Here is a 72,089-nt window from a genome sequence, read left to right as displayed (position 1 = left end):
TCGTCGGGCTAAGATCCAACGGATCCCTTAGGACCATACCCCTTCTGTGCGACCATTTTACATAAGAGACCTCAAACCTTTATATATATAACCCGCCATCCTTTCTTGTCCAAAACTAATAACTCTCGAGTCATGTTTTTCTCGTTTTTGACCCTGGGTTCTCAGGTATTAGTGGCCGCCTCCCTAAACTTTGGTAAATCATATAAATAAGGCTGGAAATGATTTTTAGTGTAAAAATAAAACCTAAAATCCTAGATAATTCATATCTGGCTCATTTAACTCTGATTTTATCTGTTCTAGTTGTTTTAGATTCATAATAATATTTCCTACATAGTATAGCACTATTTGTATCATATAACATAAATTTATGATTGGAGATTTGTATCTACACGCGACACCAACGGTGGTGGATCAAAAGAGGGGCTACTAAAGATAAGACATGCTTAGCAGTAGATACGCCAGCAGATGCGATAGACGTTTTTGGCCTGCCGGCAAAGGGTCGAGGGAGAATGCCGCTGCGACATTCTTGCAGGCTTGGCTAATGGAGATCAATGGTTAATTTTTAAAGGAATGGTTGGAACTTAGAAGGTTATGGAACACCAAGTTCTAAGTGTCAGTGGAGTTACTGGACACTTAGATCAGTGCAAGTCCTTTATTTTCCACTTGTCATACTATAAAGAGGACATGAGATGGGTAACTTAACCTAGGCGAGTCTGGTTAGGTGTGGCGGTGCACACTTCTGAAAATGGTCCCCTAATTGTCTCCTATCCCACTACTGTGTCCTTTGATATATGAACAAGGTCCTAGAAATCATGGAAACCTCACTTTAAGGATGTGTTTGGTTATGGAGTGGAGGAAAATAGAGCGGTTCCATTCCTATTTTCTGGATGTTTGGTTTATAACAAAAAAGAAGCGGAGCGGCTCTTGGAGTCTCCATATGAAAATTTACCGTAAATAGTTGGAATGCTACCGCTCCACCAAAACGATCGGATGTGTGCACTCTCCTCCCTTAGACAATCATATGCTCTCCAACCAAACAAAGAACCGAGTGGGTCCGCTCTATTATACTTTTCAACCAAACAAAAAATGGAGCGGCTCTGTTCTGCTTGTCAAACACAGAATAGAACGGTTCCATTCTCAAAAACAGGAATGGAGCCAATCCATTCTAGTTGACTCTATAATCAAATGCACCCTAAGAGAAGGGAAGTCAACAGGAACGTACAATATAGAGGTAGAAGAAAAAGAATATGAGGCGTACAATATAGAGGTAGAAGAAGAATATGAGGCGAACTATTCGTATGACCCTGAAAAGCATACCTCATAGTAAGGTTTCAGGTACTTACGGGATCCAACTATCCCCTTTGTCCAGTCAGCTCAGGAGTGATGAAGCAAGAACGATCACCATGATGGACCTTCAGGGAACAACAAAGGAAGTTTGCGTCTAAGACAGGAGATGATACCCCATCCGAATCTTATGTAATTACGATGGCCATTCCTTGGCTATATAAACAGATGGGGGCCTTGCTGTAAAGGTAGACAAACTCAGTTTATACACTTCTCACACAAGCACTAGAGCCTAACACTCCACCTTGTAACACATAAAAGTTAGTAATAAAGACTTCAACACCATGCTGAACGTAGAAACCAGTCTAAAATCCACCCTCAACATCGCTTCGGACAAGGCCATCACGATGGCAGTGCCGCAAGCCCCTTCCTAACCTACAAATCTATTTGTCACAGGTTCAAAACCATGACAAATGTGTACTAGATGACAACAAAATTATGACACCAAAATCATGATTGAACTTGTGTCTAATCATCAGTATGGTGCTCTTTCGTCCACTCTTAGGCTATCGAAAAAGTACAATCCCAAGCTAATGCGTCATGAAAAAGTACAATCCCAAGCTAATGTGTCATACATGCGTAATGCATCTACGTCATGTAGAATTAGAATGGGAGACACATAAGTTATGTTACATAATTTATTTCGTAATCGATTTTCCAAGCCAGGTCATCTAACCTAGCTTAAAAATTATTATCACACTTAAATACAAAACAAAGCGTAAATAACTAATAAAAATAATTCGATCACATTAATTTAATATATATATATATATAACTATTCATATGTATATATACACTAAAAATAAACTAAATAACTAAATGAAAGTAAATTATTAGAGCGAAGGCCGAACCAGACCTCGATCACCCTCCAATTTAGCTTCAACTGACAACACACTAATCTTGTTTTCGAATGCAGGGCCTAAAGACCGTGTACATGAACCGAAGCACGGAGCGGAGTCCCCTCCGTTGACACAATGACCTGGATAGACCTGGCCAGGAGCAGGAGACATCGGAGATCGAGACCATAGTGGGGGCATGGCATTTGCAAGACCGAAGCTCCGAAGGGTTCCAACGACTGTGGTGACCGCCTTTTCTAGTGCGGACCACAGAGACCTAGGGGAGGTCTCTGTTGGAGTCGAAGGCCTTGCCTCCCCTTTGGCAGAGACGTTAGAGTGAAGACTCTCAGCACATGAAGCCAGTGAACAAAGCCTGGGTAACGGGGACCTAGTGGGTCTTCTCTAGAGCGCGGCGGGCCCACCTATAGCTCCAGACTACACTGTTAATACACTGGAGCGTGGGTAATGGGTGCAATTAGAACCTAGGCCACACTATTATGTAATTACTCCGTTGTACATTATATTTATATTCCGAGAATGTAGTAGATAACTAAGGGCATGTATGTACTTTTGAAACCTTTCACCTTGGTTACTCTATAAATACCCCTATCTCGAACGGGGAGAAGATAAGCTTGTTGTCTAGTATGTTTGGGTAACCAAGGGGCAAGATCCCGAATGTCGGAACCCAACATAAACTATAAACTAAAGAAAACTAATTAAAAAAAACCAAATATATTTTTGCGATTAACTTAATTACACTAAAAGTAGGGAACATATCGAAAGAGTTGTATAATTCTTTGTATCCCACTTATTTTCCGTCAATAATAATGAATATATACATACATACAAACTACATTACTTATAATGGATGTAGAGATTAACCCTCTTTCCGCGATCGAGTTCTGTATGTGTTGTCATCCTTTACGCTAGCCGTGGCCTGGCCGTGGCCGTGGCCTTTATGCTGGCCGTGGCCTGGCGCGCAGGTCTACAGCTTATATATGCGTGTGCCGGTTGCGTTGGAGTATACGAAATTTGCAAATACCAAAGCGTACGTACCGCTGCCGTAGGTAGTGCCGTGCCGACGACGCTACACGTACGGATGTCAACTCGCAACAAGGAAATTTAAATCTGTGGTATGTATTTTAGCCCTTGGATTAGATTTAGGTATATGGATCGCGTCCGCGTCGCATGTGCGTGCGCCCGGTTAATGAATCGGGAACTGTGCTCGATCGCTCGCTGCAGATCTCGCTCGCCGCGCCGCGCCGCCCGGCGCCAGTTCGAGATGCGCCGCCCCGGTGGTAAATAAAGTCGGGAGCGGTTCTGGTTGCCTGTGGGCGGCCAAGGGAACATTCGCCAGCCAGCCGGTGGCCAGGCCACCCCGTCGTTTGCGCGCGCCCACGGCCGCTGTACCACCGCCGCGCCGAGGACGACGCCATCTGCTGTGCGCTCCGCGGGTGGGTCATGGGTGGGTTGCGTGGGCCTGCCAGCCGAACCGCCGACGCGTCACCACGCGAAACCGAAAACTGCCGCGGCGGCGTTGATGCATGCATGCCGCTTACGTCTCCCGGCCCGGTGGCCAAAACAGAGAGAACTACTGCTGGGGCAATGCTGCGGCGTTGGCCTTTCAATGCGACGAACGTTTGCGCGCGAAGATGGGTATCCTCGTCGCTGTCTTTTCTCTCCTACAAAAGCGTGCACGTACGTATGGTATGGCGAAGACGAGCGAGCGAGGAGCTAAGCTAGGTAAGCAGCATTCTGAGACGCGGGAAGGTAAGCATTCTGCTAGCTGGGGGCGTTGGAGGAGCACGCAAGCCTGATGCGTCACCCCAGCAATATCGCTGCAAATCAAATCATCGTATCAAAGCTCATACGTGTGCAAAGGTTGTTGGCTGTACGTCATTATTAATTACCACTTTCCGCGCGCCGGCCGTATAGTATTTCGATATTCTCCATTTTCCCCCTCTGCGATCGATCTATCACACCGTAATCATTGGCAGATGATATTACTATTACGACGGATGGGAGATTGATTACAAATTCGATCTGCACCCGCGCGCGGAGGCAGCTGCACGTTCTTGTCTGCATCTGCATAGCCAATTTGCCATATAGGAGTATATATATATATATATATATGCTTCGATCTCAGCTACCAGAAGCCAGCAGGGACCAGTAGTGTACTAGCGACTAGTATTTACTGCCTGCGCGCGTCAGATCAGCTTATTATACATCGTCGTATATTTGTTGTTTTCTTGTATTACTCTCAAAATCATTTGAATCTCACAGCAGCACTTGCTGCATGCATGTGCCGGCCATTGCCCACGAGGAACCAATCAATTGGAGGAACAGATAAGATACACGGCCTCGTGTCGCTCCAGGATACACTGGTCATTTTTTTTAAAAAAAATTCTAACTAGGTTCATTGAAAAATATTAGTAATGGTTTTAGATCTTTAATTTAGTTTATTATAAAAAAATATATTTAATAGTTTATCTAGTAACACTCTTTGTTCTATGCTAGTATAGTAGAGTGCATATAAATGTCCGAGCATAGTGCACTGTGTTCCGATGATGGCACTCTAGGGAGGATGTTTGATCGGAATAAATATAATTTTTTTTCTTATTTCTATTTTATGATTGACCAATATAAACATAAACAACTTTAAATTGGACTCGTTTCCCCTCAACAAATAAAGGCTTGAGCTAAAAAAATCCTACCTAATGGGGAAGTCATTGGCGAAGTCACAAGGCCCTCCACTTTTCATTATAAAACCGATAAACCAGAAAAAGATGATGGATTGTTTTGCGAAAGAATCTTTGGACCCATAAAAAGCAGAATTTGTGCTTGTGGAAACTCTCGAGCGAGCGTAGCTGAAAACGAAGACGAAAGATTTTGCCAAAAATGTGGGGTAGAATTTGTTGATTCTCGGATACGAAGATATCAAATGGGATACATCAAACTAGCATGTCCAGTGACTCATGTGTGGTATTTGAAATGTCTTCCTAGTTATATTGCGAATCTTTTAGATAAACCCCTTAAGAAATTGGAGGGCCTAGTATAGACGTGTTGTCTTCTCTCATAACCCTACTAGCTAGTAGACAAGCTGGAGGACCGATCGAGTGTTCTTGGACATCGAATGGAGAGGACATTTTGGATAAAACAAAGTTGAGGCGCTTGTCAAAGTTCTTCCTTGTTGGACGTACGTATGAGTTGGAGGTTGGAGCGAGAGATGAGTGTTATGTGTTCATCAAATGAATGCAGTCGTTTGAAGACGCGTGAGGTTGAGAGTTGCTTCTACGCAAGGTCAAAACATGTTGAAAGCATAGATAATAATGGAGGAGCTAGGAAGTTTAGTCATTCTAGCATTTTTAATCCTTAAGCTCGATCTCTTTTGTTGTTTCCTTTTCATATATAAAGCAACAGTTTCTATGTTTTCCAAGGTTCCATCATCATTGATTTTCGAAAAAATCCTTGTTCACCTAGAACCCTAGATCATATGAACACCAAGTTCAACCACACCAGCACCCTGCTTCACTCGCCCGTCGACCATCATGGGCTTCACACTAGTACACAGAAGCTCTATAGTGGCGGTTCTAAACATATTTACACTGGCGTTTTTCAGTACCGCCAGTGCTAGGGGTCAGTGGAAATCAGCATTTCCACTGGCGGTTATTTTGGAACCGCCAGTGAAAAGTGCATTTTCACTGGCGGTTTTCTTAAGGAACCGCCAGTGAAAAGTTCATTTCCACTGGCGGCTGAATAAAGAAAACCGCCAGTGAAAATGCATTTCCACTGGCGGTTTTATAAAGCAAACCGCCAGTGGAAATGCATTTTCACTGGCGGTTTTCTTTATTCAGCCGCCAGTGGAACTTTCCCGCCTTTTTTCAAAATTTCAAACAATACTGAATTATATATATATTTATTTACACACACAAACATATATATATATAGATCTATATTGATATTGAAAGCAACATGAAATTAAATTCTATACATCATAAGTTTTCATGCATTCTACGACATGAAAGTATTCTGTTTACAACCATATATCCTTCATGCATTCTATACATCATAAGTTTTCACCTAAGCTCTAATAACTATCTCGGCTAAGAGATAATCTACTAATTTCTGTTAGTATTCTAAACTCTGGCAAAGCTAATGTTCCGGAAGCATCGTGATATTTTCCTTCTGCGGGAATGACCTCTTTCAATATGAATGTGCAGAGGTCCTCGACTATGCCATACAATGCAGCTTCGGTCAAGTTCTCCGGGTTTCCTCGTTGAAATTGCTGTAAAGGAATTTTATAAACATCATCTATTTATACTCAATAATAACACATTTGCATCTTTAATGACATAAATACATACTTAACTATTACTAATAATACCTTGTCAGGGTTCGTGATGTATCGTCCGTTCACTCTCATGAACTCGCACGCATAGAATCCACATAGGACCGATCCTTGTGGTTGCTTGTGGCACTACATAACGGGAGATTGGTTATTTAGTTGCAACATTGTGTATGATATGTATTCATAAAATCACATACTTACCGGCCAGTGATGATGGATGTCTAGTGGCACTTGTTTTTTCGACAGGTCGTACTTTCCACCTCTCATCTTATAGAATCTATAAGCACTGTGATCTCAAATAGAATCACCATGTTATTCTCAAATTTTAATCGATAAAAGTATGCATGCATAGAAAAGGCTTACAACTCTAAGATGCTGAGGAATGTTGCATATGTCGAAGGGTCGAAGTTCAAGGAGTCGAGCACCAGCACCTTTCCAACCTTAGGATAAATGAGGAAGCATATCCAGTGGTCCCTGTACGAATCAAATTTGTGATGCATGTGTATTGAAATTATTAATTTTATTTATGCAAAATCACACTTACTTAAAGTTGTACGGGGCCATTATGGCTTCCCTGTCTTGAAATTGAAGCATTGCATGTCCTATGTATGTGGCGTATCGAGCTTCAAAATCCTTCTTCATTTCCTTTATACGCTTCTCAACTTCTTCGTCCGTCTTTCCCCGTATTTCATCGTTGTCTTTCCCGATTCTAAAAGTGTGGCTTTCCTCGGATATAAGTATTGGGTTGAGATACCCAACCCTTTTACTGGCACTAGCATTGGGCTTGGTACCGTAAAGAATCTCCTGCTGATCATGTTGCATTCTGCAAGTCACACGTGCATGTCAGATATTGAAATTTTATACAGCTCACTAATAATAACACACATATGTGGAAGTATGAGCGACACTTACAATGCAAACATCGTTACAAGTTGCACGTCGAGTCTCTGAAGGTTCATCATTAACCACATGTCCTCGAATGTAACAACGACCTTTTGGTTCGAACCAATAAAAGCATGGTCTGGTATATGCACACTGATGGTGTCGATGCCAACCGATGATGCCCGCATGTACCAGTCATGCAACCTTTTAACACCAGCCGGGACCTTTCTTAGTTTGTCAAGAGGTAGCAGAGGTCTGCCCGGCACATATTTTTTAGGCACGTTTTTGTAATCTGCCTTAGTTGGCTTCTTTATCTTTGCGGCCGTTGCCTCAGCCTTTTTTGCAGACTCCTCGTGCTCGGCCAAATCAACAGTTTGTGACGTGAGGCTCCGTCCAATCCCTTTCAAAAACCTAACTGTGCCAGCAGTAGTAGCTTTACTCTTCTTTTTCTGATACGGGGACACCAATTTTGGTATAGGAAGTTTAGATTTCTTTGATGGTCGTGGATCGTTTGATGGCTGTGGAGAAGGTGGATCCCTTGATGGTGGCGTAGACAGTGGGTCACCAAAAGGATGGGGAGGAGAAGGTGGTGGAGCCCTGAATGGTGATGCTTGTGGCGGAGACGGTGGGTCAGAAAAAGGATGAGGAGCAGCATGTGAAGTTTGAGGAGGTGAGGATGGATGTACAATAGGAACAACAATTTGAGAAGGCGGAGACGGTTGGGCCTGCGACGCCTGCGACGAATTCGAACAATCAAGCAATTCGACATCCCTTCGAGGCCAAAGGATAAAATTCTTGATAGCTTGTCCAAGTTTCTCGATACCTTCGGGCCCAGGGATGTCTAGCATGTCGTCCTCGTATCCTTGGACGACCGTCGTCACTTCTACTTTGCAATAATCATCTGGAATATCGTTTCCATGGTACTTGCGTCCTGGGATCGCAAGGCCTGTGGCTACTATCTTTGTACGTTTATTGTTAATACCATATCTTATAACCAGTGTGCACGCCACAGGCCTTGTGATGTCATCAACTGGATAACGGTCCTTATTTCCCGTTGAAGCAACAGAGCTTGGTAATGTCGTACAATCTGTGGAAGCCGGCGGTTGAGCTGCTGGAATTATTTGTATCTGTGGAGTGGTCATCTGTTGAACAGACATCGCACTCGCCAACTGTTGCATCAATTCTGGAGGAGGATTCGATAGCATTTGAGACATCATGGCTTTGAACTCTTTCTTGGCCTCCTCCTTAAAATAATCCGCGATCTCTTCCTTGTATCGATCACGTTTCTTGTACAGACCTTCCCACTGTGGTCCGAATCCTTCCTTCCATCCTTCCTTAGACGAGATTCCTCGTACACGACCAGGATGCTCAGGGTTACCGAGACCAGCCGTTAGGATGTCTCTTTCCCTTTGTGGCTTAAAAGTTCCTTCGCTCTGCTTAGCTGCCATTGTATATATGTTTTTTGCCGCTTCTTCGACAATGGGATCATCAAAAGATACACCGGTCTCGGTTTCCCTTGGTTTTCTAGCACGGAGCCAATTTGCCGCCCTTTCACCAAGTTGCTCGGACAGCGTCGGCAACCCTGCAGCCTTCTTCTCGGCGTCTTCTTGTGTCCATTTAGGAACCTGACGCTTGTAACCACCTGTGCCTAGGTGGTGGCGGTACTTGTTCTTCTTTGATAGTTCTGAATTTGCCTCACTTAGAGATATGAAATCAGGGCTGCTCCTCTGCTCTAGAAATACTGCCCACTGACCTACTGAGATTTTATATTTTTTGGTCGGGTCCAGACCTTTCTTTGCAAACTTTGTGTTCATCTCAGACCTCCAGTTTCGGAAATTTATTGCAAGCTGCTTCATCGTGTATTCCTTCACGAGTTCTTTTGAACCCCGAGGCAGAACGAACCTCATTAATAGCTTATTCCATATTTGATTCTTGACATCATCTGACACATCTCTCCACTGTCGTATTGTTATGTCAAGATTATCTCTAACTAAAAACCCAAGTGCATTCCGAAACTTAGGTAGTGCCTCTTCTGGAGCTAGGGGATGACCTTTCGGGCTCACGTCTGAGATTTTGTATGTTTTGTCGGGAAATTTGTTCAGCCCCCTGTCACCTCTTTTTCGATCGCTCTGCTTCCTTTTCCTTGATGTCTCGGTTGTTGTCTTGGTCTGTTCCGGTGCGTCTTGGGTCGGCTCTGGTACGTCTTCGTATCGTGCCACGGCTTCTTCGAGTATCGCACGAAATTCAGACACGACCTCCTATTCATGTAATAAAATGCACAAGAGATCATGCATGTGAAATCAGTAGGGTACACATACGAAGCTAAAGATGCGTACTTTTACCTCAGCTTCTCGTGGATCATAAGTAGGGTCACGTTGCAACTCACGGAGAGCGGCCCTATCTATGCTAGTGGTAGGAAAAGGGTCGCTAGGCGTTTCATATCCTTCACTGCTGGATTGTTCTTGAGCAACACTCTTGTCCATGTGCTCGGGCACTAATCCTTGGTCCTTGATCGGAGAACTCATTGAGCTATATATATACAAATACATAAGCAATAATTAAATACATATTAACACATATTAACGTAAGCAATAATTAAATTCATATTAACAAATAGTATAATTAAATACATCCTCGCGGGCACTAAACCCTTAACCCTAACCCTAACCCTAACCCAAAACCCTAACCCTAACCCTAACCCTAACCCTAACCCTAACCCTAACCCAAAACCCTAAACCCTTAACCCTAACCCTAACCCAAAACCCGAACCCTTAACCCAAAACCCGAACCCTTAACCCTAACCCTTAACCCTAACCCTAACTATAACCCTTAACCCTAACCTTAACCCTAACCATAACCCTAACCCGAACCCTTAACCCAAAACCCGAACCCTTAACCCTAACCCTAACCCTAACTCTAACCCTGACCCAAAACCCTAACCCTAACCCTAACCCTAACCCTAACCCTAACCCTAAACCCTTAACCCTAACCCTAACCCAAAACCCGAACCCTTAACCCAAAACCCGAACCCTTAACCCTAACCCTAACCCTTAACCCTAACCCTAACTATAACCCTTAACCCTAACCTTAACCCTAACCATAACCCTAACCCGAACCCTTAACCCAAAACCCGAACCCTTAACCCTAACCCTAACCCTAACTCTAACCCTGACCCAAAACCCTAACCCTAACCCTAACCCTAACCCTAACCCTAAACCCTTAACCCTAACCCTAACCCAAAACCCGAACCCTTAACCCAAAACCCGAACCCTTAACCCTAACCCTAACCCTAACCCTTAACCCTAACCCTAACTATAACCCTTAACCCTAACCTTAACCCTAACCATAACCCTAAACCCTAACCATATAGTATCGTATAGTCGTATAGTATCGTGTAGGACGGGGAGAGAGTCGCATAGGACGTATAGAGAGAGGGAGAGTCGTATAGGACGAGGAGAGGGAGAGAGGGAGAGTCGCATACGACGTATAGAGAGGGAGAGAGGGAGAGTCGTACGGAAATTATCGAGTTCAGATCGAATTCGGATCGGATCGGATCGGATACGTATATTATCGAGTTGTGACGGATAAAATTACAATGTATATATTCAACATACATTTGAACACATATGAATTCAACATACATTTGAACACATAAAATTACAATGTATAAAATTCCTCTCTCTCTCTCACCCTCCTCTCCCTCTCTCACCCTCCTCTCCCTCCCTCTATCTCTCTCACCATACATTTCAACATACATTTCAACATACATTTGAACACATATGAATTCAACATACATTTGAACACATAAAATTACAATGTATAAAATTCCTCTCTCTCTCTCACCCTCCTCTCCCTCCCTCTATCTCTCTCCCTCTCTCTTCCTCTCTCTTCCTCCCTCTCGGCGGCGGGCGAGGCGTGCGCCCACCTCTCTCCTCCCTCTCCCTCTCCCTCCTCTCTCTTCCCTCTCCCTCTCCTTCATCTCTCTTCCTCCCTCTCGGCGGCGGCGCGTGCCCTAGGTTTTACTAAAACGCGGCGGCGGCGGCGGCGGCCCGGCGCGGTAGTAGACAGCGGCGGTACAGATTAGGGGAAAGAGAAAAAACCTGGAGACGGCGGTGCGGGGGCGGGAATGGCGGCGTGGGGACGGGCGCGGGGACGATCGCCGGCGAAAACCCTCGGGGTCGAAATCCAGCAGCCTGACGGCGTCGTCTTCAAGTGAAAGGGCGCCAGGGACTTGTAAAATTTTCGGCTCCCGCGCGCCACCTTTATATAGGCGCCATTTCTACTGGCGGTTGATAACGAGAACCGCCAGTAGAAATGGTTTCCACAGACTGTAGAAGCCATTTCTACTGGCGGTTGACAACGAGAACCGCCAGTAGAAACCATTTCTACTGGCGGTTGTCATAGAGAACCGCCAGTAGAAATGGATTCTACAGTCTGTGGAAACCATTTCTACTGGCGGTTCTCTATGACAACCGCCAGTAGAAATTGTTTTTTATTATTATTTAACATAGTTTTTTATATATTGTTTTACTTCACTTTTTATATATTATATTAAGTATACTTTTATATATTGTTTTACTTTTTCCATCCTCTCCTCTCTTTCCATCCTCTCTCTCCTCTCCACTCTCTCTCCTCTCCACTCTCTCTTCCCTCTCCCTCTCCATCCTCTATCTCCTCTCCACTCTCTCTCCCCTCTCCCTCTCCATCCTCTCTCTCCATCCCCTCTCTCTCTCCTCTCTCTCCATCCTATCTCTCTCCTCTCTCTCCATCCTCTCTCTCCTCTCCCTCTCCTCTCTCTCCTCTCTCTCTCCCTCTCCTCTCTCTCTATAAAGTCAATAGAAAGTCATGTAAAATTGTAAATGGTAGCCACGAAAATTGAATGAAGACAATTACATGCTTCGGTTTGTCGCTGACAATAATCAATTACATGACAAGTTCCTAACAATAATCAATTACATGACAAGTATATAATCTAGGAAGCTATTGTTCTGCCTTGTCCATCGTGGCGTACCCAGGGCAACGAATTGCGTGGGATGCTTCGCTCAACGTTCCTTATCTTGGTTGGATGGTCTATGAAAAGAGACATGTCGTTGAACTGGTTAAAATTCTCTAAATCAGATACACCATCAACTCCTATAGCTTGTTGTTTTCCAGGAAAAACTACATGCTTCGGTTTGTCGGTGCTTTTCTTCTCATTGTTAGAAATGATCTGTTCAGCATAGAAGACCTGTGCATCACGATTAGCAAGGATCCATGGGTCATCTTTGTAACCTACCTTACTTAGATTAAGAACTCTGACCCCATAGTTGTCTACCGTGACATGTTTGTCTTCAACCCATTGACATCGGAAAACCGAGATCTGAAATGTACCATAGTCTAGTTCCCATATGTCCTCAATAAAGCCAAAATATGTTATAATCTCACCAGTTTCATCATCTATGGCCTCGCATCGAACACCACTGTTTTGTGACATGCTCTTTTTGTCCTTGGACTTGGTACAAAATGTGAATCCACTAATGTCATAGGTTTGCCATGTTGTGACCTGGCGTGATGGTCCAGATGCCAAGCCCTTGATGGTTTGTTCTTCTATTGTTTCTCCATGTGGAATGTCCTTCACCATTAGCCATGTGTTGAATCGCTGCTTATGTTGCTTCATTACCCAATCATCCGTATGCCCAGGATTTTGCTCGCGAAGCTCATTGATGTGTTGTTGGATAAATGGCTCCATTATCGTTAGCTGATGTAGGATGCTCTGATGTGCCTCAAGTACTATATCGTAATCCGGTGGGATGAAAGATTTCCGTCCCATCCTCCCGCTTCCATACAGTCTACCCTCGTGTCGTGACGGAGGCAGACCTATTGCAACCTGGTCTTTTAGGATACTATTGCAGAATGGACCTCCGGACTCAATGGCCTCTTCGGTACAGTACCCCTCTATCATGGATGCCTCAGGACGAGCACGGGTTGATACATAGCCATTCAGTATTGACATGAAACGCTCATACGTCCACATTTCATGCAAGTACATAGGACCCAATGCCTCTATTTGTGGCACCAAGTGCACCACAAGGTGCACCATAATATCAAAGAACGATGGAGGGAAACACATCTCAAACTGTGATATTGTCTCCACTGCGAATTCCTGAAGAGATGCCAACTCATCACGACCAATTACCTTTTGTGAAATCCTGTTGAAAAAGTAGCACAACCGTGTGATTGCCATCTTTAAAAACAAAGGATTTATAGCCCTGATGGCAATAGGTAGGAATGTAGTCAGCATGACATGACAATCATGTGAGTTGTAGTTGGTGATTGTCAGGTCTTTCATTGACACAATACTCCGTATGCTAGAGCAGAATCCGGATGGGACTTTCAAATTCTTAAGCCAAACACACATCGCATGTTTCTCATCTACATTGAGATTGTAGCTTGCTGCTGGGAGATGGTACTTCCCATTTTCTTGAAGAACGGGATGTAGTTCCTTTTTTATGCCTAAATCTACCAAGTCCATGCGTGAATTGAGCCCTTCTTTTGTTTTGCCCTTTATGTCTAGCAAGGTGCCCATTATGCTTTCAAACACGTTCTTCTGAACGTGCATACCATCGATCGCATGCCGCACATCTAACTCTTTCCAGTAAGGCAAGTACTCGAAGAAAATAGACTTCTTCTTGAATATAGCCCCCGAAGCTGGTTTGACATCCTTCCTTGTTTTTCCGTCTTTTGTCTTCTTCCCGAAAACAAACTTGATATTCCTGACTATTTCAAAAACTCTATGACCTCTATTGTTACCCGATGGAGCAGTAGAATGTAGTTCACCATTATTGTCGAAGTACTTATCCATCTTTCGCATGCGGTACCTGTGTCCTTCCAATAAAAAGCGTCTGTGCCTCATGTAAACTATCTTCCTAGATGCAGCAAGGGATACGTAAGCAGTTCCATCAATGCATACTGTGCAACCAACCTTTCCCTTAAACTGGCCTGATAATGTGAAGAGAGCAGGGTAATCGTTGATCGTAACAAAAAGAATTGCTCTCAGCGTGAATGAACCTTTACGATACTCATCCAACATTTGAACACCTGTTTCCCACAATATTTTCATATCCTCCATTAAGGGCTCCAAAAATACATCCATGTCAACTCCAGGTTGTGTAGGTCCAGAAATAAGGATGGTTACCAAATGTACTTCCGTTTCTGCATCAACCATGGAGGAAGGTTGTATATGGTGAGGATCACCGGCCATGTGCTATGCTTGCTGCTCCTCTCAGCAAATGGGTTCATTCCATCAGTACTCAGTGCGAACCTAACATTTCTCGGTTCATCGGCAAAGTCTCGGTGGTTGTCATTGAAATCTTGCCACTGCTTCCCATCGGCTGGATGTCGAAGCTTCCCATCGTTTTTGTGCTCATCAGAAGCATGCCAGCTCATAAGTCTGGCATCCTCAGGATTAGCGAACAAACACCTCAATCGATCGACGACGGGGAGGTACCACATCACCAAAGTAGGAATCTTTTTGAGCGCATAATAGTCTACTTCTTTTTCTTTGCTTGTGGATTTTGAAGTCTTTTTTTGGGCTTTCTTTCGCTTCTTCCCTTTAGACACGGATGCAACACACTCTTCGTCCTCTCGATAGTCTTTATTCGTCTTGTACCTACTTGCACCGCACTTTGGGCAGCTCTCCAAGTCTTTATAATCATCACCTCGATAAAGGATACAGTGATTTCTACACGCGTGGATCTTCTCCACACCCATAGTGAGCGGACTGATTAGTTTCTTTGCATAGTACGTGTTAGCAGGCACATTGTTCTCCTTTGGAAGCATGTCTGCGATAATACTCAAGAACGCATCGAAGCCAGCATCAGACACACCATATTTAGCTTTTAACATCAACAGCTTTAGCACAGACCGGAGCGTCGTGAACTCTTTGGTACAACCCTTAGACTCGTCGTACAAAGGCTCTTCTGCTGCCTTCTTCAGGGACTCCATACCTTTCATTAAGAACATCGATTGATCTGTATGACGACGCAACATTGCCTCTAGCAACTCTGCATCTTCCTCATCCATAACACTTGGCAGAACATGAGGTCTATCATGTTCATTTCCTCGAGCGTAACCATGATCAGTAACATTTTGCACTACATGTTCGCTCTGTGGAAGAGGTTGGTGTGTCTCGTGAACGAACTGAAATCTGTCGTCGATGTTCTCAGGGTTTCCAGTCGTATAAGGCGAAGAGCTACCCTCTCCATGCTTTGTCCAAATTGTGTAATCCTTCATAAATCCTCGGCATACCAGATGAGATATGATTTGTTCTGTGTCATTAAATACAGCAGCATTTTTGCAGTCCATGCATGGACAATATATGTGTTTTGTCTTTGTTCTCCAAGCATGGTTCGTAGCGACATCAATAAACTTATGGACCTCGGATATGTATGATGGATCTAGCCTTGATAAGTTATACATCCAGGATGTCCTCTCCATCACCACCTGTTGGGAAGGATGAATGGGTGAAACCCTATATCCAAAATGTGGCTAAATTTAAGGAAAATGAACAAAAATTGGCAAGAGGAACATAAAACTAAACTTTCCTAGCCATACTCTTCTCTTTAACACATGGTGAAGGCCTAGTTCCAAAATTGAGCAAAGATAAACAATAATTGGCAATTAAAACATAATTAAACCAACTTTCATAGCAACTAATAAAAATAATCTTAATTATCAAACCTATCTTCTTCTCTCTCCACACAACACATGAACCATTCATTAAACAACTTAATATGTCATGGATAAACTGATTTGAGAACTAAACATGAAAAAGGAGAGAGGATAGACAAAATCTAACCATATTAAACAACTTTATTTGAGGGAATAGAGCAAAAATGTGGCTAAAATGTGGCTAAAATTGAGAGAGGATACACTCTCTCTCCAATGGTGAAACCCTAGATCCAAAATGTGGCTAAAATTGAGCAAAAATGAATAAAAATTGACATTAGCAACATAAACCAACCTTTCTTAGCAATCTTCTTCCAAAAAATGAAGATCAAAACCTCTCCCCATGTATTTTGTGAATTCTGGACCTCCAAAATCGCCTCCAATGGAAGTTGGCTGCGAGCATACAGTTCACTGTCGGGGGAAGAGGGGCATTTATAACAGACACTTCACTGGCGGTTGTCTTTAAAAACCGCCAGTGAAAATTGATTTCCACTGGCGGTTGTCTTTAAAAACCGCCAGTGGAAATAGGATGTTTCCACTGGCGGTTATCTTAAGATAACCGCCAGTGGAAATCAATTTTCACTGGCGGTTTGTGTAACACAACCGCCAGTGGAAACATCCTATTTCCACTGGCGGTTGTGTTAAGATAACCGCCAGTGGAAATAGGTTTCCACTGGCGGTTTTCAAAGCCGGGCCCACCTGTTTCTTTCACTGACGTTTGATAACGGAAACCGCCAGTGAAAAGTTGAACGTGCCGCAGGCTTTGAGCTTATTTGTACTAGTGTCATGGCCACCTGCCCCCCCTCCCCTCTGTGACTCGGTTGTTGTCGTCGTCGAGTTCAACCACCGCTGCCTGCAGATCGCCGAGCAGGCTCGGCTACCCACTTCATGTCCTTGGGGTGCTACAACCTTTGCCTCATGCCCGACCACGCTGTCGGGGCGATTCACAATACGCCACCTTGATTCTGCAAGTGGTGAAGGAAGCAAGCGCAGAGGAAGATGGGGCTCGCGTTCGGGAAGCTCGCGGTCGTCGTCCTCGAGTTCAACCCACTGCCACCTACTCGATCAACTCGCGCGGGCCCGACGCACTCGACCACGTGCCCGAGTTAAGCTTCGATGCCATCTAAACGACTCACGGAGGTTAGTTTGTCACACTCCGAATGTGATCCATCGACTATCTACGTTGTTTCATACTCACCGACTATGATGTCACTACCGGAATCGCGTTCTTTGCCGAGTGTCTAAGACACTCGGCAAAGGCTATTTTACACTCGGCAAAGCCTTTGCCGAGTGTAACACTCGGCAAAGAACACTCGGCAAAGATTTCATCGGCAAAGGGTTCTTTGCCGAGTGTTTTTTTTCGGACACTCGGCAAAGACTTTGCCGAGTGTTAAAAAGCACTCGACAAAGAAAAACACTCGGCAAATTAAGAATCGAAAAAATTAAAAAAACAGCAAAACATTTTTTTTAAATTCTAGGAAGAACTCTCCACAATCCTACCACCTATTACCTTATCCGTTGCCCTATCATTTTTCACTATTATTTTAAATCAAATTTAGATACTTTGTAAATGGTGAGATTCGAACTCGTAACCTCTCTCTCGCGTATACCCTCCTATACCACTACACTACTACATCAATTATGTCCATATTACGTTTTCATTCCCCATGTACTATAACAAATCGAGAGTAATTTGATTATTTAAGGCACTAAATGAGTTCATTTGAAAATGTGACCAACTATAAAGTTGCATAACTTTTTGAGATCTACAAGTTTTATTTTAATAGTTTCTACATCCGAGACCGTTTACAAAATTTGGATTTTAAATTTGAAAACTTCACACGAATTTTTCAATGATGAGATGATTTCAAATCAAAAAATTGTCAACTACAAAGTTTCATTACATTTCAAGACCTGCAACTTTTATTTTGGTGGTTTTTCCATCCGAGACAGTTTGAAAAATTCAAATTTCAAAATTCAAACATAGTTTTGCATAACAAGATGATTTCAAACCAAAACATTGTCAACTACAAAGTTTCATAACTCTTCAATACCTACAACTTTCATGTTGGTGGTTTTTTCTTTCGAAGTCGTTTTCAAAATTTAAATTTAAAAATTTTTAAATTCAGATGTAGTTTTCGTTGACAATATGACTTCAAATGAAAAAGTTGTCAACTATAAACTTCTATAACTTCTTAAGATCTACAAAGTTTATTTTGGTTGTTTGATCATTTGTTGATCTCACATGATGGTTCTAACAATATGCACAATTTCTATACGTCTCTCTTCTAGTTTCATACTCTCGAGAGAGATATAGGTTTTATGAACAAATTTATTTTTATTTTGTCATATGAAGAAATGTTCAATATATAAATTGTACATCATGATGAGTTATACAAATTTGTAGTTGAAAACTTTTTCATTTGAATTAATTTACTACTTTAAAATGTGATTTTTAAATTGTCTTTGCCTAGTGTTGGAGAAAAAACACTCGGCAAAGAGCTCTTTGCCGAGTGTTGTATTTGTGGCACTCGGCAAAGAGCCCTTTTTGCCGAGTGTCAAAAAAAGACACTCGGCAAAGAAACTCTTTACCGAGTGTCAAAAATAAAACACTCGGCAAAGAGCTTCTTTGCCGAGTGTTTTATTTTACCGAGTGTTTTTTGCGTGACACTCGGCAAAGAACTTGTTTGCCGAGTGCCCGAAAAAAAACACTCGGCAAAGAATATGGCACTCGGCAAAGAGCCAAATTCCGGTAGTGTGTGTTTAGTCTGATTCTGAAATATTAAATCTTGTAGCATGTACAAAGTTTCGAAATTGATCCATGTATACGACATAAGAACTGTATCAGATGTCCGATAGGACTCTATTCATCTAACGTTGTCGACTGCACAACCACTAGTAAATAAGACGATGAATAACTCAGATTCTTCCGTGTGTATAATTCAAGGACGTAACCATCTGTACCAAGTTCCCGTATAGTGTCTTAATTGCCGTGAAAAAGAAATATTGAGCCACCATGCTGTGCTCTGAAAGATGCCACTCCTGCGAAATGGTGCAACTGCACTGTCGATTTGACAATATCTGCGGTGTCGGCATGCCGCGCAAAGCGATAGCGGGATGAAGGTAACTTCGCAGGAAGCAGCCAAACTCAAGTAGACCAGCTAGCCCCTTCTCCTTGCACAAATGACCCCATGACACGTATGCTACAGTAACAACGCCCAAGCATAGCATGTAATGATGTAAACTTCTCACTAGTACACAGAGGCTCTATAGTGGCGGTTCTAAAGCTATTTTCACTGGCGTTTTTCAGTGCCGCCAGTGCTAGGGGCCAGTGGAAATCGCCATTTCCACTAGCGGTTATTCTAGAACCGCCAGTGAAAATAGCATTTCCACTGACGGTTTTATTAAGAAAACCGCCAGCGGAAATTGTATTTTCACTGGCGGTTTTTTTATTTAGCCGCCAGTGGAAGTTTTCCCGCCTTTTTTTAAATTTTCGTACTGAAATTTATATATATTTACACACACAAACATATATATATTGATATTGATAAACATGTAGTATTGATATTAAAAGCAACATGAAATTAAATTCTATCATACATTTATATACATCAAAGTCTTGTTTACAACCATGTATACATCACACATTATATACATCAAAGTTTTCACGAAAGCTCTAATAACTATCTCGGCTAAGAGATAGTCTACTAATTTCTGTTAGTATTCTAAACACTGGCAAAACTAATGTTCCGGAAGCATCATGATATTTTCCTTCTGCGAGAATGACCTCTTTCAATATGAATGTGCACAGGTCCTCAGCTATGCCATACAATGCACCTTCAGTCAAGTTCTCCGGGCTTCCTTGTTGAAATTGCTGTAAAGGAAGTTTATAAACATCATCTATTTATACTCAATAATAACACATTTGCATCTTTAATGACATAAATACATACGTGACTGTTACTAATAATACCTTGCCAGGGTTCATGATGTATCGTCCGTTCATTCTCATGAACTCGCACACGTAGAACCCACATAGGACCGATCCGGGTGGTTGCTTGTGGCACTACATAACGGGAGATTGGTTATTTAGTTGCAACATTGTCCTATGTACGTACATGTATGATATGTATTCATAAATTCACATACTTACCGGCCAGTTATAATGGATGTCTAGTGGCACGCCTTTTTTGGACGTGTCGTACTTTCCACCTTGTAGCTTATAAAACCTAAATGCCCTGTGATCTCAAATAGAATCACCATGTTATTCTACAATTCTCATCGATATAAGTATGCATGCATAGAAAAGGCTTACAGCTCTAAGATGCCGAGGAATTTTGAATAGGCCGAAGGCTCGGTGTGCAAGGAGTCGAGCACCAGCACCTTTCCAACCTTAGGATAAATGAAGAAGCATATCCAGTGGTCCCTGTACGAATCAAACTTGTGATACATGTGTATTGAAATTATTAATTTTATTTATGCAAAATCACACTTACTTAAAGTTATACGGGGCCACTATGGATTCCCTGTCTTCAAATTGAAGCATTGCGTGTCCTATGTAGGTGGCGTATGTTGCTTCAAAATCCTTCTTCAGATCCTGGATACGCACCTCAATTTCTTCGTCCGTTAGTCCCTGTAATGCTTCGTTGTCTTTTCCGATTCTAAAAGTGTGGCTACTCTCGCATATCTTTATTGGGTTGAGATACCCAACCCTTTTACTGGCACTAGCATTGGGATTGGTACCATAAAGGATCTCCTGCTGATCATGTTGCATTCTGCAACGCACACGTGCATGTCAGATATTGAAAATTTATACAACTCACTAATAATAACACATATATGTGGAGTATGAGTGACACTTACAATGCAAATATGGTTACAAGTTGCACGTCGAGTCTCTGAAGGTTCATCATTAACCACATGTCCTCGAATGTAACAAAGGCTTTTTTATTTGAACCAATAAAAGCATGGGATGGTATATTGACATTGATGGTGTCGATGCCAACTGAACATGCCCGCATGTACCAATCATGCAACCTTTTAATATTAGCTGGGACCTTCCTTAGTTTCTCAAAAGTGAGTAGTGGTCTGCCCGGCACATATTTTTTAGGCACGTTTTTATAATATGCCTTAGTTGGCTTCTTTATCTTTGCGGCCATTGCCTCAGCCTTTTTTGCGGACTCCTCGAGATCGGCCAAATCAACAGTGTCTGACGTGAGGCTCCGTCCAATCCCTTTCAAAAAACGAGCTGTGCCAGCAGTGGATTTACTCTTCTTTTTCTTCTCGAACGGGGACACTAATTTTGGTATAGAAACTTTAGATTTATTTGATGGTCGTGGATCCCTTGATGGCTGTGGAGAAGGTGGATCCTTGAAGGGCGATGTATGTGGCGGAGACGGTGGGCCACCATGAGGATGAGGAGAAGGAGGGTCAGAAAGAGGATGAGGAGCAGCATGTGAAGTTTGAGGAGGTGATGATGGATGTACAATAGGAACAGCAATTTGAGAAGGCGGAGACGGTTGGGCCTGTGACGACAGCTGTCATGGTGGATCAACCAATTCGACATCCCTTCGAGGCCAAATGATAAAATTCTTGATAGCTTGTCCAAGTGTCTCGATACCTTCGGGCCCAGGGATGTCTAGCATGTCGTCCTCGGATCCTTGGACGACTGTCGTCACTTCTACCCTGCAATATTCTTCTGGAATGTCGTTTCCATGGAACTTGCGTCCTGGGATCGCAAGGCCTGTGGCTACTTTCTTTGTACGCTAATTGTTAATACCATATCTTATAACTAGTGTGCATGCCACAGGCCTTGTGATGTCATCAACTGGATAGTGGACCTTATTTCCCGTTGACGCGATAGAGCTTGGGATGGTTGTACCCTCGGTGGAAGCCGGTGTTTGAGCTGCTGGAATTATTTGCATCTGTGGAGTGGTCATCTGTTGAACAGACATCGCACTCGCCATCGCCAATTGCTGCATCAATTCTAGAGGAGGATTCGATAGCATTTCAGACATCAGGCCTTTGAACTCTTTCTTGGCCTCCTCCTTAAAATAATTCGCCATCTCTTCCTTATATCGATCACGTTTCTTGTACAGACCTTCCCATTGTGGTTCGGATCCTTCCTTCCATCCTTCCTTAGATGAGATTCCTCGTACACGACTAGGATGCTCAGGGTTACCGAGACCAGCCGTTAGAATGTCTTTCTCCCTTTGCGGCTTAAATGTTCCTTGGCTCTGCTTAGCTGCAATTGCATATATGTTTTTTGCCGCTTCTTCGACAGTGGGATCATCAAAAGATACACCAGACTCAGTTTCCCTTGGTTTTCTAGCACGGATCCAATTAGCTGTCCTTTCACCAAGTTGCTCGGACAACGTCGACAACCCTGCAGCCTTCTTCTCGGCGTCTTCTTGTCTCCATTTAGGAATCTGACGCTTGTAACCACCTATGCCAAGGTGGTGGTGGCATTTGTTCTTCTTAGATAGTTCCGAATTTGCCTCACTTAGCGATATGAAATCAGGGCTGCTCCTCTGCTCTAGAAATACTGCCCACTGACCTGCTGAGATTTTATATTTTTTCGTCGGGTCTAGGTCTTTCTTTGCAAACTTTGTATTCATCTCAGACCTCCAGTTTCGGAAATTGATTGCAAACTGCTTCATCGTGTATTTTTTCACGAGTTCTTCTGAACCCCGAGGCAAAACGAACCTCGTTATTAGCTTATTCCACATTTGATTCTTGACATCATCTGATACATCTCTCCACTGTCGGATTGTGATGTCAAGATTATCTCTAACTAAGAACCCAAGTGCATTCCGAAACTTAGGCAGTGCCTCTTCTGGAGCTAGGGGCTGACCATTCGGGCTCACGTCTGCGATTTTATATGTCTTGTCAGGAAACTTGTTTAGCCCCGTGTCACCTCTGTTCCGATCGCTCTGCTTCATTTTCCTTGACCTCTCGGTGGTTGTCTCGGTCGATTCCGGTGCGCCTTGGGTCGGTTCCGATGCGTCTTGGTATCGTGCCGCAGCTTTTTTGAGTGTCGCACGAAATTGAGACAAGACCTTCTATTCATGTAATAAAATGCACAAGAAATCATGCATGTGTAATAGACATTGTGAAATCAGCTAATTGAAAGGGAAATGTGCCCTTGGGCCATTTCTAAGTATTTTGGTGATTAAGTGCCAACACAAGTGGTTATGTGTTAATCATGTGCCAAATGATGGACCAAGTGAAAATCAACATAAAGGTATGTTTCTAAGACTTAGTACTTTGTTTTAAGGACTAATGTATTGTGTCTAAGTACTGGAAAAAGGAGAAATCAATTTGGAAAAGAGATGGCTTTGTTCAGCCAAAGACAGTTCAGTCTGGGTGCACCGGACTGTCCGGTGGTGCACCGGACAGTGTCCGGTGTGCCAAGCTGGCTCTAGTGAAAAGGCTACTCTCGGGTTTCGACGACGGCGTACGGCTATAAATCACCGGACTGTCCGGTGGTGCACCGGACAATGTCCGGTGAGTCGGCTACGGCGAAGTCGTCGCTCTCGGGAACCAAGTCAACAGCGTACGACTATAATTCACCGGACTGTCCGGTGAGGCACCAGACTGTCCGGTGAGCCAACGGTCGGTCGAGCCAACGGTCGGCCGCGCAATCCGTGCGTGACGCGTGGCCGGGACAACGGTCTGAAGGGGGCACCGGACTGTCCGGTGTGCACCGGATCGTGTCCGGTGCGCCAACGGCTCCAAACCTTCAACAGTCGGCTGCGCCAAAACAGGAAAGAAATCCGCACCGGACAGTGTCCGGTGGTGCACCGGACTGTCCGGTGCGTCAGTCGACAGAAGGCAAGAATTGCCTTCCTGGAATGCTCTCAACGGCTCCTAGCTGCCTTGGGGCTATAAAAGGGACCCCTAGGCGCATGGAGGAGTACACGAAGCATTCTCTAAGCATTCCTAAGCACCAAGACTCCAACTGCGCGCATTTGATTCTTTGTGATAGCAACTAGAGCTCCATTTGAGTAGAAAACTCTTCGGGTTGTGTTGTGAGCTCGAGTTGTGACTTGTGTGCGTGTTTGTGCTCTGATTTTGTGTCTTGTGTGTGTTGCTCATCCCATCCTTACTTCCGTGTTTCTTTGTGAACATCAAATTGTAAGGGCGAGAGGCTCCAAGTTGTGGAGATTCCTCGCAAGCGGGATATAGTGAAACAAAGCAAAACACCGTGGTATTCAAGTGGGTCTTTGGACCGCTTGAGAGGGGTTGAGTGCAACCATCGTCCGTTGGGACGCCACAACATGGAGTAGGCAAGTGTTGGACTTGGCCGAACCACGGGATAAACCACTGTGCCTCTCTGTGTTGATCTCCTTGTGGTTATTGTGTTTTGTAAGAACTCCTCTCTAGCCACTTGGCTTTATTGTGCTAACTCCTAATCAAGTTTTTGTGGCATTAAGTTTCAAGTTTTTACAGGATCACCTATTCACCCCCCCTCTAGGTGCTCTCAATTGGTATCAGAGTCGTTCTCTTCAAGAAAGGGACTAATCGCCCGAAGGGATGGATCCTAAGGGAAAGGGGATAGTGATCAATGACAAGGAGGAGTCCTTCATCAATGAGCCGAAAGACGACAAGCCCACTGACTCGGGCTCACATCATAAGAAGAAGGACAGGAAGAAGAAGAGGCGCATCAAGGAAATCGTCTACTACGACGACAGCGACGAGTCCTCTTCTTCCCAAAAAGACAACGACGACAACGACTACGAGAAAAAGAAGACGGTTAGCTCGAACTTTTCTTTTGATTACTCTCATATGCCGCATAGTTCAAATGCACATTTGCTTTCCATTCCTCTTGGCAAACCAACACACTTTGATGGAGAGGACTACGGATTTTGGAGTCACAAAATGCGTAGTCACTTGTTCTCTCTCCATCCAAGCATATGGGAGATAGTAGAGAGTGGAATGCAATTTGATAGTACCGATAGTCCCATATTTATCAATGAGCAAATTCACAAAAATGCACAAGCTACTACTGTTCTTCTAGCATCATTGTGCAGGGATGAATACCATAAGGTGAGCTGCTTGGATAACGCCAAGCAGATCTGGGACACCCTCAAGATCTCGCATGAGGGGAACGACGTCACCATGCTCACCAAGATGGAGTTGGTGGAGGGCGAACTTGGGAGATTCGCAATGATCAGGGGCGAGGAGCCAACCCAAACGTACAACCGGCTCAAGACCCTCGTCAACAAAATAAGGAGCTATGGAAGCACACGATGGACGGACCACGACGTCGTCCGCCTAATGCTAAGGTCTTTCACTATCCTTGATCCACATCTTGTAAACAATATTCGTGAAAATCCTAGGTACACCAAGATGTCACCCGAAGAGATACTTGGAAAGTTCGTAAGCGGACGGATGATGATCAAGGAGGCAAGATACGTCGATGATGCGTTGAATGGCCCAATCCACGAGCCTCAAACCGTTGCTCTCAAAGCAATGAGGAGCAAGGAGGCGCTACCTAGCAAGGTGGCGCAAGTTGAGGCGGTCGGGCTTAACGAAGAAGAAATGACCCTCATCATCAAGCAATTCAAGACGACACTCAAAGGTCGCAAGGAGCATCCCAACAAAAGCAAGACAAAGGGAAAACGCTCCTGCTTCAAGTGTGGTAAGATTGGTCATTTTATCGCTAATTGTCCCAATAATAATAGTGACTAGGAACAAGAGAAGAAGAGGGAAAAGAAGAAGGCTTACAAGAAGGCTAAGGGCGAGGCACACCTCGGCAAGGAGTGGGACTCAGATTGTTCGTCATCCGACTCCGACAACGAAGGACTCGCCGCCTCGGCCTTCAACAAATCATCCCTCTTCCCCAACGAGCATCACACCTGCCTCATGGCAAAGGAGAAGAAGGTAAACACTCGAAAGTCTAATTATGCTTCTAGTGATGATGAATCTAGCGATGATGAAATAGACTACACTAGTTTGTTCAAGGGCTTAGATAGAACTAAGATTGATAAGATTAATGAATTAATTAATGCCTTGAATGATAAGAATAGATTATTAGAAAAGCAAGAAGATCTTTTGTATGAAGAACATGATAAATTTGTAGATGCACAAAATTCTCTTGCTTTAGAAGTTAAAAGAAATGAAATGCTTTCATGTGAATTGTCTACTTGCCATGATACCATTTCTAGTTTAAAAAGTGTTAATGATGATTTAAATGCTAAACTAGAAGTAGCAAATAGATCTAACTCTTGTGTAGAACATGTTGTGATTTGCAATAGATGTAAAGATTTTAATATTGATGCTTGTAGTGAACACCTAGTTTCTATTGCAAAATTAAATGGTGAAGTGGCTAGTCTTAATGCCCAACTTAAGACTAGCAAGAATGAATTCGATAAACTAAAATTTGCAAGAGATGCCTACACGATTGGTAGACACCCCTCAATTAAGGATGGGCTTGGCTTTAAGAGGGAAGCCAAGAACTTAACAAGCCAAAGGACTCCCACTTTCACAAAGGAGAAAGGGAAGGCTCCTATGGCTAATAGTGCTCAAAAGAATCATGCATTTATTTATGATAGGAAATTTTCTAGAAATGTTCATCATGATAGGAGTTGTAATGCTTATGATTCAAATACAATGTTTGCTTCAAGTTCTTCCTATGTGCATGGTAGAGATATGCCCAGGAAAAATGTCATTCATCATATGCCTAGGAGAAATGTTGCTCATGTTCCTAGGAAAATAGTTAATGAACCTTCTACAATTTATCATGCTTGCAATGCTTCCTTTGCTATTTGTAGAAAGGATAAGAAGGTGATTGCCAGGAAATTAGGGGCAAAATGCAAGGGAGATAAAACTTGCATTTGGGTCCCTAAGGCTATTGTTACTAACCTTGTAGGACCCAACAAGAGTTGGGTACCTAAGACCCAAGCCTAATTTGCCTTGCAGGTTTATGCATCCGGGGGATCAAGCTGGATTATCGACAGCGGATGCACAAACCACATGACGGGGGAGAAGAAGATGTTCACCTCCTACGTCAAGAACAAAGATTCCCAAGACTCAATCATATTCGGTGATGGGAATCAAGGCAAGGTTAAAGGACTAGGAAAAATAGCTATTTCTTCCGAGCATTCTATCTCTAATGTGTTTTTAGTTGAATCACTCGGGTATAATTTGTTGTCCGTTAGCCAATTATGTAATATGGGATATAATTGCTTATTCACAAATGTAGATGTGTCTGTCTTTAGAAGGAGTGATGGTTCATTAGCTTTTAAGGGTGTATTAGACGGCAAACTCTACTTAGTTGATTTTGCAAAAGAGGAGGCCGGTCTAGATGCATGCTTAATTGCTAAGACCAGCATGGGCTGGCTGTGGCATCGCCGTTTAGCACATGTGGGGATGAAGAACCTTCACAAACTTCTAAAGGGAGAACATGTGATAGGTCTAACAAATGTAACCTTCGAAAAAGATAGACCTTGTGCAGCTTGTCAAGCAGGTAAACAGGTGGGAAGCTCTCATCATACCAAAAATGTGATGACCACATCAAGACCCCTGGAGCTGCTGCATATGGACCTCTTCGGACCCGTCGCCTACCTTAGCATCGGGGGAAGTAAGTATGGTTTAGTAATTGTTGATGATTTTTCCCGTTTCACTTGGGTATTCTTTTTGCAGGATAAATCTGAAACCCAAGGGACCCTCAAGCGCTTCCTAAGGAGAGCTCAAAATGAGTTTGAGCTCAAGGTGAAGAAGATAAGGAGCGACAACGGGTCCGAGTTCAAGAACCTTCAAGTGCAGGAGTACCTTGAGGAGGAAGGAATCAAGCACGAGTTCTCCGCTCCCTACACACCACAGCAAAATGATGTGGTAGAGAGGAAGAACAGGACGCTCATAGACATGGCGAGGACGATGCTTGGAGAGTTCAAGACACCCGAGCAGTTTTGGTCGGAAGCCGTGAACACGGCTTGCCACGCCATAAACCGAGTCTACCTTCATCGCCTCCTCAAGAAGACTTCGTATGAGCTTCTAACCGGTAACAAACCCAATGTGTCTTACTTTCATGTATTTGGGAGCAAATGTTATATTCTAGTGAAGAAAGGTAGGAATTCTAAGTTTGCTCCCAAAGCTGTAGAAGGGTTTTTATTAGGTTATGACTCAAATACAAAGGCGTATAGGGTCTTCAACAAATCATCGGGTTTGGTTGAGGTCTCTAGCGACGTTGTATTTGATGAGACTAATGGCTCTCCAAGAGAGCAAGTTGTTGATCTTGATGATGTAGATGAAGAAGATGTTCCAACGGCCGCAATACGCACCATGGCGATTGGAAATGTAAGGCCACATGAACAAAAGGAGCAAGATCAACCTTCTTCCTCAACAATGGTGCATCCCCCAACTCAAGAAGATGAACAGGTTCATCAAGAAGAGGCATGTGATCAAGGGGGAGCACAAGATGATCAAGTTATGGAGGAAGAAGCACCACAGGCTCCTCCAACCCAAGTTCGAGCGACGATTCAAAGGAATCATCCCGTCGACCAGATTTTGGGTGATATTAGCAAGGGAGTAACTACTCGCTCTAGATTAGTTAATTTTTGTGAGCATTACTCTTTTGTCTCTTCTATTGAGCCTTTTTGGGTAGAAGAGGCCTTGCTAGATCAGGACTGGGTGTTGGCCATGCAGGAAGAGCTTAACAACTTCAAGAGAAATGAAGTTTGGACACTGGTGCCTCGTCCCAAGCAAAACGTTGTGGGAACCAAGTGGGTGTTCCGCAACAAACAAGACGAGCATGGGGTGGTGACAAGGAACAAGGCACGACTTGTGGCAAAAGGTTATGCCCAAGTCACAGGTTTGGACTTTGAGGAGACTTTTGCTCCTGTGGCTAGGCTAGAGTCAATTCGCATATTGTTAGCCTATGCCGCTCACCATTCCTTCATGTTGTTCCAAATGGACATGAAGAGCGCTTTCCTCAACGGGCCAATCAAGGAGGAGGTGTACGTGGAGCAACCCCCTGGCTTTGAGGATGAATAGTACCCCGACCACGTAAGTAAGCTCTCTAAGGCGCTCTATGGACTTAAGCAAGGCCCAAGAGCATGGTATGAATGCCTTAGAGACTTTTTAATTGCTAATGCTTTCAAGGTTGGGAAAGCCGATCCGACTTTATTCACTAAGACATGTGATGGTGACTTATTTGTATGCCAAATTTATGTCGATGACATAATATTTGGCTCTACTAACCAAAAGTCTTGTGAAGAGTTTAGCAGGGTGATGACTCAAAAGTTTGAGATGTCGATGATGGGCGAGTTGAACTACTTCCTTGGGTTCCAAGTGAAGCAACTCAAGGATGGCACCTTCATCTCCCAAACGAAGTACACGCAAGACTTGCTAAAGCGGTTTGGGATGAAGGGCGCCAAGCCCGCAAAGACTCCAATGGGAACCGACGGACATGTCGACCTCAACAAAGGAGGTAAGTCCGTTGATCAAAAGGCATACCGGTCTATGATAGGGTCTTTACTTTATTTATGTGCTAGTAGACCGGATATTATGCTTAGTGTATGCATGTGTGCTAGATTTCAATCCGATCCAAGGGAGTGTCACTTAGTGGCCGTGAAGCGAATTCTTAGATATTTAGTCGCTACGCCTTGCTTCGGGATCTGGTATCCAAAGGGGTCTACCTTTGACTTGATTGGATATTCAAACTCCGACTATGCTGGATGTAAGGTCGATAGGAAGAGTACATCAGGGACATGCCAATTCTTAGGAAGGTCCCTAGTGTCATGGAGCTCTAAGAAACAAACCTCCGTTGCCCTATCCACCGCTGAGGCCGAGTACGTTGCCGCTGGACAGTGTTGCGCGCAACTACTTTGGATGAGCCGAACCCTCAGGAACTTTGGCTACAATTTGAGCAAAGTCCCACTCCTATGTGATAATGAGAGTGCTATCCGCATGGCGGATAATCCTGTTGAACACAGCCGCACAAAGCACATTGACATCCGGCATCACTTTTTGAGAGACCATCAGAAAAAGGGAGATATCGAAGTGTTTTATGTTAGCACTGAGAACCAGCTAGCCGATATCTTTACCAAGCCTCTAGATGAGAAGACCTTTTGCAGGCTGCGTAGTGAGCTAAATGTCTTAGATTCGCGGAACTTGGATTGATTTATAGCATACATATGTTTATGCCTTGATCATGTTCCTTATGCATTGTGTTGTTTATTTATGGTGCTCAAGTTGTACAAGCACTCCTCGGACCTCACAAGTCCATTTGCAAGTGATGCACACATTTAGGGGGAGATGTGCTACAACTTGACCCTTTGAGACTAACTGTGTGCTTGAGTTTGCTTAATTTAGTCTCAAAGGTGGATTGAAAGGGAATGTTGGACTTGGACCATAAAAGACTTCCACTGCACTCCGATGAAAGAGTAACTAACTCCAAGTTCATCTTCATGCTCCTATTGCCTTGTTTACTCTTAGTTGAAGATTTTGGTGAGGCAATGGGGTTAAAGGGCCAAAAATGATCCCGTTTTGGTGCTTGATGCCAAAGGGGGAGAAATTAAGGGCCAAAGCAATAAATGGATCAGCTACCACTTGAGAATTTTGAAATAGTAGAATAGAGCTTTTGGTGAGAATTTTGAAATAGTAGAATAGAGCTTTTGGTTTGTCAAAACTCTCTTATTGTCTCTCTTGTCAAAAGTTGGCCTCTTGTGGGGAGAATGGTTGATTATGGGAAAAAGGGGGAGTTTTTGAAATGTTTGATCAATTTCTCTTGGAACAACTCTCTTTATGTCTCAACAAGTATGTTTGACTTAGAGATAGGAAATTGAGGTTGATTTGCAAAAACAAAACCAAGTGGTGGCAAAGAATGATCCAAATATGCCAAATTTGATTCAAAACAAATCTGTGTTCTTATTTGCATTGATGTTGCACATCTTTGTATTGCTTTTGTTGTGTTGGCATAAATCACCAAAAAGGGGGAGATTGAAAGGGAAATGTGCCCTTGGGCCATTTCTAAGTATTTTGGTGATTAAGTGCCAACACAAGTGGTTATGTGTTAATCATGTGCCAAATGATGGACCAAGTGAAAATCAACATAAAGGTATGTTTCTAAGACTTAGTACTTTGTTTTAAGGACTAATGTATTGTGTCTAAGTACTGGAAACAGGATAAATCAATTTGGAAAAGAGATGGCTTTGTTCAGCCAAAGACAGTTTAGTCTGGGTGCACCAGACAGTGTCCGGTGGTGCACCGGACAGTGTCCGGTGTGCCAGGCTGGCTCTGGTGAAAAGGCTACTCTCGGGTTTCAACGGCGGCGTACGGCTATAAATCACCGAACTGTCCGGTGGTGCACCGGACAGTGTCCGGTGAGTCGGCTGCGGCGAAGTCGCCGCTCTCGGGAACCAAGTCAACAGCGTACGACTATAATTCACCGGACTGTCCGGTGAGCCAACGGTCGGCCGAGCCAACGGTCGGCCGCGCAATCCGTGCGTGACGCGTGGCCGGGACAACGGTCTGAAGGGGGCACCGGACTATCCGGTGTGCACCGGACAGTGTCCGATGCGCCAACGGCTCCAAACCTTCAACGGTCGGCTTTGCCAAAACAGGAAAGAAATCCGCACCGGACAGTGTCCGGTGGTGCACCAGACTGTCCGGTGCGCCAGTCGACAGAAGACAAGAATTGCCTTCCTGGAATGCTCTCAACGACTCCTAGCTGCCTTGGGGCTATAAAAGGGACCCCTAGGCGCATGGAGGAGTACACCAAGCATTCTCTAAGTATTCCTAAGCACCAAGACTCCAATTCCGTGCATTTGATTCTTTGTGATAGCAACTAGAGCTCCATTTGAGTAGAAAACTCTTCGGGTTGTGTTGTGAGCTCGAGTTGTGACTTGTGTGCGTGTTTGTGCTCTAATTTTGTGTCTTGTGTGTGTTGCTCATCCCATCCTTACTTCCGTGTTTCTTTGTGAACATCAAATTGTAAGGGCGAGAGGCTCCAAGTTGTGGAGATTCCTCGCAAGCGGGATATAGTGAAACAAAGCAAAACACCGTGGTATTCAAGTGGGTCTTTGGACCGCTTGAGAGGGGTTGAGTGCAACCCTCGCCCGTTGGGACGCCACAACGTGGAGTAGGCAAGTGTTGGACTTGGCCGAACCACGGGATAAACCACTGTGCCTCTCTGTGTTGATCTCCTTGTGGTTATTGTGTTTTGTAAGAACTCCTCTCTAGCCACTTGGCTTTATTATGCTAACTCCTAATCATGTTTTTGTGGCATTAAGTTTCAAGTTTTTACAGGATCACCTTTTCACCCCCCCTCTAGGTGCTCTCACTAATTAATTAGGTACACACACGAAATTAAGGATGTGTAATTTACCTCATGGTCTTGTGGATCATAAGTAGGGTCACGTTGCAACTCACGTGCAGCGGCCCTATCTATGCTAGCGGTAGGAAAAGGGCCGCTAGGCGTTTCATATCCTTCACTGCTGGATTATTCTTGAGCAACACTCTTGTCCATGTGGTCGGGCCCTAATCCTTAGTCCTTGATTGGAGAACTCATTGAGCTATTGTCACACCCGGATTTTAGGGGTCCAAAATCCGGGCGCGAACATAAACACCAGGTGTGCTGGGACCAAGTCTCACACATATGATGAATCATGGCACAGGATCGAATGTCACATCTTTACTACATAACAGGAGTTTTATACAAAATAAATAATTACATTATAAGGAGACGACGGTCCAGCAACCCAAAGTTGACTGGGAGACGACGACCTAGACCTCTCACGAACTCGCCACAGCATCCTCCATGCGCCTCATCCTGTGGTACCTGTTCTTGACCTGTGGGGGGGTGTGAGACAGCAAGAGTGAGCTCACATACGTTCATCGCTCAACAAGTTGTGGGGAATAATGTGCATGAACTCACCAAAGGTGGGAGCTCACGTGAAGTGTAAGGCTTACCAAAGAGGATGGTTAGAGCTGAGCATTGCTTTTAAAGTTGGTCAAAATTTTATTAGCAATTACTAAGTATAAGTAAATTCCAACCCAATTAAGTAGTAGAACAAAAGTAACAACATCACCTGCGATGCAATGCATATGACAAATTGAGTTTAAGTTCCATAATTTAATCATGTGAGTGTCCGAGCCGCTCATGACCGTGAGCACGGCTAGTATACCAGTTTTACACTCTGCAGAGGTTGCGCATCTTTACCCACAAGTCATGTTACCCATCTGCCAAGGGATCGCGACTTCCCATACACCTCTACCGAGGAGGCGAGGCAGGGTAACACTACGAGGCCTTTACAAAGTTCCACTAGCTTCAGAAAACCCGCTACAGTTTATAGGAAGCTCCAATGCAGGAATCCCTTGCAGGACCGCCATCGCAGCAAAATCCTCCCGAGGGCCTCCCTACACTGACCACTCCCCTACTGCCCTTGCCCCTTTCGGGTAAGGTAGCCTTCCACTAGCTTTCCTAATTAATCGGCCAAGGGCGTCCCATTAAACCCTTGTGGTAGCACTGTTTTCCCGGGTGGTTCTCCATGTTCCAATTAACATAATGATCTTATCATGAACAGTAAATAACAACTGATAACAAAAGTGTAATCATGAATAATGTATCTTCATACCCAAAACCACATAAAGCACTAGCAAGTACTACCCAAAAAGTTAAGTGGTAAACAAGGTATAAAGATAGACAAACTAGGGTAACCTATTGGGTCCCATCAAAATTAACCTATGCAGATCATTATGATTAATTAGAACATGAGTGGGTAAAAAGAAGTGATCAAGGGCACAACTTGCCTCGGACTTGAGATTCCAGGTACCAACTTGCTCTTCAGATGACACGTGACCTCGCTCTAGTCGTAGCAATACAAACAAACATTGTATAGGCAAAATTAACATTACACCAAACATAAGTACAAATTGTGTAAAAATAATCTACGCATCTCTACGAGATCGTGGGAACAAGAATTACTAAATTCGGAGTTACAGTTAGAAAGTTATGATTTTATGGAGTTATTGAATACCTAGAATAGATTAATTCAAATGAACAATTTTAATTCAAGTTTCATGGCTAAACAACGTTACTGGTTGGTATAAAATTATTGCACTTGAATGACTCAATTTGAAGTTAAAATGAGAAAGTTATGAATTTCTAATGATTTTATGTGTTTGTACAAGATTAAATAGAATATAAATTTTAATGTGACTTTCATGTCAAAACAGATGTACTATGTGATAAACAATAATATTATAGAATTATAGAAATCGGGATGAACTAATTTGGACTTAATATGGATTTTCTATGAATTATACAAATTTCTAGCATTTATTTTCTCATAAAAATCATTTTCTAATTATGTTTACTGAATTTCTAATTCCCTGGACTGGGCACCAAATTCTGGAAAGATCAGGGGCTAACACAGAAAATCCCCCAGACACAGTCAACTGGCGCATGGATGGCGGGTTGGTTTTCTAAAAACCCAGGGTCTTTTATGTAAGATGCGCTGGCTGAAGGGGTATCCCTGAATCCTGGCCACCCGATCCAAACCAAGGGCTCAGATTTTATAACGCGAAGGGGTATATCTCGATCTAATCGTAACCGTTCACACTAGACTGGACGACACAGATTTCATCAGGACGCGGTCCATCTAACCCATCCGATATCCGATCAATGGCTCGGATATAACCTGCCGAATGGGTACACTACTTCTAATCACATCCGTCCGAATTGGATCGGACGGCACCCATGCCTTCTCCTACCAACGGCCGAGCGCGGTGGCGCCGCCGACCCACACGGCGGCAGCCATGACCGGCTGCATCAATCGGCCAAAACCCGCCCTCATAATCTAATTCGTCGAGCTAGCGTGCAATTGGAAACAAATCACGTGCAGTTGGGGGTTTCTCACCATAGATGGCGCTCAACAGAGCTCCGTCGACGAGGGGGGCACGACCACGGCGGAAGTCCAAGCTCTGACGACGAATTCCGAGAGCTCCGGCCACCAATCCACAGCAGGGAGGACACCGGTTCAATCCCCGACGCACGGCGAAACACACAGGCCCGAATTCGTGGACGCGACGGCGGTGAACACGAAACCGGGCCGGCGGCGGCGCTGCTTTCTCTCTCACGCTCACATGTAGTGCTAGATAATCAGTCGCGGCGATGGAGGGGGAAAGCGAAACCCACGGGGCGGTCCGATATATAGATGCGCAGGGTGAGGCTCCTTCCGGGCGGAGTCCGCACCAACGGCGATATCCACAGCAGGTTCGCTAGTCATGCGCGCGGCTAAGCTGGAGCACGCGGCGGAAGCGGAGTTAGTTGAAGAAGAAGGATCCGTCCAGGGAGCCGCATCGCCGAGATTCACGGAAATCACCAGGAGAGGATCACGGCGGTGGATTCGCCTGCGGTTTCGCGGAAGCTGTTATGCGGCGGTGGCGGCGATGAACCGACCGGCAGACGCGCGAGCCCAGGCGGCAGAGCAACGAGGATGCTTCCCAACAAGCTCCAGTCGGCTGACACGGGGGCCCCACACGTCAGCCAACCATGCGCATGGTGAGAAGGGGATGGGCCGCGCGGAAGTCACTGGCCAGATGGGCCGAAATCCCAGCAGGCACAGTGAAGGCGCGAAAAGGGAAAGATGGGCCAGAAACAAATATTTCAGCCCAAGTGACGTTTTCACAATTTATTTTCTTTCTTTTTTTTTTCTGTTTTCCATTTTAAATTCCAAATTCAAACAGAATTCAAGTTTCAAATTTCAAATAAACGTTCAGTCAAAACTTCAACACGAATACAAGAATATATACTTTTTATTAATCTATTTATTATAAAAATGCTTTTGAATATGTCACTTGTATATTTCGAATTACATTTATTATTTTTGTAAGTAGTTTCTAATTTAGATATTTCAAGGAAGTGTTTATAAATATGTATATTACTCATATAAGGATCTTTTTATATAGTCTCCTAAAACATTTATTTAAAGGAAATATATCTCTTTTAATAAGATACATAATTGAAATGGCTTCTTTATTATTTCTCAACTGACTGGGGTTTTAGGAGCTAGATTCCAGGGTTTACAAATCCTACCCCCCTTAACAAAAATCTCGTCCTCGAGATTTGAAGGAAAAGGGATATAGGAAGAGTGGTTTGCAATTTAACTTTCAGTTCTAATTATTTAAAAAAAATCAAAAGCTTTTTTTTTCATTAGTGAGTGATTAGGAGAGTATGGGTATCCAACTACTCACTACAAGAAACTGATAAATGTTCGTGGGTAAAATTAAGAACGTGGGTACCCACGTTCTTACTTGAGTTAAGTTCATGGGTTATGTTAAGAACGTGGGTACCCACGTTCATAAGTTAAGTTCGTGGGCCCTAGAGAAAACCGTCGAACTTAACGAGTTAAGAACGTGGGTACCCACGTTCTTAACGTAAGTTCGTCGGGCTTGTGCACACCGTCGAACTTAATCCCGAAAACCTAAATCCAAAAATCTCACGCGCGCGGCTCTCTCTCTCACCCTGTCTCATCCCGCCCACACACGCGCGCGGCTCTCTCTCTCACCCTGTCTCATCCTCTCTCACCTAGCGCTAGACCGAGCCGCCGCCACGCCACCGCGAGTCGAGCCGCTGCCACGACCGGGCCGCGCCTCCGCCGCACCACCGTGACCGGGCCGCGCCGCCGCGAGCGGGCTACGGCACCGCGACCGGGCCTCGCCGCCGCGAGCGGGCTACGACACCGCGACCGGGCCTCGCCGCCGCCCGGCTCGCCAGCTCGGCCCCAACCTGCCCGGGCCGCGCCGCCACTGCGACCGGGTCGCGCCTCCGCCGCGCCATCGCGAGCGAGCCTCGTCGCCGCCCTAGCTCTCCAGCTCGGCCCCAACCCGCCCCGGCTCGCCAGCTCGGCCCCGACCGCCCCTGCTCGGCCCCAACCTCATCTCATTAGTATTCAGAGACACAACTAATTGGTTTCAGTGTTTTATATTTTAGGTACGATCTCTATACTGCATTCTGATTCATGGAAAAAATTTGTTCTTAGGTTCTTGTGTTGTATATAAAAAAATAAATATCCCCCTTTGCACGGCGTTCTAGCACTTATGTGTGTGTTTCTTTGACTGAAATAGTAATTACCAATTTATCAAAGCCATGATTTGTTAATGTTCTTTAGTAGCTGTGTAGTTATCAAAATTTAGTCAGATAACATAACTGATTGCTGATTGATAGTTATAACCATATCTATGCTCATCTTACATATATGTATATCTGAAATTACCTCCCCCTGCTATTCTTTTGGGAGTTAGGAAGTGAATTTTGGTGTTAAATAAATTTGAACTCTTGAATGTTAGACCACAATCCGATTAACTCGATTTTATTGGGTCTAGTGCATGTTGTCGCTAGTCTAAGTTTTTCTTACCTGGATTTGCTTCAGATAAAAAAGGTGACACCATCACTATCACGGTTCGGGAAAATTGTCGGCGTAGAGCTTGCAAATGACTCACAACGGGACCAGTGACCTGCTATTGAGAGCTTCGTACTCTTTTTTAGAGTAACTGGCCACATATGAGTGACACTGTTGTGTTTCTGTATCCCATAATCAAGTCTGAATGACTTATGGTTCTGTTACATTTTGGCTTGACAGCCTATAAATGCTGCAATGGAAGTTTGACCGTTTAAGGAGAATATGTTATGATAAACTAGTAGGACAGTTCAAGGTGAAAAGGTCGCTAGTGTGCTTGCACATTTACAGCAAGTCAGTGATTAGAATATAAAGAGGAAAATCTACAGGAATTTCGTAGGAAGAGTCCACGATTGAAGTAGCATGGATGTTTCCTTATAAGGTTTCAATGGCATTCCTATGTTGCAGTATTGAAAGAATTACTCTTGACCTTTGTGGCTTCGATTATGATCAACAAAATAGGGTGTTCTAGCTTCAACAGAGAATGGAGTCAATATTCGTATATTTTGTCCAGAGTCTTATCTACTCTACTCTCACATGTGCAAAAGTTCTTTTTGCAGAACTGACAAGTTTTTACGAAAAAACTTCAGTATTTTTGTGATGGACCCTGTTGTGATCTACCTATATGGGCTTCTGTATTTCTTATTCTTGTTGACTCACGCTGCAAATAATTTTGTATTCCATGACATTCATAGTTCTCACATGCAGGCTCCTTCAGTCAACAATCAAAACCATCATGACACTATGCAAAAATATAGCTCAAATCAAACCACACCATCTAGCAATTTGAAGACTGAAAATAAACCTCTCTGTTCACGGGAATCGAGTCACACAGCACATGCTTCAATTGCTCCAAACCAAACTGTTTCGATAGTTTGTCCGTCTGACAACATGCCTGCTGAAGTTGGTACATCAGAGATGCACCAGATCAATAGTTCTGAAAATGCTACCCAGGAGACACAAATTGAAAATGTAGCTGAAAAATCAGCAGAGGATGGCTATAATTGGCGTAAATATGGACAAAAGCATGTCAAGGGAAGTGAAAATCCTAGAAGTTATTACAAGTGCACGCATCCTAATTGTGAAGTTAAAAAGCTATTAGAGCGTTCGCTTGATGGCCAAGTTACTGAAGTTGTTTATAAAGGGCGTCATAATCATTCTAAGCCCCAACCAAATAGAAGGTTAGCTGCTGGTGCAGTTCCTTCAAGCCAGGGTGAAGAAAGATACGATGGTGTGGCAACTATTGAAGGTGAGTGTCCCATGGTTTTCTGTAAATATATTGGATTCTGGTGAATTGCAATTTCACCTTGAGCATACTCATATCTAGTTTTGCATTATGAAGTATTTGCTTGCTCATTTTGCATGTCTGTTTCAATTACTTTTTTAACAATTTAAGTTCTGACTTTTCAAATTCTTGAGAAGGAATGGTTTGAATGCACAATGATGATTTGATAATAAGTTTTCAAATGTTTACCTGTTACATTTTGTTGGGTCTGACAATTTTTCTGTTAATATGCAGACAAGCCTTCAAATATTTAGACAATTTTTCTGTAACCAAGTACATTCAGCTGGCATGATTGACACTGTTCCGGGTCCAGCTAGCGATGATGATGTTGATGCTAGAGGTGGAAGATCCTACCCTGGGGATGATGCTAATGATGATGATTTGGACTCGAAACGCAGGTAAAAGATAGTTTGAACTTTGGACTCACTATGCCCTAAGGGTTTTCTCCTGCCAATTGCTAATGCTGTACTCCACAATTATGTAGCTAGGAAAATGGAATCTGCTGGTATCGCCGCCGCCCCGGCTCGCCAGCTCGGCCCTGACCGCCCCGGCTCGCCGCCGCCGCACCACCGCCCCGGCTCCGCTAAGCTCGGCCTCGCCGCCGCCACACCAGCAGGCCGCGCCACCAGCAGGCCGCACCACCCCCAGCAGACCGCGCCTCCGCTCAGCTCGGCCTCGGCGCAAGCTCAGCTCACCACCGCCCCACTGCCCCAGCTCGGCCTCGGCGCCACCACCACCCAGCTCGGCCTCGGCTCGCCGTCCGCTGCCCAAGCTCGGCCTCGATCGGCTCGCCAGCACCGCCGGCCTCGATCGGCTCGCCAGCGCCACTTATGTGAATTTGTGAACTTATGTATTTCGACTTATGTGAATTTGTGAATTTGCAGATGTTGCCATGGCTAGACCTTCTGACATTAGGACAGTGCTGGCATCCTATCAAGGTCATGATGTTGCTGCTAAGTTTATTGAGCGTTCAAAGGAACACCAGCGGTAAGCAAATATGGCTATACCTTGTTCTAGTTTTTGTTGCAAGACATCATGTGAATGTTCATGACATTGAATCTGTGCAAGTTGCTATAAGGTTACAATAGTTTGGGTTTGATGTGAGTCTATGAATGAATCACTAATTTGTGCTACAATCTGACATGACATATTTTGCTTCTTTGCATTAATGCTTCTAAAAGGAAGTGTCTTTAATATTGAACTGTGTTGTACTCCCTCCGTTTTAAATTCTAAGTTGTTTTGTTCTAGGTACTTTATTGCCCATGTATATAGACATAACATATATCTAGGTGCATAGCAAGATCGATGTATCTAGAGAAGCCATGACGACATATAATTTGGAATGGAGGGAGTAATTCTTCAATGGAAGTGGCTCTAATTATATTAAAGAAAGATGTTGTAAGTTCCTAATCATCTCCCACCAAATTTCTCATGTGGATAGGCTAGATATTTAAACTTGAACTGAATTTATGACATTGCATTAAGGGATTAGTTGTGCTTGACTGGTCTTCAAAGTGATATGTGGCCCCTCTTTCACTATGCCTGATTTCACCAATACCTGAAAATATAAGAAAAATACAATGTCTACAGGTCTGGCCTTTGAGTATATTTTGACCACCAGTAGGCATGTTTAGGCTCAGGATCTGAACCAGATCATGTGATAAATTAACAGGTCTGGAGTTCAGACTATTTTAGTTTGGATTTTGCAAACACCATAGGACTCCCCCCTCTTTACAGATAAGCTGTAGTATGCTTTGAGAAACAAAGCCACTCGCTCGCTGCAATGCCAGAAGTAGCCAACCTTGTGCGCTTTTAGGTGTGAGCTACAATAGCCTTTCTGGAATTTAACTATGTGGTGCATATAATATTTTGGTAAGCTATACAGATGATCAGGACTGTTAGCCTGACGACATTAATCTTCCCATCTCACAGGCGTGTGCAGGAACAGAGCAAACTTGGGCGCTTATGGCGACGGTGATGGATCCTGTAAGTTCAAGATTACAGTAATTGTTTCTGAATTCTAGATTTACAAAAAGAGGATATGTGTTTCCCCAATAGCCCTGTTGTAATTCAGTGACTATGAACCTATTTAATTGAGATAGTGACTATGAACCTATCTGAAATCAACCTACAGATTCCAGTAACAGTTACACTAAATCATTTTCTCGTCGAGCTTAACACGAGACAATCCCTGCTACAGTTACACCTATAATCTAATTAAAGCCGAATCTCTGATCAGTGCACAAGCTATCCACATTAACGCTATCAATGCATCAGTCGGAGTTTGCAATCAATGGTTCCAGACACCAACTACTTTCCTTGTCCACCTTAGCATCGAGTGATACCATGTCAGGTAATGGGACAGCATCACCATGCTGATTTCTTAACGCATGGGCGGCACTTTACTAGAACTCTAGAAGTATGTAGTTATTGTATACATGTAAGCGCTATTTATCATCTTAAGGTAAAGCTTTACCCATTCAGTAATTAGAAAAGGGCCTTGTTGTTTGAATTACCCATTCAGTAATTTATGAGAATTTTGGTGTACATGTGATTTAATGCTTTCCTATATTTATTTAGAAAAGGGCGCTATGTTTATCATGCTTTCCTATATTTATTTAGAAAAGGGCGTTATGTTTATCATGCTTACCTATATCTTGGTGTACATGTGATTTAATGCCAGTTGTATATTTATGAGAATTTTGGTTTATTTTGAAGGATTCTGGCTCTCATCAAGTGACTCCTGCCCCTCACGCTGACTTTGCGGACAGATGTCTCAATTCTAGTGGTGGAGCTATGAACAACAATCCGATGTCCTGATCGAGAGCGATGGAGCTAATGTTTGAACTTGTGAACTAAAAATGTGAACTATGGATGTGAACTTATGTGAAATTGTGAACTTATGTATTTGGACTTGTGTGAATTTGTGAACTTATGTATTTGGACTTGTGTGAATTTGTGATATGTACATATATTCATGTGTTTGAAATTTGTATTGTATGTGATATTCTGTGTTGCATGTGTTACTATGTGTGTCTAATTTTTCATTTCTGTATTTTTTATTTTTTTTCTGAAAAAGGGTTAAGAACGTGGGTACCCACGTTCTTAACGTTAAGAACGTGGGTACCGTCGAACTTAATGGACAGCCCTCGCCGACCCACGTAGGACCCATAAGTTCGACGGCCATCTGGCCCCGTCGAACTTAACGTTAAGAACGTGGGTGCCGTCGAACTTACGGGAAAAAGTTCGACGGCCCCCGTCGAACTTAAAAACCCACGTTCTTAATCTTAAGTTCGACGGTACCCACGTTTTTAATCTTAAGTTCGACGGTACCCACGTTCTTAACGTTAAGTTCGTCGGGGCCGTCGAACTTAATTCTCTAAGTTCGTCCAAAAATCGCCGTCGGCTATATTCGTCGGTAAACCCACGTTCTTATGGTAAGTTCGACGGCCTATTACATTAAGTTCGACGGTTTTTCACCCACGTTCTTTAACCAGTTTCCTGTAGTGACTTATTAGGTAGGATATAATCTGGGTAGGTTGACGTAAGATAGATTATGTCAAGGAGAAGGCTTTATCCCAAAATGTTTAAGTCTTGATTCATCTCGAGATTCGCTTCGATTGTTATATCCTTCCTTGTCGATGTAGATCTTTTCTTCTCCGGTTTTGGTCTCATTGATTCGAGGTGAGTGTATATCATCGGGGTTGGGGAATATGGTTAATATAGATATGGATGAGGTAGACTACATGATGTAGACCAAAAACTTGTTTGATGTTAGGTGGGGGTTGATAGATTATGCAATCCATCAAGACTCTATTGGTTGGGTTAGCTCATGGTTGTTATTCTACAGTGGGATAAATACGCTAATTAGGGCAAGATGAATCCCTAAAGATAAGGTAGAATCTTTTGAGGTCAGTTAGATCTATTAGGATAAGATAAGATCTTTTCAAGATAAGATGTATCTATTAAGATAAGAGGGACTCTTTTAAAATGAGATGGATCTATTAAGATAAGAGAGAGTCTTTTAAGATAGGGTGGATCTATTAAGCTAGATATATTTTTAATGACAGATAATCTAAGTTTGATTAGTTATCTTAAATATTTTTTATGCCTAAGTATATGTAGATGCAATTGTGGACACTACTCCACAACTCATCACACTCAATCAAAGATCCAAATCAGAAAGTATCATAAGAACAAACATTCAAGTTAATAGATAATAAAAAAAATAGTTTTGTTTTTGTTCCTAAGAGTAGGTCTCATAGTCCTAAAGTCACTTTAAGTACAAGATTTCAAAGTGTGAAATCCACATTTGTCTTTAGAAGGATAAGGTAAGAATGATCAGAGTAAAGCGGAAATAGATGAGAAAAGATTAAGAAGAGTTTAGAAAGGACCAGAGTAGCAAAGGTAAGTAAGTATTGGTTGTCCAGTTCTATCTAGGTTTCGTCCTACAGTCAACATTCCTCTGATACCACTTCTGTCACACCCGGATTTTAGGGGTCCAAAATCCGGGCGCGAACATAAACACCAGGTGTGCTGGGACCAAGTCTCACACATATGATGAATCATGGCACAGGATCGAATGTCACATCTTTACTACATAATAGGAGTTTTATACAAAATAAATAATTACATTATAAGGAGACGACGGTCCAGCAACCCAAAGTTGACTGGGAGACGACGACCTAGACCTCTCACGAACTCGCCACAGCATCCTCCATGCGCCTCATCCTGTGGTACCTGTTCTTGACCTGTGGGGGGTGTGAGACAGCAAGAGTGAGCTCACATACGTTCATCGCTCAACAAGTTGTGGGGAATAATGTGCATGAACTCGCCAAAGGTGGGAGCTCACGTGAAGTGTAAGGCTTACCAAAGAGGATGGTTAGAGCTGAGCATTGCTTTTAAAGTTGGTCAAAATTTTATTAGCAATTACTAAGTATAAGTAAATTCCAACCCAATTAAGTAGTAGAACAAAAGTAACAACATCACCTGCGATGCAATGCATATGACAAATTGAGTTTAAGTTCCATAATTTAATCATGTGAGTGTCCGAGCCGCTCATGACCGTGAGCACGGCTAGTATACCAGTTTTACACTCTGCAGAGGTTGCGCATCTTTACCCACAAGTCATGTTACCCATCTGCCAAGGGATCGCGACTTCCCATACACCTCTACCGAGGAGGCGAGGCAGGGTAACACTACGAGGCCTTTACAAAGTTCCACTAGCTTCAGAAAACCCGCTACAGTTTATAGGAAGCTCCAATGCAGGAATCCCTTGCAGGACCGCCATCGCAGCAAAATCCTCCCGAGGGCCTCCCTACACTGACCACTCCCCTACTGCCCTTGCCCCTTTCGGGTAAGGTAGCCTTCCACTAGCTTTCCTAATTAATCGGCCAAGGGCGTCCCATTAAACCCTTGTGGTAGCACTGTTTTCCCGGGTGGTTCTCCATGTTCCAATTAACATAATGATCTTATCATGAACAGTAAATAACAACTGATAACAAAAGTGTAATCATGAATAATGTATCTTCATACCCAAAACCACATAAAGCACTAGCAAGTACTACCCAAAAAGTTAAGTGGTAAACAAGGTATAAAGATAGACAAACTAGGGTAACCTATTGGGTCCCATCAAAATTAACCTATGCAGATCATTATGATTAATTAGAACATGAGTGGGTAAAAAGAAGTGATCAAGGGCACAACTTGCCTGGGACTTGAGATTCCAGGTACCAACTTGCTCTTCAGATGACACGTGACCTCGCTCTAGTCGTAGCAATACAAAAAACATTGTATAGGCAAAATTAACATTACACCAAACATAAGTACAAATTGTGTAAAAATAATCTACGCATCTCTACGAGATCGTGGGAACAAGAATTACTAAATTCGGAGTTACAGTTAGAAAGTTATGATTTTATGGAGTTATTGAATACCTAGAATAGATTAATTCAAATGAACAATTTTAATTCAAGTTTCATGGCTAAACAGCGTTACTGGTTGGTATAAAATTATTGCACTTGAATGACTCAATTTGAAGTTAAAATGAGAAAGTTATGAATTTCTAATGATTTTATGTGTTTGTACAAGATTAAATAGAATATAAATTTTAATGTGACTTTCATGTCAAAATAGATGTACTATGTGATAAACAATAATATTATAGAATTATAGAAATCGGGATGAACTAATTTGGACTTAATATGGATTTTCTATGAATTATACAAATTTCTAGCATTTATTTTCTCATAAAAATCATTTTCTAATTATGTTTACTGAATTTCTAATTCCCTGGACTGGGCACCAAATTCTGGAAAGATCAGGGGCTAACACAGAAAATCCCCCAGACACAGTCAACTGGCGCATGGATGGCGGGTTGGTTTTCTAAAAACCCAGGGTCTTTTATGTAAGATGCGCTGGCTGAAGGGGTATCCCTGAATCCTGGCCACCCGATCCAAACCAAGGGCTCAGATTTTATAACGCGAAGGGGTATATCTCGATCTAATCGTAACCGTTCACACTAGACTGGACGACACAGATTTCATCAGGACGCGGTCCATCTAACCCATCCGATATCCGATCAATGGCTCGGATATAACCTGCCGAATGGGTACACTACTTCTAATCACATCCGTCCGAATTGGATCGGACGGCACCCATGCCTTCTCCTACCAACGGCCGAGCGCGGTGGCGCCGCCGACCCACACGGCGACAGCCATGACCGGCTGCATCAATCGGCCAAAACCCGCCCTCATAATCTAATTCGTCGAGCTAGCGTGCAATTGGAAACAAATCACGTGCAGTTGGGGGTTTCTCACCATAGATGGCGCTCAACAGAGCTCCGTCGACGAGGGGGGCACGACCACGGCGGAAGTCCAAGCTCTGACGACGAATTCCGAGAGCTCCGGCCACCAATCCACAGCAGGGAGGACACCGGTTCAATCCCCGACGCACGGCGAAACACACAGGCCCGAATTCGTGGACGCGACGGCGGTGAACACGAAACCGGGCCGGCGGCGGCGCTGCTTTCTCTCTCACGCTCACATGTAGTGCTAGATAATCAGTCGCGGGGATGGAGGGGGAAAGCGAAACCCACGGGGCGGTCCGATATATAGATGCGCAGGGTGAGGCTCCTTCCGGGCGGAGTCCGCACCAACGGCGATATCCACAGCAGGTTCGCTAGTCATGCGCGTGGCTAAGCTGGAGCACGCGGCGGAAGCGGAGTTAGTTGAAGAAGAAGGATCCGTCCAGGGAGCCGCATCGCCGAGATTCACGGAAATCACCAGGAGAGGATCACGGCGGTGGATTCGCCTGCGGTTTCGCGGAAGCTGTTATGCGGCGGTGGCGGCGATGAACCGACCGGCAGACGCGCGAGCCCAGGCGGCAGAGCAACGAGGATGCTTCCCAACAAGCTCCAGTCGGCTGACACGGGGGCCCCACACGTCAGCCAACCATGCGCATGGTGAGAAGGGGATGGGCCGCGCGGAAGTCACTGGCCAGATGGGCTGAAATCCCAGCAGGCACAGTGAAGGCGCGAAAAGGGAAAGATGGGCCAGAAACAAATATTTCAGCCCAAGTGACGTTTTCACAATTTATTTTCTTTTTTTTTCTGTTTTCCATTTTAAATTCCAAATTCAAACAGAATTCAAGTTTCAAATTTCAAATAAACGTTCAGTAAAAACTTCAACACGAATACAAGAATATATACTTTTTATTAATCTATTTATTATAAAAATGCTTTTGAATATGTCACTTGTATATTTCGAATTACATTTATTATTTTTGTAAGTAGTTTCTAATTTAGATATTTCAAGGAAGTGTTTATAAATATGTATATTACTCATATAAGGATCTTTTTATATAGTCTCCTAAAACATTTATTTAAAGGAAATATATCTCTTTTAATAAGATACATAATTGAAATGGCTTCTTTATTATTTCTCAACTGACTGGGGTTTTAGGAGCTAGATTCCAGGGTTTACAGCTATATATATACAAATACATATTAACACATATTAACATAAGCAATAATTAAATTCATATTAACAAATACCCTAACCCTTAACCACTAACACTAACCCTAAGCCCTAATATTGTGATACGAATATTATCGAGTTACGTATAGAGAGGGAGAGTCATATAGGACGTAGAGAGAGAGAGAGAGAGAGAGAGAGAGAGAGAGAGATGGAGAGTCGTATACAACGTATAGAGAGGGAGAGAGGGAGAGTCGTATAGAACGTAGATAGAGATGGAGAGTCGTATAGAACGTATAGAGAGGGAGAGAGGAGTCATATAGGACGTAGAGAGAGAGATGGAGAGTCGTATAGAACGTATAGAGAGGGAGAGAGGGAGAGTCGTACGGATATTATCGAGTTGTGTACCCCTTTCATCAGATTGGAACAAAAGATTAGAACATATATATAATATCATACTAAGTTCTTACATAATACGCCGTCCATCATACTAAGTTCTTATATATAATATCATACTAAGATTAGAACATATATAGTAATTTCTACTTTTCTACTCCTCGTCATCTATCAGTGTCGTCCAATCGATCTCCTCATCTTCATCGTCGGAGATGTTGGTGATCTACTCCTCTCTTCCCTTTCCCTCCCTCCTCTCCTCTCTCTTCTCCTCCCTCCTCTCTCTTCCCTCTCCCTCCTCTCACTTCTCTCTCTCTCTCCCTCCCTCCTCTCTCTTTCCTCTCTCTTCCCTTTCCCTCTCTCCTCTCCTCTCTCTTTCCCTCTCCCTCCTCTCTCTTCCCTCTCCCTCCTCTCTCTTCCCTTTCCCTCTCTCTCTCCCTCCCTCCTCTCTCTTTCCTCTCTCATCCCTTTCTCTCTCCTCTCCCCTCTCTTTCCCTCTCCCTCCTCTCTCTTCCCTCTCCCTCCTCTCTCTTCCCTTTCCCTCTCTCCTCTCCTCTCCCTCTCTCTCACTCTCTGTAGAGACGCGCGCCCTAGGGTTTTTACACACGCGCGGCGGCGGCGCGTGCACGGCAGTGGCGGCGTGCCCGAACGCGATCGAAGTCGAAGAAGGGAGAGAGAGAGAGAGAGGAACGTACCTACGGCGTGGGGACGACGGCATGGACGACGGCGGCGCACGACGGAGAGGGGCGAAATTTCGGCAGCCTGACGGCGGGAGTGTAAAAGACTGGGCGCCAAAGACTTAGAGAAATTTTCGGCCCCGCGCGCGCTCCTTTATATAGGAGATATTTCTACTGGCGGTTGACAATGACAACCGCCAGTAGAAATGATTTCCACAGACTGTGGAGGCCATTTCTACTGGCGGTTGTCATCAAGAACCGCTAGTAGAAATGATTTCTACTGGCGGTTGTCATCGAGAACCGCTAGTAGACTATCTCCTTGATGCGCCTTGTTTTCTTCTTCTTCCCGTCTTTTCTTTTGTGGCTCGAGCCCAAGTCAGTAGGCTTGTCATCTTTTGGATCATTGACGAAGGACTCCTTCTCCTTATCATTGACCACCATCCCCTTGCCCTTAGGATCCATCTCTTCGGGCGATTAGTCCCTTACGTGAAGAGAACGGCTCCGATACCAATCGAGAGCACCTAGAGGGGGGGGGGGTGAATAGGTGATCCTGTAAAAAAACTTAAAACTTGAAGCCACAAACTTGATTAAGTGTTAGAGCAATAAAACCAAGTGGCTAGAGAGGTATTCTTGCAAGACACAATAACCACAAAGATATCAACACAAAGAGGCACAATGGTTTATCCCGTGGTTCGGTCAAGTCAAAACTTGCCTACTCCACGTTGTGGCGTCCCAATGGACGAGGGTTGCACTCAACCCCTCTCAAGTGATCCAAAGATCCACTTGAATACCACAGTGTTTCTTTTCCTTTCACTATATCCCGTTTGCGAGGAATCTCCACAACTTGGAGTCTCTCGCCCTTACAAAAGATGATCACAAATGAACACGGAAGTAAGGATGGGATGAGCAACACACACAAGTCCACAGCAAATACGCACACACACACTGCCAAGACTTGAGCTCTAATGAATATCACAAAGTTCTCACTAGAACGGAGCTCAAATCACTATGAATGTCGAACAAGTGCGCAAAGACGAAGTGTGAATGATCAAGAATGCTCAAAGTGTGCTTGGTGTACTCCTCCATGCACCTAGGGGTCTCTTTTATAGCCCCAAGGCAGCTAGGAGCCGTTGAGAGCAATCCAGGAAGGCAATTCTTGCCTTCTGTCGACTGGCGCACCGGACAGTCCGGTGCACCACCGGACACTGTCCGGTGCGGATTTCATTCCTATTCTGGCGCAGCCGACCGTTGGAGACTTGGAGCCGTTGGTGCACCGGACACTGTCCGGTGCACACCGGATAGTCCGGTGCACACCGGACAGTCCGGTGCTCCCATCCGACCGTTGGCTCGGCCACGCGTCACGCGCGGATTGCGCGGCCGACTGTTGGCGCGCCCGACCGTTGGCTCACCGGACAGTTCGGTGCCTCACCGGACAGTCCGGTGAATTATAGCCGTACGCTGTTGACTTGGTTTCCGAGAGCGGCGACTTCGCCGCAGCCGACTCAACAGACACTGTCCGGTGCACCACCGGACAGTCCGGTGATTTATAGCCGCACGCCGCTGTCGAGACCCGAGAGCAGCCTTTTCACCAGAGCCAGCCTGGCGCACCGGACACTGTCCGGTGCACCCAGACCGAGCAGAGTCTTGGCTGCTCGAGCCAAGACTTATCCAATTGTATTTTCTCTGATTCTAGCACTTAGACAAATATGTTAGTACACAAAAACCAATGTACTAAGTCTAGAATCATACCTTTGTATTGATTTGCACTTTGTCCACCATTTGGCATAGTTTAACACTTAAGCACTTGTGTTGGACACTATATCACCAAAATACTTAGAAATGGCCCAAGGGCACATTTCCCTTTCAATCTCCCCCTTTTTGGTGATTTATGCCAACACAACATAAAGCAACTCAAAGAAGTGCAATATCAATGTAATTTCAAACAAGAAATGATTTTGATTCAAATTTGGCATATTTGGATCATTCTTTGCCACCACTTGGTTTGTTTTTGCAAATCAAACTCAATTTCCTATCTCTAAGTCAAACTCACTTGTTGAGACATAAAGAGAGGTATTCCAATAGAAATTGATCAAAGATTTAAAAACTCTCCCTTTTTCCCATAATCAAGCATTCTCCCCACAAGGGACAGACTTTTAGCACTAAGAGACAATAAGAGTATTTTGACAAAACAAAACTCTATTCTTCTATTTTCAAAATTCTCAAGTGGTAGCTGATCCATTTCTTGCTTTGGCCTTATTTTCTCCCCCTTTGGCATCAAGCACCAAAACGGGATCAATCTTGGCCCTTAAACCCCATTGCCTCACCAAAATCTTCAAATAAGAGTACAAAGGCAATAAGAATATGGAGATGAACTTGGAGTGAGTTACCCTCTCATCGGAGTGCAGTGGAAGTCTTGCATGGTCCAAGTTCACCTTTTCCCTTTCAATCCACCTTTGAGACTAAATCAAGCAAGCTCAAACATATGGTTAGTCTCAAAGGGTCAAGTTGTAGCACATCTCCCCCTAATTATGTGCATTACTTACGCATGGACTTTTGAGGTCTGGGGAGAGTTTGTACAACTTGAGCACCATAAACAAAATGCATAAGGGAACATGATCAAAGCATAATACACATGTATGCTACACATCAATCCAAGTTCCGCGAATCTAAGACATTTAGCTCACTACGCAGCCTGCAAAAGGTCTTTTCATCTAAAGGCTTGGTAAAGATATCGGCTAGCTGGTTCTCGGTGCTAATATAAAACACTTTGATATCTCCCTTTTGCTGGTGGTCTCTCAAAAAGTGATGCCGGATGTCAATGTGCTTTGTGCGGCTGTGCTCAACAGGATTGTCCGCCATGCGGATGGCACTCTCATTGTCACATAGGAGTGGGACTTTGCTCAGATTGTAGCCAAAGTCCCAGAGGGTTTGCCTCATCCAAAGTAGTCGCGCGCAACACTGTCCTGCGGCAACGTACTCGGCCTCAGCGGTGGATAGGGCAACGGAGGTTTGTTCCTTAGAACTCCACGACACCAGGACCTTCCTAGGAATTGGCACGTCCCTGATGTACTCTTCCTATCGACCTTACATCCAGCATAATCGGAGTCTGAATATCCAATTAAGTCAAAGGTAGACCCCTTTGGATACCAGATCCCGAAGCAAGGCGTAGCGACTAAATATTTAAGAATTCGCTTCACTGCCACTAAGTGACATTCCCTTGGATCGGATTGAAATCTAGCACACATGCATACACTAAGCATAATATCCGGTCTACTAGCACATAAATAAAGCAAGGAACCTATCATGGACTGGTATGCTTTTTGATCAACGGACTTACCTCCTTTGTTGAGGTCGACGTGTCCGTCAGTTCCCATTGGAGTCTTTGCGGGCTTGGCGTCCTTCATCCCAAATCGCTTGAGCAAGTCTTGCGTATACTTCGTTTGGGAGATGAAAGTGCCATCCTTGAGTTGCTTCACTTGGAACCCAAGAAAGTAGTTCAACTCGCCCATCATCGACATCTCAAACTTTTGAGTCATCACCCTGCTAAACTATGGTCGGGGTACCGTTCATCCTCAAAGCCAGGGGGTTGCTCCACGTACACCTCCTCCTTGATTGGCCCGTTGAGGAAGGGGCTTTTAACATCCATTTGGTACAACCTGAAAGAATGGTGAGCAGCATAGGCTAACAAAATACGAATCGACTCTAGCCTAGCCACAGGAGCAAAAGTCTCCTCAAAGTCCAAACCTGCGACTTGGGCATAACCTTTTGCCACAAGTCGAGCCTTGTTCCTCGTCACCACCCCATGCTCGTCCTGTTTGTTGCGGAACACCCACTTGGTTCCCACAACATTTTGCTTGGGACGCGGCACCAGTGTCCAAACTTTATTACGCTTGAAGTTGTTGAGCTCCTTCTGCATGGCCAACACCCAGTCCGGATCTAGCAAGGCCTCTTCTACCCTGAAAGGCTCAATAGAAGAGACAAAAGAGTAATGCTCACAGAAATTAGCTAATCTAGAGCGAGTGGTTACTCCCTTGCTAATGTCACCCAAAATTTGGTCGACGGGATGGTTCCTTTGAATCATCGCTCGAACTTGAGTTGGAGGGGCCTGTGGTGCTTCTTCCTCTTTAACTTGGACATCCTGTGCTCCCCCTTGATCACATGCCTCTTCTTGAGGAACCTGTTCATCATCTTGAGTTGGGGGGTGCACCATAGTTGAGGAAGAAGGTTGATCTTGCTCCTTGAGTTCCTGCGGTCGTACGTCTCCAATCGCCATGGTACGAATCGCGTCCGTTGGAACATCATCCTCATCTAAATCATCAAGCTCAACTTGCTCTCTTGGAGAGCCATTAGTCTCATCAAATACAACGTCGCTAGAGACTTCAACCAAACCCGATGATTTGTTGAAGACTCTATACGCCTTTGTATTTGAGTCATAACCTAACAAAAACCCTTCTATAGCTTTGGGAGCAAATTTTGAATTTCTACCTTTCTTCACCAGAATGTAGCATTTACTCCCAAAAACTCGAAAATACGAAACGTTGGGTTTGTTACCGGTTAGAAGCTTGTATGATGTCTTCTTGAGGAGGCGATGGAGATAGACTCGGTTTATGGCGTGGCAAGCCGTGTTCACAGCTTTCGACCAAAACCGCTCGGGTGTCTTGAAGTCTCCAAGCATCGTCCTCGCCATGTCTATGAGCGTCCTGTTCTTCCTCTCTACCATACCATTTTGCTGTGGTGTGTAGGGAGCGGAGAACTCGTGCTTGATTCCTTCCTCCTCAAGGTACTCCTCCACTTGAAGGTTCTTGAACTCGGACCCGTTGTCGCTCCTTATCTTCTTCACCTTGAGCTCAAACTCATTTTGAGCTTTCCTTAGGAAGCGCTTGAGGGTCCCTTGGGTTTCAGATTTATCCTGCAAAAAGAATACCCAAGTGAAGCGGGAAAAATCATCAACAATTACTAAACCATACTTACTTCCCCCGATGCTGAGGTAGGCGACGGGTCCGAAGAGGTCCATATGCAGCAGCTCCAGGGGTCTTGATGTAGTCATTACGTTCTTGATGTGATGAGCACTCCCCACTTGTTTACCTGCTTGACAAGCTGCACAAGGTCTATCTTTTTCGAAATGCAGATTTGTTAGACCTAACACATGTTCTCCCTTTAGAAGTTTGTGAAGGTTCTTCATCCCCACATGTGCTAGACGGCGATGCCACAGCCAGCCCATGCTAGTCTTAGCGATTAAGCATGCATCTAGACCGGCCTCCTCCTTTGCAAAATCAACTAAATAGAGTTTGTCGTCTAGTACACCCTTAAAAGCTAATGAACCATCACACCTTCTAAAGACAGACACATCTACATTTGTGAATAAGCAATTATATCCCATATTACACAATTGACTAACAGACAAAAGATTATAACCTAGCGACTCTACTAAAAACACATTGGAGATAGAGTGCTCATTTGAGATGGCAATCTTGCCTAGGCCTTTAACCTTGCCTTGATTCCTGTCACCGAATATGATTGAATCTTGGGAATCTTTATTCTTGACGTAGGAGGTGAACATCTTCTTCTCCCCCGTCATGTGGTTTGTGCATCCGCTATCGTTAATCCAGCTTGATCCCCCGGATGCATAAACCTGCAAGGCAAATGAGGCTTGGGTCTTAGGTACCCAACTCTTGTTGGGTCCTACAAGGTTAGTGACAATAGTCTTAGGGACCCAAATGCAAGTTTTATCTCCCTTACATTTGGCTCCTACCTTTTTAGCAATCACCTTTTTTATTTTTACATGAAAGAATAAACTTAGCATTGCAAGCATGAAAGACAGTGGTATACCCATTATATATTTTTCTAGGAGCATGAGACATAACATTCTTCCTAGATCTACCATTAAAGTTTGAACTTGAACCAAACATGGCATGAGAGTCGAATGCATTACAACTCCTATCATAATGAACATTTCTAGCCCTATTTCTACCATGCATATAGGAACTAGAAGCAACCATAGCATGTGAATCATAAGAATAATTCCTACAAGCATTTCTAGTGAATTTTCTATCACTATAAATGAAGGCATGATTCTTTTGATTACTACAAGTCATAGGAGCCTTCCTTTTTCCTTAGCGAAAGTGGGAGCCTTATGACTTGTTAAGTTCTTGGCTTCACTCTTAAAGCCAAGCCCATCCTTAATTGAGGGATGTCTACCAATAGTATAGGCATCCCTTGCAAATTTTAATTTATCAAATTCATTTTTGCTAGTCTTAAGTTGAGCATTAAAACTAGCCACTTCATCATTTAATTTGGAAATAGAAACTAGGTGTTCATTACAAGCTTCAACATTAAAATCTTTACACCTATTGCAAATCACAACATGTTCTACACAAGAGGTTGATTTATTAACTATTTCTAGTTTTGCATTCAAGTCATCATTGATACTCTTTAAGCTAGAAATAGATTCATGGCATGTAGACAATTCACATGAAAGCATTTCATTTCTTTTAACTTCTAATGCAAGATAATTTTGTGCATTTACAAATTTATCATGCTCTTCATATAAAAGATCTTCTTGCTTTTCTAAAAGATTATTTTTTATTCAAAGCATCAATCAATTCATTGATCTTATCAATTTTAGTTCTATCTAAGCCTTTGAATAAATATGCATAGTCTATTTCATCATCACTAGATTCATCCTCACTTGAAGAAGCATAAGTAGTATTGTTTCGAGTACATACCTTCTTCTCCTTTGCCATGAGGCATGTGTGATGCTCATTGGGGAAGAGAGACGATTTGTTGAAGGCGGTGGCGGCGAGTCCTTCGTCGTCGGAGTCGGACGAAGAGCAATCCGAATCCCATTCCTTTCCAAGGTGTGCCTCGCCTTTAGCCTTCTTGTAAACCTTCTTGTTCTCTCTTTTCCCATTCTTTCCTTGTTCTTGGTCACTATCATTATCGGGACAGTTAGCAATAAAGTGACCAACCTTATCGCACTTGAAGCAGGAGTGCTTTCCCTTCGTCTTGTTCCTTTTGGGATGCTCCTTGCGGCCCTTTAGCACTGTCTTGAAGCGCTTGATGATGAGGGCCATTTATTCCTCATTTAGCCCTGCCGCCTCAACTTGTGCCACCTTGCTAGGTAGCGCCTCCTTGTTATTTGTTGCCTTGAGAGCAATGGCTTGATACTCATGAATTGGACCATTCAACGCCTCATCGACGTATCTTGCCTCCTTGATCATCATCCGCCCGCTTACGAACTTTCCAAGTATTTCTTCGGGCGACATCTTGGTGTACCTAGGATTTTCGTGAATATTGTTTACAAGATGTGGATCAAGGACAGTGAAAGACCTTAGCATTAGGCGGACGACGTCGTGGTCCGTCCATCGCGTGCTTCCATAGCTCCTTATCTTGTTGACAAGGGTCTTGAGCCTGTTGTATGTTTGGGTTGGCTCCTCTCCCCTGATCATTGCGAATATTCCAAGTTTGCCCTCCACCAACTCCATCTTGGTGAGCATGGTGACGCCATTTCCCTCATGAGAGATCCTGAGGGTGTCCCAAATTTGCTTGGCGTTATCCAAGCCACTCACCTTATGATATTCATCCCTGCACAATGACGCTAAAAGAACAGTAGTAGCTTGTGCATTTTTATGAATTTGTTCATTGATGAATATGGGACTATCCGTACTATCAAATTGCATTCTATTTTCAACTATCTCCCATATACTTGGATGGAGAGAGAACAAGTGGCTACACATTTTGTGACTCCAAAATCCGTAGTCCTCTCCATCAAAGTGAGGAGGTTCACCGAGTGGAATGGAAAGCAAATGAGTATTGGAGCTTTGCGGAATACGAGAATAATCAAAAGAAAAGTTTGAATTGACCGTTTTCTTTTTCTCGTAGTCGTCGTCGTTCTTTTGGGAAGAGGAAGATTCGTCGCTGTCGTAGTAGACTATCTCCTTGATGCGCCTTGTTTTCTTCTTCTTCCCGTCTTTTCTTTTGTGGCTCGAGCCTGAGTCAGTAGGCTTGTCATCTTTTGGATCATTGACGAAGGACTCCTTCTCCTTATCATTGACCACCATCCCCTTGCCCTTAGGATCCATCTCTTTGGGCGATTAGTCCCTTACGTGAAGAGAACGACTCCGATACCAATTGAGAGAACCTAGACGGGGGGGGGGGGGGGTGAATAGGTGATCCTGTAAAAAAACTTAAAACTTGAAGCCACAAACTTGATTAAGTGTTAGAGCAATAAAACCAAGTGGCTAGAGAGGAATTCTTGCAAGACACAATAACCACAAAGATATCAACACAGAGAGGCACCGTGGTTTATCCCGTGGTTCGGTCAAGTCAAAACTTGCCTACTCCACGTTGTGGCGTCCCAATGGACGAGGGTTGCACTCAACCCCTCTCAAGTGATCCAAAGATCCTCTTGAATACCACGATGTTTCTTTTCCTTTCACTATATCCCATTTGCGAGGAATCTCCACAACTTGGAGTCTCTCGCCCTTACAAAAGATGATCACAAATGAACACGGAAGTAAGGATGGGATGAGCAACACACACAAGTCCACAGCAAATACGCACACACACACACTGCCAAGACTTGAGCTCTAATGAATATCACAAAGTTCTCACTAGAACGGAGCTCAAATCACTAAGAATGTCGAACAAGTGCGCAAAGACGAAGTGTGAATGATCATGAATGCTCAAAGTGTGCTTGGTGTACTCCTCCATGCGCCTAGGGGTCTCTTTTATAGCCCTAAGGCAGCCAGGAGCCGTTGAGAGCAATCCAGGAAGGCAATTCATGCCTTCTGTCGACTGGCGCACCGGACAGTCCGGTGCACCACCGGACACTGTTCGGTGCACCACCGGACACTGTCCGGTGCGGCTTTCTTTCCTATTCTGGCGCAACCGACCGTTGGAGACTTGGAGCCGTTGGTGCACCGGACACTGTCCTGTGCACACCGGACAGTCCGGTGCTCCCATCCGACCGTTGGCTCGGCCACGCGTCACGCGCGGATTGCGCGGCGACCGTTGGCGCGCCCGACCATTGGCTCACCGGACAGTCTGGTGCCTCACCGGACAGTCCGGTGAATTATAGCCGTACGCTGTTGACTTGGTTTCCGAGAGCGGCGACTTCGCCGCAGCCGACTCACCGGACACTGTCCGGTGCACCACCGGACAGTCCAGTGATTTATAGCCGTACGCCGCCGTCGAGACCCGAGAGCAGCCCTTTCACCAGAGCTAGCCTGCACCACCGGACACTGTCCGATGCACCACCGGACAGTCCGGTGCACCCAGACCGAGCAGAGTCTTGGCTGCTCGAGCCAAGACTTATCCAATTGTATTTTCTCTGATTCTAGCACTTAGACAAATATGTTAGTACACAAAAACCAATGTACTAAGTCTAGAATCATACCTTTGTATTGATTTGCACTTTGTCCACCATTTGGCATAGTTTAACACTTAAGCACTTATGTTGGACACTAAATCACCAAAATACTTAGAAATGGCCCAAGGGCACATTTCCCTTTCAGTTTGTCGCTAACAATAATCAATTACATGACATGTCCTAACAACAATCAATTACATGACAACTATATAATCTAGGGAGCTATTGTTCTGCCTTGTCCATCGTGGCGTACCCAGGACATCGAATTGCGTGGGATGCTTCGCTCAATGTTCCTTATCTTGGTTGGATGGTCTATGAAAAGAGACATGTCGTTGAACTGGTTAAAATCCTCTAAATCAGATACACCATCAACTCCTATAGCTTGTTGTTTTCCAGGAAAAACTACATGCTTCGGTTTGTCGGTGCTTTTCTTCTCATTGTTAGAAATGATCTATTCAGCATAGAAGACCTGTGCAGCATGATTAGCATGGATCCATGGGTCATCTTTGTAACCTACCTTACTTAGATCAAGAACTCTGACCCTATAGTTGTCTACCGTGACATGTTTGTCTTCAACCCATTGACATCGGAAAACCGAGATCTGAAATGTACCATAGTCTAGTTCCCATATGTCCTCAATAAAGCAAAAATATGTAATAATCTCACCAGTTTCATCATCTATGGCCTCGCATCGAACACCACTGTTTTGTGACATTTTTTGTCCTTGGACTTGGTACAAAATGTGAATCCACTAATGTCATAGGTTTGCCATGTTGTGACCTGGCGTGATGGTCCAGATGCCAACCCCTTGATGGTTTGTTCTTCTATTGTTTCTCCACGTGGAATGTCCTTCACCATTAGCCATGTGTTGAACCACTACTTATGTTGCTTCATTACCCAATCAGCCGTATGCCCAGGATTTTGCTCGTGAAGCTCATTGATGTGTTGTTGGATAAATGGCTCTATTATCGCTAGCTGATGTAGGATGCTGTGATGTGCCTCAAGTACTGTATTGTAATCTAGTGGGATGAAAGATTTCCGTCCCATCCTCCCGCTTCCATACAATCTACCCTCGTGTCATGACGGAGGCAAACCTATTGCAACCTGGTCTTTTAGGATACTATTGCAGAATGGACCTCCGGACTCAATGGCCTCTTCGGTACAACACCCCTCTATCATGGATGCCTCGGGACGAGCACGGGTTGATACATAGCCATTTAGTATTGACATGAAACGCTCGTACGTCCACATTTCATGCAAGTACATAGGACCCAATGCCTCTATTTGTGGCACCAAGTGCACCACAAGGTGCACCATAATATCAAAGAAAATGGAGGGAAACACATCTCAAACCGTGATATTGTCTCCACTGCGAATTCCTGAAGAGATGCCAACTCATCACGGTCAATTACCTTTTGTGAAATTCTGTTGAAAAAGTAGCACAACCGTGTGATTGCCATCTTTAAAAACAAAGGATTTATAGCCCTGATGGCAATAGGTAGGAATGTAGTCAGCATGACATGACAATCATGTGAGTTGTAGTTGGTGACTATCAGGTCTTTCATTGACACAATACTCCGTATGCTAGAGCAGAATCCGGATGGGACTTTCAAATTCTTAAGCCAAACACACATCGCATGTTTCTCATCTACATTGAGATTGTAGCTTGCTGCTGGGAGATGGTACTTTCCATTTTCTTGAAGAACAGGATGTAGTTCCTTTTTTATGCCTAAATTTACCAAGTCCATGCGTGAATTGAGCCCTTCTTTTGTTTTGCCCTTTATGTCTAGCAAGGTGCCAATTATGCTTTCAAATACGTTCTTCTGAACGTGCATACCATCGATCGCATGCCGCACATCTAACTCTTTCCAGTAAGGCAAGTACTCGAAGAAAATAGACTTTTTCTTGAATATAGCCCCCGGAGCTGGTTTGGCATCCTTCCTTGTTTTTCCGTCTTTTGTCTTCTTCCCGAAAACAAACTTGATATTCCTGACTATTTCAAAAACTCTATGACCTCTATTGTTACCCGATGGAGCAGTAGAATGTAGTTCACCATTATTGTCAAAGTACTTATCCATCTTTCGCATGCGGTACCTGTGTCCTTCCAATAAAAAGCGTCTGTGCCTCATGTACACTATCTTCTTAGATGCAGTAAGGGACACGTAAGCAGTTCCATCAATGCATACTGTGCAGCCAACCTTTCTCTTAAACTGGCCTGATAATGTGAAGAGTGCTGGGTAATCGTTGATCGTAACAAAAATAATTGCTCTCAGCGTGAATGAATCTTTACGATACTCATCCAACATTTGAACACCCGTTACCCACAATATTTTCATATCCTCCATTAAGGGCTCTAAAAATACATCCATATCAACTCCAGGTTGTGTAGGTCCAGAAATAAGGATGGTTAGCAAAATGTACTTCCGTTTCTGCATCAACCATGGAGGAAGGTTGTATATGGTGAGGATCACTGGCCATGTGCTATGCTTGCTGCTCCTTTCAGCAAATGGATTCATTCCATCAGTACTCAGTGCGAACCTAACATTTCTTGGTTCATCGGCAAAGTCTCGGTGGTTTTCATTGAAATCTTGCCACTGCTTCCCATCCGCTGGATGTCGAAGCTTCCCATCGTTTTTGTGCTCATCAGAAGCATGCCAGCTCATAAGTTTGGCATCCTCAGGGTTAGCGAACAAACACCTCAATCGATCGACGACGGGGAGGTACCACATCACCAAAGCAGGAATCCTTTTGAGCGCATAATAGTCTACTTCTTCTTTTTCTTTGCTCGTGGATTTTGAAGTCTTCTTTTTGGCTTTCTTTCGCTTATTCCCTTTAGACACAGATGCAACACACTCTTCCTCTCGATAGTCTTTATTCGTCTTGTACCTACTTGCACCACACTTTGGGCAGCCCTCTAAGTCTTTATAATCATCACCTCGATAAAGGATACAGTGATTTCTACAGGCGTGGATCTTCTCCATGCCCATAGTGAGTGGACTGATTAATTTCTTTGCATAGTACGTGTTAGCAGGCACTTTGTTCTCCTTTGGAAGCATGTCTGCGACAATACTCAAGAACGCATCGAATCCAGCATCAGACAGACCATATCTAGCTTTTAACATCAACAGCTTTAAAACAGACCGGAGCGTCGTGAACTCTTTGGTACAACCCTTAGACTCGTCGTACAAAGGCTCTTCTGCTGCCTTCTTCAGGGACTCCATACCTTTCATGAAGAACATCGATGGATCTGTATGACGACGCAACATTGCCTCTAACAACTCTGCATCTTCCTCGTCTATAACATTTGGCAGAACATGGGTTCTTTCACGTTCATTTCCTCCAGCGTAACCATGATCAGTAACATTTGGCACTACATGTTCGCTCTGTGGAAGAGGTTGTTGTGTCTCGTGAACGAACTGAAAGCTGTCGTCGATGTTCGCAGGGTTTCTAGCTATATAAGGCGAAGAGCTACCCTCTCCATGTTTTGTCCAAATTATGTAATCCTTCACAAATCCTCGGCATAACAGATGAGATATGATTTGTTCTGTGTCATCAAATACAACAGCATTTTTGCAGTCCATGCATGGACAATATATGTGCTTTGTCTTTGTTCTCCAAGCATGGTTCGTAGCGACAACAATAAACCTATGGACCTCAGATATGTATGATGGATCTAGCCTTGATAAGTTATACATCCAGGATATCCTCTCCATCATCACCTGTAAAAAAAGTAACATAAAACACACAAGAACACAAATTGGCAAGAGAAACATATACCAATATTTCCTAACAACTAAATATATCATGGATAAAGAAAATTGGCAAAAGAAACATGAACAACCTTTCTTAGCGACCTTCTTCCAAAAAATAAAGATCAAAACCTCCCCCTTGTATTTTGTGAAATCTGGCCTTCCAATGAAAGTTGGGCTGCGCGCGAGCTACACAGTTTTTGTCGGGAAGGATGAAGGGGTATTTATACAACAAAGGTCATAGGCGGTTGGATTAGGCAACCTAACTACTTTATCTCTAACACATGGTGAAACCCTAGATAAAAAATGTGGCTAAAATGGAGGAAAAATGAACAAAATTTGGCAAAAGAAACATAAGCCAAACTTTCCTAGCAACTAATAAACAAAAAATCTTAATACCCAAACCTATCTCTAACACATGGTGAAAGCCTAGTTTCAAAATGTAGTTAAAATTGAGCAAAAATGAGCAATAATTGGCAATTGAAACATAATTAAACCAACCTTTCATAACAATTAATAAAAACAATCTTAATTACCAAACCTATCATCCTCCCTCTCCATACAACACATTCACCATTCATTAAGCAACTAAATATGTGTCATGGATAAACTGATTTGAGAACTAAACATGAAAAAGGAGAGGGAATAGACAAAATCTAACCATCTTAAGCAACCTCATTTGAGGAAATAGAGAAAATAACCTAGCTATACTCTTCTCTCTCGCATGTAAAACCCTAGATCCAAAATGTGGCTAAAATTGAGCAAGAATGAACAAAAATTGACAAAGAAACATAAACCAACCTTTCTTATCCACCTTCTTCCAAAAAATGAAGACCAAAACCTCCCCCTTGTATTTTGTGAAATCTGGACCTCCAAAATCGCCTCCAATGGAAGTTGGCTGCGAGCGTACAGCTCCTGTCGGGGGAGGAAGAGTGGTATTTATAACACATAGTTCACTGGCGGTTGGCTTGAAAAATCGCCAGTGAAAATCTAATTTCCACTGGCGGTTCTCTTAACACAACCGCCAGTAGAAATAGGATTATTTCCACTGCGGTTCTGTTACACCAACCGCCAGTGGAAATGGCGGTTGTGTTAAGAGAACCGCCAGTGGAAATATGTTTCCACTGGCGGTTCCCAAGCCGGGTCCACCTGGTTTTTTTACTGGCGCGCGGTAACTGAAACCGCCAGTGATAATTTATGGGTGCCGCAGGCTTTGAGCTCTTTTCTACTAGTGTCTTGTGCCTCCGGAGAATTTTCCTATACAGTTGGTGGCGTGTAATTAATGAAGTTGTTGTTTGGATGGTTACGTATCCTTTCCATATGTGCTTGAGTGATTTAGGGCATGTTTGAATCTGTTTGGCAAATAGTTTACTGTCTAATTTTAGCACATTGGCTTCATATCTATTAGCCATTTGACATTTCTAATAGGTGCTAAAAGATTATATAAAGAGAAAAACATATCTATTAGCCAAGACTCTAAACATACCTGGCAAATTGTTGCTAGCTAATTATTTGTTAGCTATTTATTAGCCACTGGACCTTAGTGTGATTCTTTTGGGTGTGGTAATAGATCACAATCTAAATGTTTCTTCATAATTTGTTTGAACCTTTAAATAATTTTAGTTGAAAAATAAATAAAAATAGAGCCTGATACTAATTCGATCCGATTCTTATAAAATTTAGAGCTTATTACCACCGCTATTCTTAAATTAAGCCTTTATATCAAACTAATCAAACATATAAACTTATATAGATTGAGGAAATACTGATTAACACCAAACCACTCAAACAGATATAGATTGGGGGGAATAGCCATAAAATAAGGGTTAAAAGATATTCCTTCATCTTAAAATATAGTTTTTTTAGTCTACTTTTTTTCTGTCTACATTCATTTAAATTCTCTATTGGTGTGCTATATCTATATGTCAATGAATGTATAATTAGTTTAAAATGAATTATATTTTGGGATGGGAGTGCTATACTCTGTTGGTGTGGTGTGCTCAACAGTGCTTCGCGTTCATGATGAGATGGTTGCCATAGTTCCGAAAAAAGGGGAGGAGAAATCAGAAGTCGAGACGAATATGCTGGACTTATAGTGACATGGGCCTAATCAATGGCTGCAGGAATATAGCAGTCAGTAGCCTGCCCACCAGTTTCTAAACAAAACGAGTAGCCAGCCCACCAGCTCAGCTTTCACAACGTTCTGTACTTAAGGAGGGTTGGGATTATTGAGTCTGTAGTAGAGATGACAATGGCATCGATTCTCTGTGGAGAATTCCTCTGTTAGGGAACAGGAATGGAAAGTTTCTCTCTCCACGGGTATGTAAACATGAATTTTTTTTCTGACGGGTAAACATGATGGGGATGAGAAGCATTCCACATCTTTGTTCCTCGCAGGACCCGTTAAACCTACACGTGATGATGTTTTCGTATACTAGTTAATAATGAAATTAAATAATTATCTTATCAAGAGATCAATTATTGTATAACTATGTTCATTTTAATGTACATATAATGATTTATTACATCTAACAATATATATAATTGAAAATGTTTTGCATTAATAACAAAGGGTGTATGTTATAATTATATTTTAAACGGGGACGAGGATCTCTGTCGGGATTTATTCCCGCGGGAAACGGGGATGGATGGGAAAGAAACGTCCCCCGCAAGTGTTCGTGGGGTCCCCCACAAGGATTTTACGTAGCGGGGATGGGTATGAGGAGCTATTCCCCGACGGAGAATTCTCTGTTGCTTCCTTAATCTATACGCTCTCACGGTTTGCATTCTGATTCCTGAACAAGAACGAGTCTGGACAGGAGGATATTTAATTATTTGTCATCTTTATAGATACCCTCTTTTATTTCTTATTATTATGGTACATCTTATCTCTACTATACTTAAAGCACCAGTTTCAACGGTTGTCCTGCGTCATCTTTTTACAAATAAGTTCTTATATTTCTTCCAAATCAATTCAGCATAAAATATTAAAAAGCGGTGCAACAGGTGGGGTATGGTAAAAAGCGGTGCATGTGAGATTTCAACCCACCCTCTGATGGAAGAAGGGTGGAAGACATTGGGTGAAGTTGTCTAACCAGTAGAACATCATGCTCAAGTGTTTAAAATATTGAATATAAATTGTACATATGTATATATGATTTTTTTGTAAAATAAAAAATAATCATGTCGGACCGGGCTAGCACTATGGGTCAAGGCTGCGGCCAAACACCGCACGGCGCTCGTGCCAGGTTGGCCCAGGCACTATTAAATGAGTCGTGCCTCGGGCTAGCTTGCCAGACACGAGCCATTTGGCCATCTATACCTCCGCACGATAATGATAGTCCTTGCCTCAGTTGCCACCACTTCGTTCGTCATTCTACTTCTTTTCTCTATCCTCTCATGCCTCCACCTCCGCGCCACCCCATTCTCGGCAGAGGGCGTAGGAGCGGGCGCCTCCTCCCCGTATTCGTCCGACACCAGCCCCGACACCGACTCGCGCAGTGGCTATTGCATGTCCACGGGGACGTTTCGCATCATGCACGCACCATCATTTTCGCCGTCGTTGGACGTCACGTTCGTCTTCCCTGCCTTCGTCCCACTAGTACAATTTGGCTCAATACAATCGGTAGGCTATTAACAGCACAGGCGGTTCGGTTAGAAAACCGCCTGAAATGTCCCAGGCTATTCGGACCGCCTGTGATGTATTAGTATCACAAGCGGTTTTTGTATCGGACCGCTTGTGGTTCTCTATTCTTTTCACAAACGGACCGTAATGAAAAACCGCCTGTGATTGTGATTTGATTACCATATTAATATTTTAATTTTTAACAGAAATATGAAAATACAATTTAAATGAATTAATATTTTTTAACAAAAATATGCAAATACAATTTAAATGAATTAATATTTTAATTTTTAACAGAAATATGCAAATACAATTTAAATGAATTTTAATAGCACACATAGATAACTAGAGAGATTTTAAATTAATTGGCAACCACAATGCATAGTCGATCATACATGCTAACAAATACAATTTGATTCATACAATTTTTCATGAACTACCATTTTTCCGCATGTATGGCTTTAAGTTCTTATCAATTTTCTTTTCCACACGCTTGATTCTCTCTGGACCGTTAAAGACGAACATCTCTTCATACTTATTGTATTCCTCATCTCCGTCTCCCACATTCTCAACTCCAACAATTTTTTGCTTTTCAGAAATAACTACATGCATCTTCTCATCTGCTGGATCGAGTACATAGAACACTTGTGCAACACATTCGGCGAGAACCCACGGGTCATCTTTATATCCTACTTTCTTTAAGTCTACCAGTGTGAGTCCGTAGTTATCCACTATCACCCCCACGGGATATTGTACCCATTGGCACTTAAATAAGGGTATTTTCATGCTTGAGCCATAATCAAGTTCCCATATTTCCTCTATGAATCCAAAATATGTGGTCTTCTGTCCATGTAGGTCAAAAGCATCGATACGAACACCGCTATTTTGTGCAACACTTTTCATGTCTTTTGATTTAGTGTAGAATGTGTACCCATTGATGTCATATGCTTGCCATGATGTCACAAAACACGATGGCCCAGAAGCCAAATTCTTCATTGTTTTCTCTTCCATAGATTCTCCGAATGGGATGTTTTTGTCCATTAACCATTCGCTGAAACGATGTTTGTGCTCCCTCATGATCCAGTCCTCTGTGCGGTTCTGTTTTTCTTTACGAAGCTCATCCAGGTGTTCCTCTATGTAAGGCTCGGCTATCGTGAGATGTTGTAGTACACTACCATGAGCACAATGTACTAGCTTGTAATCCTCAACGCGAAAAGTTTTACTGCCCATTCTCCCTCTCCCACATAGTTTACCCTCATGTTTAGGTACAGGCACACCTATCATTGTTCCATCACTGATGTAATCTATACAACTCTCAATCACTTCTTCTGTAGTGTATCTCTCCATGATTGAACCCTCTGGGTGAGCGCGATTTCGCACATAACCTTTTAATACTCCTAGGTATCGCTCCAACTAAAACATATGATGTAAATATAGTGGCCCTAATATTTTTATCTGATCCATGAGATGTATGATTAGGTGTACTTGCATATCAAAAAATGATGGAGGAAAACACATTTCAATCTTGCACATAGTCTCGATGATGTATGCCTTTAGATAGTCCAAGTCTTCTAAAGCTATTACTTTTTGTGAAACCGCATTGAAAAAGTAACACAAGCGTGTGATGACAACTTTGACATGCTCTGTTTTGAGGGCTCTTACCGCAATTGGGAGGAACACCGTCATCATCACATGGCAGTCATGAGAGTTGTAGCCAAATAGAGACAAGTCCTTCATCCTGACTAGTTTGCTGATATTGGATGAGAAACCTGTGGGCACTTTGACCCCATGCAAACATTTGCAAATCTGTGTTCTCTCCTCAACTGACAAGTTGTAGCTAGCTGGGGGGAGGTAAGGCTTCCCTTTGCCACTATCCACTGTGTAGGAAACGGGTGACGCCTAAGAGGGGGGGGGGGTGAATTAGGACTTCTAAAACTTTTACTAAACTAGGCCACAATAAAATCCCTAGAGCAAAACCTATGCAAATAATCAAAGCTAGAATGTGCAAACTAGGTTTTGACTAAGTGTTGCTATCTCTACCGCAAAGGCTAAGTTTCAATCTACACTAAATAAGTATTACTACAAGATTGAAACTTAAGTGCTTAATATAAATGCGGAATGTAAAGAGCTAAGTAGAGAAGCAAACACTCGTGGATGACGCCGGTATTTTTACCGAGGTATCCGGAACCGCGCAAGGTCCCGACTAATCCTCGTTGGTGCCCCTACGCAAAGGGAAGCCCACGCGAGGGCCAAGCACCACGGTCGAGTAACTCCGTAGAGAGCCGCGGGCCTTCTCCACGCGCAAGTGGTGCTCCGCTTCCGGCTCCTCTCGGACGCTCCCCGCCGTCTCCACTATCGAGCTTCCGGCCGAAACGCCGCGGGCCTCGTTCCCTCCGGTACACGGTGGCGGCCGTGACACAAACGCGGTTGTCACGGTCTCGCAAGACTCTCGCCCCACTCGGTACAATTACAACGACTCACGCAAGAGCCGAGGGGTTGTGAGGTTTATCTAAACTCACTCAACAATCTAGGGTTCACCTAGAGCAAGCGCTAAAGCGGTCTAACTAACCTAAGCACTTCGCAAAGCACCTACGCTAATCACCGAGTGATTCTATTAAGCACTTGGGTGTTTGAGCTCTTGGAAATGTGCACTATATGCCTTGGTATGTTGCTTGGGCTCTCACACTTGAGAATGGCCGGTTGGGGTGGTATTTATAGCCCCCACACCCCCAACTAGCCGTTGGACAGAAAGCAGCAGCTTTCTGTCGTCGGGTGCACCGGACAGTCCGGTGCACCACCGGACACTGAACAGTAGATGTCCGGTGCACGCCACGTCAGCCAACCGTTGGCGCCTGTAGCAGTCGACCGTTGGATCCGACCGTTGCCGTCTGCCCGTTGGCACACCGGACAGTCCGGTGCTACAGCCAGAGAGCGCCTGTCTGCGGCCTCTCTGCGCAGACTGTCCGGTGCCTCACCGGACAGTCCGATGCACACCCGACACCAATGTCCGGTGCGCCACCAGGCGCTGGCTGACAGCCCTCATCTTGGATTTCTTCGCTGATTTCTTCGGGCTTCTTTGTTCTTGAGCATTGGACTCCTATGCATCTTTTTATGTCTTCTTTTGAGGTGTTGCATCCTCATTGCCTTGGTCCAATTCTCTTCGCATCCTGTGAACTACAAACACAAACACTAGAAAACTTATTAGTTCACGGATTGTGTTGTTCATCAAACACCAAAACTCAATTAGCCAAATGGCCCGGGGTCCATTTTCCTTACAATCTCCCCCTTTTTGGTGATTGATGACAACACAACCAAAGCAAGCAAATAATACAAGTATTTGAATGAAATTATGCATTTTACTTGCTAAGATGCATAATTTTCCCCTCAATGTGATATTATGGATTTAAGGCTCCTCCTAACTCCATAATTCACTTACTTCCTATTTTTGGACCAAATAACCAAAACCACTTGAAAAGCCATTTGTAGATATAAAATTTTAAATTGGTGGTGTTTGGTGTTTGATATAGTTTTCATTGCTTTGGTCCCTAAACTTCTCCCCCTTTGGCATCAACTACCGAAAAGGAAGACATTAAAAGCATGTAGGAAGTAAATAGAAGCTTGCCCTCAACAAGAATTGTATCAAATGATATCACTAGAAGGATATTAAATTAAGCCATGAATGATACCACTTGCAGGAGTCCTCAAAAGATTACTCCCCCTAAATGAGTATTCTCCTTTAGAAAGAGTTTTTCTCCCCCTTTAGAGATGAAGAAATACTCCCCCTGACAGAGATCCTCTACTTAGGAAAAAGCATGTGAAAATTAGAGGTGCAAGACATGATTTGAAAAGACTAACTTCCCTTATGCATAGGTAACAGAATATGAGTTAACTACTTATGCATTTTTAGCAACATGGAAGCATATGATATGAAATATAGTCTAATCAAATTTAGGAGAAGACATGTAAATGATACTGAAAGTAGTCTCAAAAGATACCAATTGAAAGTCAATGGTGAGCTTGAGAGACATGAGAGTTCTTGGAGATTTTGCAGTGGAAGATTGTTGTCTTTCTCCGGGGACTTCATTTTCCTTACAATGAGACTATCACATGAAATAGACTTGAAAAAGGGTGTTAGTCTCTAAGTATTAGATTATAGAGTAACCTCCCCCTAAAGGTGTGCATACAAGTTTTGAATACTTGTAGGAGACATGCACTTTGATTTAATATCAAGAGGGGCAAATTATCCATAATCCAAACTTTGGCACATATAAGTTAAATGATACACTTGTGGAAATCAAAAATTTTCAATTGATGCATCATTTACTATGGAGTGATATAGAAGCTATGTGCCGTGCTTAAATGAACCTTTTAAGCCATGTAGGTTTGCTTAAGTGTATGAATTAAAAACAAGCAGTCCTACCATATGATTTACCTAGTATGCATGATTTTAAACAAAAGTACATAACAAATGTAATACTAGGCAAGAGAGGTAAGCTAGATAAGAGATAAATAGATACGCATATCTAAAAACGAGAAATATAGTAAAATCTAGTTACCTTAGTCATGGGTGGGAAATTTGGGTCCAAAATTTTCACTAACTCACTTGGCAATAAACTTGATCCAACATGATGTACCCCATGATATACATCCCAACTTTGCCAAGTCTCCAAATTTCCCGAAGACCTTCGGTCCACTCACTTCCCTTTCGGGATCCAAACCTTCTTGGTGCTTTTCATGGTTGAAATTATCTCCTTTGGCACCCAGATGCGTTTGGCCCCCTTTCCTTTGTTGGCTTGCTTGTTGGCCTTGATTGCTATCACCTTTCCATTCTTTTTCTTCTTGATCAAATATGGTGTAGCATCCTTTTTGTTCACCTTTTTGATGTAGGTGTTGGAGATTTTGCTTGATGGCTTTTGCTTGAGCTTTTGCCTTTGTTTATCCCCGGTCATCGCCTTGCATTGGAAAGACTTGTGGCCTTCCTTGTGGCATAGCCTACAAATCACAGTTTCTCCCTCCATAGGCTTGTTCACTCCCGCAGTGGTGTTATCCTGTGGAGGTCGGATTTGTTTGGCTTTGCCTTTCTTGTCATACAAAGCCTTCCCAAGGCGAGCCACTTCTTGCTTTAATTGTTCATTTTCCTTTGCAACCTCATCCGAACATGTCTCTACAACAATATTCTCAACAACGACTTGGTTGCAGGGGTTAGAATCATCAATTAAATCAAAGCAGGAAGTAGAAGCATCTTTCTTAATTATTTCAGGCATTTCAACTAAAGATGCTGCTGGGGTGCTACCAATGTTTTCTAGCTTAGTAGTTAGCTCATTATTGTGTATGCTAAGAATTTCCATTTTCTCTAACAAATTTTCAATAGCTTCTTGGGAGCTGGCTAACTTAGCCTTAAGTTTTTCATTCTTTTTAATAAGGCTGTCATCGGTAGCAGTGGATGGAGCACTAGATTCTAATAGCTCAATTTTAGTTGATAGCTCACTATTTAAGTTTGCAAAAGTTTCAATTTTTTCTAGCAAACCTTTGTAATCATTTTGAGAGCTAACCAACTTATTTTTCAAAGTTTTAAGTTGAGCTTTTTGCTTAGTGCAAACATCCTGGAAAAATTTTACGGCTTCCGCAAGCTCTTCTAGAGAGGCCTTTCCCTCACCTTCATCATCACTACTACTTTCATCACTAGAGGATGGAATGCTTTTGTTACCTCTTGCCATAAGGCATTTGTGTGATGACCGTGATGATCGTGACGAGGACCGGTGGCTGCGCGTCCTTGGAGGTTCATCTTCACTTGAAGAATCATCCCAAGTTCTAACACTTGTTAGCGCCTTGCCTTTGCTCCTCTCCTTTTTGGGTTTGGCCATATTTGGACAGTTGTCCCTGAAGTGGCCCTTCTCCCCACATGCGAAGCATCCTCTCTTCCTTTGGTTTTTCCTGTCAATGTTAAAGAGAAGATCCTCGACCTGTAGAGGCACACCCATTAGATTAATCTTGCGGATCATCCTCATTACCTTTCCGACACGTCGGATTGTTTCTTCGTCCTCGGAGGATGATGTGCATGGTTGATTATCTTCTTCATCATCACTTTCTTCTTCTTCTTCCTCTTCTTCGCTTGAGGAACTTGGAGTGGGAGCCTTCTTTTTGCCCTTCCTCTCATCACATGCAAAAGCATATGGTCTTGAGGAAGTTGGCTCCTCTCCCCGACTCATTTTTCGCGACATCTCAAAAGCCGCGATTTTCCCAATCACAATGGTCGGGGTCATGTTGCTCAAGTCCTCCATGTTGTGAAGGATGGTGATGATGCTCCCATATCTTTGTTGAGGTAGCAGGGAGATAATCTTCCTCACAATGTCCGCATCACCTAGCTTATTAATGCCAATAGAGTTGAGCTCATTGATTATTAGATTCAAACGAGAATACATGTCTCTAACAAGCTCATCGTCTTTCATAGCAAAAGAATTATACTCATTTAAGACTAGGCAATGTTTTTGCTCACGGACATTGGATGTGCCGTCATGGAGCTCATGCAATTTTAGCCAAATCTCATTAGCAGTTTTCAAGGTAAATACTTGATTGAAAATATCCATGCTAAGAGATTCATACAAGCAGTTTTTGGCTCTAGCATTTAAATGTATTTCTTTTTCCTCACTCGTGGTGGGTTTCTCGGGATTCTTGATGGGTTTCATCCCGTCACGAGTGACTCTCCAAACACCTAGATCAACGGCCTCTAGGTAACAAGCCATTCTAGCACTATAATATGGGAAGTTAGTGCCGTCGAAGTGTGGTGGCCTATGGGTATCCATCCCTTCCTCTAAAAGCGTCGGCTCTTTTAGCGGTGAAGCTAAAGCGTTTCAAATGAGCCAAACCGGGCTCTGATACCACTTGTAGGAAACGGGTGACGCCTAAGAGGGGGGGGGGTGAATTAGGACTTCTAAAACTTTTACTAAACTAGGCCACAATAAAATCCCTAGAGCAAAACCTATGCAAATAATCAAAGCTAGAATGTGCAAACTAGGTTTTGACTAAGTGTTGCTATCTCTACCGCAAAGGCTAAGTTTCAATCTACACTAAATAAGTATTACTACAAGATTGAAACTTAAGTGCTTAATATAAATGCGGAATGTAAAGAGCTAAGTAGAGAAGCAAACTCTCGTGGATGACGCCGGTATTTTTACCGAGGTATCCGGAACCGCGCAAGGTCCCGACTAATCCTCGTTGGTGCCCCTACGCAAAGGGAAGCCCACGCGAGGGCCAAGCACCACGGTCGAGTAACTCCGTAGAGAGCCGCGGGCCTTCTCCACGCGCAAGTGGTGCTCCGCTTCCGGCTCCTCTCGGACGCTCCCCGCCGTCTCCACTATCGAGCTTCCGGCCGAAACGCCGCGGGCCTCGTTCCCTCCGGTACACGGTGGCGGCCGTGACACAAACGCGGTTGTCACGGTCTCGCAAGACTCTCGCCCCACTCGGTACAATTACAACGACTCACGCAAGAGCCGAGGG

General features: G+C 43.6%; 1 protein-coding gene across 3 annotated transcripts; it reads left to right on the top strand.

Annotated features, from left to right (window-relative positions):
- The first annotated feature begins 36,957 nt into the window (after positions 1-36,957).
- On the top strand, positions 36,958-40,792 carry LOC103641616 (WRKY transcription factor SUSIBA2). 3 transcript variants are annotated; one of them, XR_004853264.1, is made up of 6 exons: positions 36,958-37,054; positions 38,229-38,769; positions 39,040-39,203; positions 39,290-39,792; positions 40,054-40,203; positions 40,738-40,792. XR_004853264.1 is itself a non-coding variant. In XM_020545775.3 (2 exons), the coding sequence occupies exons 1-2, from the start codon at positions 38,223-38,225 to the stop codon at positions 39,057-39,059; spliced, it is 567 nt and encodes a 188-aa protein (XP_020401364.1). In that variant the 5' UTR covers positions 38,144-38,222; the 3' UTR covers positions 39,060-39,261. The 3 variants fall into 3 exon arrangements, 1 of the variants encoding a protein (XP_020401364.1); XR_560411.4 differs by lacking the exon at positions 36,958-37,054 and having other exon boundaries at positions 38,134-38,769; XM_020545775.3 differs by lacking the exons at positions 36,958-37,054; positions 39,290-39,792; positions 40,054-40,203; positions 40,738-40,792 and having other exon boundaries at positions 38,144-38,769; positions 39,040-39,261.
- Positions 40,793-72,089: the final 31,297 nt, after the last annotated feature.

The sequence above is a fragment of the Zea mays genome, chromosome 10 (genome assembly GCF_902167145.1).
Source record: "Zea mays cultivar B73 chromosome 10, Zm-B73-REFERENCE-NAM-5.0, whole genome shotgun sequence".
Lineage (NCBI taxonomy): Eukaryota > Viridiplantae > Streptophyta > Magnoliopsida > Poales > Poaceae > Zea > Zea mays.
This window is presented reverse-complemented; position numbering and strand designations above follow the sequence as displayed.

Bases quoted from the DNA above. Each gene is read 5' to 3' on its own strand.
- LOC103641616 (XM_020545775.3), top strand. From the start codon at position 38,223: ATGCAGGCTCCTTCAGTCAACAATCAAAACCATCATGACACTATGCAA. The intron at 38,770-39,039 runs GTGAGTGTCCCA...GTTAATATGCAG, and splicing joins TGGTGTGGCAACTATTGAAG to ACAAGCCTTCAAATATTTAG.